Source organism: Chanodichthys erythropterus, chromosome 14, assembly GCF_024489055.1.
Source record: "Chanodichthys erythropterus isolate Z2021 chromosome 14, ASM2448905v1, whole genome shotgun sequence".
In the NCBI taxonomy this organism is placed as follows: Eukaryota; Metazoa; Chordata; class Actinopteri; order Cypriniformes; family Xenocyprididae; genus Chanodichthys; species Chanodichthys erythropterus.
Window position 1 is genome coordinate 39,143,266 of NC_090234.1, and position 72,089 is coordinate 39,215,354.

General features: G+C 38.4%; 1 protein-coding gene across 2 annotated transcripts; it reads right to left on the reverse strand.

The window, feature by feature from the left end:
- Positions 1 to 2,495: 2,495 nt before the first annotated feature.
- Positions 2,496 to 35,657, reverse strand: fn1a (fibronectin 1a). 2 transcript variants are annotated; one of them, XM_067408495.1, is made up of 46 exons: positions 35,349 to 35,657; positions 35,026 to 35,151; positions 34,739 to 34,876; positions 34,509 to 34,640; positions 33,853 to 33,990; positions 33,399 to 33,557; positions 31,965 to 32,162; positions 31,658 to 31,840; positions 31,254 to 31,430; positions 29,132 to 29,287; positions 28,914 to 29,042; positions 28,564 to 28,707; positions 25,442 to 25,563; positions 25,129 to 25,297; positions 24,768 to 24,953; positions 24,517 to 24,642; positions 22,788 to 22,877; positions 22,488 to 22,688; positions 21,103 to 21,381; positions 20,158 to 20,421; positions 19,958 to 20,052; positions 19,605 to 19,773; positions 19,398 to 19,484; positions 17,944 to 18,135; positions 17,192 to 17,464; positions 15,348 to 15,539; positions 15,166 to 15,255; positions 13,267 to 13,533; positions 13,064 to 13,180; positions 12,399 to 12,563; positions 12,132 to 12,287; positions 11,899 to 12,012; positions 11,377 to 11,646; positions 10,222 to 10,409; positions 9,709 to 9,796; positions 9,452 to 9,631; positions 9,253 to 9,342; positions 7,964 to 8,152; positions 7,740 to 7,829; positions 6,786 to 7,240; positions 6,488 to 6,626; positions 6,246 to 6,413; positions 5,156 to 5,281; positions 4,393 to 4,499; positions 4,170 to 4,286; positions 2,496 to 3,303 (listed from the first exon to the last, which is right to left on the reverse strand). In XM_067408495.1, the coding sequence occupies exons 1-46, from the start codon at positions 35,476 to 35,478 to the stop codon at positions 3,235 to 3,237; spliced, it is 7,440 nt and encodes a 2,479-aa protein (XP_067264596.1). In that variant the 5' UTR covers positions 35,479 to 35,657; the 3' UTR covers positions 2,496 to 3,234. The 2 variants fall into 2 exon arrangements, with proteins under 2 accessions (XP_067264596.1, XP_067264597.1); XM_067408496.1 differs by lacking the exon at positions 9,452 to 9,631.
- Positions 35,658 to 72,089: the final 36,432 nt, after the last annotated feature.

Sequence of the window (72,089 nt, forward strand, 5' to 3'; positions counted from 1 at the left end):
GCTCTCATCTGACAAGTACAGGGCGCCAGTGGCGGAGCTGCCAATTCTGGTGTTCAATGGCAAATGCCAATCGAGCTCCACGGTGGACCCAAGTGAGCACAGGCCCACTAGAGGACATCAGGTCCTCGGGCCACCCTCATGAAGTCAGTTTCTGATTGTTTGGTCAGAGACATTCACACCAGTGGCCTGCTAGAGGTCATTTTGTAGGGCTCTGCCAGTGCTCATCCTGATCATTCTTGCACAAAGGAGCAGATACCGGTCCTGCTGATGGGTTAAGAACCTTCTATGCACCTGTCCAGCTCTCTTAGAGTAACTGCCTGTCTCCTGGAATCTCCTCCATGCTCTTGAGACTGTGCTGGGAGACACAGCAAACCTTCTAGCAATGGCACGTATTGATGTGCCATCCTGGAGGAGTTGGACTGCCTGTGCAACCTCTTTAGGGTCCAGGTATCGCCTCATGCTAGCCATAGAGACACTGACCCTAGTCAAATGCAAAACTAGTGAAGAACTGTCAGAAAAGATGAGTAAGGGAAAAAATGTCAGCAGCCTCCACCTGTAAATCCATTCCTGTTTTGGGGGTCGTCTCATTGTTGCCCATCTAATGCACCTGTTGTTAATTTCATTAACACCGAAGCAGATGAAACTGATTAACAACCCTCTGATACTTAACTGACCAGAACAATATCCCAGGAGTTTAACTGACTTGATGCTATTCTCTGATTAAAAAGTGTTTTTGAGCAGTGTATATGAATCTGCTGCTGAATCTGTGTTACTATGAAATGTTTTGTCACAGAGATATTTGATGATATGATAAAGCTTTTTTACATGCAGACTGGATCTGCTCTTCTGGAAGCTCAAAGGCAAACTCCCCTCTGACCTGAAGCTCAAATGTAAATTAAAAAAGGGTTTCCTATCAAATGTGCCCAGTCTTGAGAGAAGCCAGAATGGATCTGTTTGGAAAACTGTTGTAGCCAACAATTTTCTTTAACATGGGAACACAAATAATTATTATATTCAAGAAGAAAAAAAAAAAACAGTGAGGGATTTCAATATCAAAGAATATTTGGAGCAATTCCTGCTTCATACATTTCCATGCATGGCTTCAGCTCTATCCAAGCCAACCTCCATCTGTTTGTGCCATAGAAACCACTGAAGGAAAAATATCTGAAGACATCCATTCAAACATACTTCCATTCAAAAATAATTAACAGCTAGTAAAATAATTCCTTTTCCAATAATTCAGTTTTTCGATTTGGTTTTTGTGATACAAACATTTAAGTGAAAACATGTCAAAAACATGTAATACATATGATAGGCCCATGTATTATATATATATATATATATATATATATATATATATATATATATATATATATATATATATATATGGATTTGTAAAAATAATCAAATATTAAATTCTGTAATCAATAAAATTGCTCCCCTATTTTAATTTAGATAAAAAGTTGCCATGATTTAACTAAAACAAGGAAACAAATCAATAAATAGTGGGAACAAATTAGGCCACAGTATCATTTATCTTTTTTTCCCCCTCCATACATAACTTCTATATGAAATGTGTAATTTCTGCACTGCTATCATCACCATATGGACTTTTCAAACAAAACAATCTGTCATTGGTCGATAAACAGCCATTGGCCCCGCCCCCAGACTCATGCCATTAGTTGAGTCAACATTGCTGGGTCTGGTGCTCAAACTATGTAATGTTTAAGAACTTGCTGTTTATGCATATTAAGCTGGTGTAGAATATTTTACTGAAATTTACCCCCGGTTTCACAGACAAAGTTTAAGCCTAGTCCCAGACAAAAATGCATTCGTGAGCTGTTTTAATGGAAAGTCATACCTTAAAATATGTCAGTGCCATTGTTTTGTCTCAAGATATTACGGAAGAGGATTAGGGCCAAGCAATAATAAAAAAAAATAAAACCATCTCGAGATTAAAGTTGTTCAATTTCGAGAAAAAAGTCGTTAAAATTTTGAGAAAAAAAGTCGAGATAAAATGTTGAGAATAAAGTCATTAAATTACGAGAAAAAACACGTTAAATATCAAGAAAAAAGTCGAGATAAAATGTTGAGAATAAAGTCATTAAATTACGAGAAAAAAGTTGTTAAATTACGACTTTATTCCAACATTTTATCTCAACATTTTTCTTGAAATTTAACAACTTTAATCTCGAGATGGTTTTATTCTTTTTATTATTGCTTGGCCCTAATCCTCTTCCATACTAGATGCATACCAGTAATGTTTTTTTTTTTTTTTTTTTTTCTGAGGTCCATTTATAAAAAGTGCTAGTTCAAATGTCCTAACTGAACTAAGGTCTAATCCTGGCTTAATCTAAGCCCTGTCTTGAAACCAGGCCATAGTGGCCCAAAAAGCCACAAGAAACCACAAAAAAAAAAAAGACACCAGCTAAATGTTTCTTTAGCGCCCTGTAGGCTTCTTACAAACAGGCTTTGAATCACAAGCATTGTAAAAAAAAAAATTTATTAAAAAGTATTTTTGTCCACAGTAGTTAAGACTTTGGCACCTAAAACACAAACATAAAAAAAAAAAAAAACAGTATACACCCATAATCTGCATTCCATCAAAACGCATACATAAAAGGGATAAATAAAAGGAAAAAAAAGTTCACTTCTTCATTAACAGTGCTTTCCTTTGTCTCCTGACGGATACAAAGGCCACAGATTTCAACCAACCAATCAGATTAGGGAGGGGTGAATATTACATCATAAAAAAGGATGCCTACAAGGCACAAAGGTTTTCATTGTAAGACAGTGCTTGTTTTAGAAAAGAACACCAATAAAAGTTGATCACTGACAAAAATACACAAAAAAAGTCACAAAATCATTAAAAAAAACAATCAGACAATAGGCAATAATACTGAAAAACACAAAGGCAAGATGTGTTGATTCTCTGCTCATGTTCCACTGATTTGAGTTTCCAGCATATATGGAAATGATGTCAACAGCCAAATTTCAAACCAGTGGAATCTCCATGTAGTCGATGGCATCCTTCCATCCACTGTGCAGAGGGAGACTGGCTGCAGACTCAACCAATCAGAAGAGTGATGTCTCTGGGCGTGATGTCACGGGTGGAAGCAGCAGGACAGAGTTTGCAGTGTGAGTGAAGATAAGGACAGAGAGGCACCGAGGGTGCTAGATACAGTCTCTGGGGGTCGTGTCCTCTCCAGTATTGGGCACAACTGATATGCACATTTATTCTTGAGGGCTCTGGGCATCTGCTAACAGGTCTGGTCTCAGGCACTCAATGGGACAATGGATGTTCTGTAGGGAAAAAGTAAGAAATGCATTTGTTTTATGGAAAAATCCAAAATAACATATGGCAAAATCTCCAAAAGTCACCCTTTCTACTTTTTTAAATTCATGTTCCTTACAATCTTAAAAATAAAGGTTCTTTATTGGCAGCTGTGGTTCCATGAAGAATCTTAAACATCCAAGGAATCTTTTCATTCCACAAAACTTTCTTTATAATGGAAAAAAGGTTCTTTAAAATTTTTTAAAAGATCTTCACACACAGAGAAAAAAATATTCTTTTAAGAACTGTTCACTCAAAGGAAATAATCATAATTTAAAAAAAAAAAAACGTAAACAACATTCCCGGCCGTCATCACAAATCGCTCTTCCTTTTTAACCCCACTTTTTTAATAAGAAATAATTGTTTTGAATATTTTTACACTGACTTTACAATATCTACTATATAATAATATACCATATATACAGTTCGGGGTCAGTAAAATGTTTTTTAATGTGATCAAAAGTCACAGTAAAGACATTTACAATGTTACAAAAGATTTCTATTACAAATAAATGCTGTTCTTTTGAACTGTTTATTCATCAAAGAATCTTGAAAAAAAAATGTATCTTGGTTTCCACAAAAATATTAATCGTTTTCAACATTGATATAATAATAATAAATGTTTCTTGAGTACCAAATTAGCATTTTAGAATGATTCGTGAAGGATCATGTGACACTGAAGAATGGAGTTATGATGCTGAAAATTCAGCTTATTCAGCTAATATACATTATCAGCTATAATTACACTCAAATCTGACTTTCATCAAAGATTAATCTAATTCTTCTATTCTTGTTTCCCCCGACAATTTGCCCATTCCATCTACAAAAGACTCACCAGTTTGCGTAGGGCGTTCTCTCTGTAGCGGTCGAAAGCATCAGTGCGCACCGGAGGCTGAAAGAGGTCCACGTCGACTTCAGCACCAGGACGACGACAGTTCTCACAGCGCCAGCCCTGGACAGACAGCGTGGTTTTAAACATGGAAATATGTATAGTGTGGAAACCCTTTCATATGTAAACACAGACAGAAATATAAACAAGACATGGGACCTAGTGTTACCTGTTGTCCTCCATAGCAGGTACAGGTGCAAATGGCTCCAAGATACTCCTTCTGCCACTGGTTGCCCACCTGGTACAACTTCCCCTCATCATAACAGGTGGATTCATCTACAGCAGACAATTATTGTCAATCAGCAAACCAAACGATTTACAACTACTATTAAATATTCAAAGGCTTGGTTTCATAGACAGGGCTTAGAGCCAGCATTAGACTTTAGTTCAATTAGGACATAGCTTTTATAAAATTACCTTAGAAAAAAACAAAACTGGTGTTCATTTTGAGACTAATCAATGGCAGTGACATATTTTAAAGGGTTAGTTCACCCAAAAAATGAAAATTCTGTAATTAATTACATACCTGCATGTCGTTCCGTTCTTCAGAACACAAATTAAGATAATTGTTCTTGTCAATTCATAAAATTAAAGTTGAACCACTGCAGTCACGTCGACTGTTTTAACAATGTCTTTAGTATCTTTCTTGACCTTGAAAGTGGTGATTAAATTGCTGTCTATGGAGACAGACAGATCTCGGATTTCATCAAAAATATCTTAATTTGTGTTCCGAAGATGAACGAATGTCTTAGGGGTTTAGAACGAAATGAGGGTGAATAATTAATGACAGAATTTTCATTTATGGGTGATCTAACCCTTTAAGATAAGACAGAGCAAGTTGCTTTCAGTTAAAACAACTCACACTTGCATTTTAGTCTGGGACTAGGCTTAAGCCTTGTCTGTGAAACCGGGGGAAACATGAAAATACTTACGGGGTTCACATTTAAACTCTCCTTTCCCATTGCCCAGACAGGTGCAGCTCATCATGTGACCGTTCTCAGCATGGCGATCCCACTTCTCGCCAATTCGGTAGTTGTGGCCACTGTCATGGCACCACTCTGTAGATTAAGAGATGTGTGTTGGTTGGCATATAAACTCTCAGAAGTGTGTGGAGAAAGACATTCGAGTTTCCAGTGAATTCATCCGTTACACACATTCATACAGTGGTTATTGCACATAATAAGCTGGTCTCAGAGTTTAATATCATCTGGTTAAAAGCTGACAATACAAATCTGAGACATGAGCCACCTCATTTCTGGCTGTCATGTTTGTAACCTCAACAAACATGTCAGGAAAAGCTAGCATGGGCAAAAGTATGGAGTTTGAACCTTGAAATTTGTGTTTTATTTCACAAATAAAATGTAAGTGTACTCAAAGTTATTTTCTTATATTCTAATATAAGAAATTATTTTCTTCCCTATTGTGACATATAATCAAGTGGCCTACTGCTTACGGCACTTGTCGGAAAGAAACACCCATTACCATATCTAAATTTCAGAAATCTTTCTCAGCATTTGTATACAAAGTGATATGAACAGTAATGATGGCGCTGGTTTTACCAGATCAACTTGAGCCTGAATCAAGTGCATGCAAACTGGGTTTGCTTTCGCAGCACAGAAAACAGTGCCTTCTCTACATGACAACACGAACCAAACTTTTCCAGGCCTCAGCTACAACTACAGTGTTTGAGGGCGGGAAAAAGTAGACATTGTTTTCGAGCAGCCAATTAAGACCATAGGCTGGTTTTATGCAAATCTGTTACAAACCAACATTACGACTCGTTTCAGGCAGTTCAGATTCAGTTATTTCTTTTGGGAGACAATAACTCCATTTATCCTGCACTTCAATCTTTGAAACTTTGCAGACCTTTTACATTCACAAACAGCTATATTACACTCTGCATAAAAGGTAATATCCAAAAAGGCATAAGAGGGGCATAACATATTTTAAAATGGTAAACGGTTGCCCATGCTAGAGTGAGGTGTGGTGTTTAGCATGTAGCAGCACTGCTCATTCACTCACTGGATGAATCACATCTGAAATGACCGCTGCCGAGACCAAGGCACGTGCACCAGAGTTTAAAGCCCGTCTCAGACATACGCTCCCACTCCGCGCCCACTTCATGATAGGTGGCAGTGAATGTGTCGTAGCACGCGTCCCTGCTTGTGGGAATCACTCCATCACCTGGAACTAAAGCATACGAGGGGTCAAGATCACGCATGTAAACTTCTGAAATGTGGTTATGTGAAATTTGTTTGATTTACCACTGTTTCCAGCAGTCACAACATCTTCCAGGACTTTCTGTTTTTGGTCTCCGTTGACAGACTCCACAAGAACATTATAGGAGGCGCCAGAGGTGAGACCGATCAGTGTAGCACTAGTAGACGTACCAGGCAGACGCATCTGAAGGGGAGAGAGTATTCAGATTAGTAATCACTGATAATATCATACTATGAAAGAAATGTAAACATCAATCAATCATTTTATATATCAGTTTATTGATAACAATAGTATTCATTTACAGGAGTACAAATATCCGATATTGTCAGTTTGTTTACTCACCTGGAAGCTCTTCTCATTGATCTCTGTAATGGGACTGCATGACACCACATACTCTGAGGTATGTGGCACAGGCTGCCATATGATTGTGGTTTGGGTCTGAGATTCCTGGGGCAGGTTTGTCTCATTGTAAAGGCCACCAAAGGGGAAGCCTGGTTCAGGGCCCTCGTTCACCTTCACCACTGGCACTCTTTGGCCATCCGCTCCTGGCAGAGGGATGTAGACCAGGGGCTCGCGGTGGTTTGGGGGATGAGGCTGCTGGCCGTTGTTACCCAGGTTGTAGCTCTGATATTCAGTGTAGATGTGTTGGCCCTGCTGCCCCAGAGTGTTGTGTCTGTTTGGTCCCAGCATTTGCACGTGGTTGTTGAAGTGGTCATTTTCCTCTGGGACATCTAGGATGTCATGGCGGGGCCGGCTGGGGTCGGGGAGCTGGGGGGTCAGCTCGTGACTTTCCGGTTCTAGCAGGAAAATTGTGTTAGGGGAAAGCAGATGAATAATGCAATAGAATATTTTTAGCCAGCAGAGGGCAATGTAAAGCGCATAACATTTATTGTGCTTTGCTTAGCTCAGCCTAGCATTTCTTTCTTTTGAATTAAAGGTACACTATGTAACTTTTATGGCAGCTTCCACAAAAATATTAAGCAGCACAACATTTTAGCACAATATTTACTTATAAAATTGTTTAATTTAAAAAAAAAAAAAATAATTATTGAGCAGCAAATAGGCATCTTAGAAAGATTTCTGTAATGGTGGCTGCTTTCAGCTTTGCTATCACAGGAATGAATTACATTTATTAATATATAAAATATATTATTTAAAAAATATTACAGTTCATACTGTATTTTCAAGAAAATAAATGTAGCCTTAGAATAAGAATAAGAGAAAATATTAAAAATCCTCTCGACCCCAAACTGTTGAACTGTAGTGTAAGAGAAAGGTTAATAAAGGTGTACTTACGAGTTCTTGCCTTTCCAATCAGTGGAGTGCTCCTCTGAACATTATTTAATGCAACAATCTTGATAATGTAGTCAGTGCCTGGTTTCAACCCTACACGTATAGACCACAATAAAGTTTATTAAAAAGATGAGGATTCAATGACAAGCTGTCTAAAATAAAATATAATTTTAAATAAAGAGTATCAAAAGGTAGAACATTATGAAAGCCATGAGAAAAAGCAGTACCAGAGATGGAAGCGAAGGTCCTGCCAGCCTGGGGTCGAGGGGTCATCTCTTTAGGAATGTCTCCAGCCTCCTCATAGGTCACATAGTATCCCGTGATAATGCTTCGTGGAGGCTCCCAGGTGAAGGAGATTGAAGTAGAAGTCAGAGAGGTGAAATGGAGGTTTGTAGGTGGGCTGATAACTGGTTTCGCTGAAAATTAAAGTAAATATAATTAATATAATATAATATAATATAATATAATATAATATAATATAATATAATATAATATAATATAATATAATATAATATAATATAATATAATATAATATAATATAATATATGTGACCCTGGACCACAAAACCAGTCACATGGGTAAATTTTTTGAAATTGAGATTTATACATCATCTGAAAGCTGAATAAATAAGCTTTCCATTGATGTATGGTTTGTTAGGATAGGACAATATTTGGCTGAGATACAACTATTTGAAAATCTGGGGAAAAAAATCAAAATATTGAGAAAATCACCTTTAAAGTTGTCCAAATGAAGTCCTTAGCAATGCATATCCACTCACAGAAATACATTTTTTATATATTTATGGTAGGAAATTCACAAAATATCTTAATGGAACATGATCTTTACTTAATATCCTAATGATTTTTGGCATAAAAGAAAAATCAATAATTTTGACCCATACAATGTATTGTTGGCTATTGCTACAAATATATCCGTGCGACTTATGATATGTGACCCTGGACCACAAAACCAATCATGTCTTATCTTATCTTATCTTATCTTATCATATCATATCATATCATATCATATCATATCATATCATATCATATCATATCATATCATATCATATCATATCATATCATATCATATCATATCATATCATATCATATCATATCATATCATATCATATCATATCTACAGAACATATCATATAAGAACCGCTGGCTCTTATGTAGATAGTGTTGTTGAGGTATAATTAGTTTTGGGTACATCAAACTGCTTGGACTCAACTGTTAAACTGTCAACTTGAGATTTGAATCTGTGGCAGAAGGAAGTAATTCCTCACAAAAGAGGGTTTTTAAAGACAATCCATTGTTGTTTCTAAATTATTTATACACTTGTGCTGTTGAACCGTTGTATAAACGCAATATCACACTTGTAGCCGTGCGATATGGCTGTATATCAGCACGCTGTGATTACCTATGGCCGAATCACAGCCATGCTAATATAGAGCGATATTGCACAGCTACTCGTGCGATATTGCATATATATTATATTATATTATAGATACAAGTACCTGTAGTTGCTGTAAGGGTGAAAGGGTCACTACGTGCACCTTCATTCAGAGTATAGATATTGATCTTATAAGTGGTTCCTGGCTCCAGACCTATAGGACACAGAATCATATGATTGAATGACTCAAAAAATATTATTTGCCAAGCATATGATGCAGCCTGTAATAGAAGTTACTGTAACCATGTGGACTTCCACAGTACCAGTAATTGTGTGGGTTCGTGAATCAGGTTCAATGGTTCTCTGGATAGGATTATGGCCACCCATGGTGGGTGTGGCTTCTACCAGGAAACCTGAGATAGCCTCGGTCTTAGAGCGCCAGGTGAGCGTGATGGAGGAGTCCTTCACATTGGTTATACGGACACGTCGAGGTGGACTGATGTCTGGGAAAATGAGATCTAGATTGAGTTTTGGCCAGCACACACAGTAATTTGGTGGAGAATGTGAGACGGTGGCTTACTGTCAGCTGTTGTGACTTCTCCCTTGACACGACGGCTGGTGAGAGAGTTCTTCACACCGTAAACCTCCACTTCATAAACAGTGCCAGGCTATAAACACACATACAAGGGGGAAAAAAATGAAGCAAAGCCTTGAAAATGTGCTCCACAAAATACCATATAATTTTCTGAAACAATCTGGCAGAGGCTTTAATCTTTGATCTACCCACTGACCAAAATGACAAGGTAGACATGCAATGTGAGGTTTGCCTGATGGAGATTAACATTGCTCTTTGAGTACTAGTAATCCACAACCACAGCAAAAATCAAGAGTAAATGCATCAAAACCTGAGGAACAGCTGTTGCAATAGTGATCTTTTCATGAAACCCCACAGTGCTGTTTATAAGGGCTACTTTTTAACGTGAAAAGTGTGATGCAAAGACTCCAAGGAATGAAGTAGTTTGTTCTACACTCCTCACTAATATCAGTGAGGTTTTGAGAGAATGAACTTCTGCAGTATGAGAAAGTTATTCACCATGAGTCCAGTAGCGTGGAACTCAGTGGAGTCAGGGGCGATGTTGTCCTCTTTAGTGGGGCCGTTCTTGTTCTTGGGGGTGATGGCGACACGGTAACCTGTCAACTTGACGTCGGAGGAAGACCAGGAGACAATGAAGGATGTTGGACCCACCTGGGAGAAGTGCAGACTGGTGGGCCCAGGAATAGCTACAGGGAGAGAAGAGATTATTAAAGAAACATTAATTAACAAATTAACATTTTTACATTTTCTGAAGAACATGTGACTGGTGTTTGCCCACCATACTGTGGTGTTGTGATGGTTGTCAGGGTATTGCTGCACTATGCGATTAAGAAAAAAACCTGTGTGGTTTTTAGCATGTTGCTATGGGGTGATTGCTAGGTGGCTACACTACCGTTAAAAAGATTACATTTTTAAAAGTTTTCTTTTTTTAATTGTTTTTGAAAGTCTCTTATGCTCAACAAGGCATGCATTTATTTGATCAAAATACAGTAAACACAGCAATGTTGTGAAATATCATTACAATTTAAAATAACTGTTTTTCATTTATATATAGTATACAATGTTATTCATTCCTGTGATGCAAAACTTAATTTTCAGCATCTTTACTCCAGTCTTCAGTGTCACGTGATCCTTTAGAACTCATTCTAATATGCTGATTTGGTGCTCAAGAAACATTTCTTATTATTATCAATGTTGAAAACAGAAGGTTTAAACGAACAGCATTTATTTGCAATAGAAAACTTTTGTATTTTTTCCAAAAAATAAAAATCTTACTGACCCCAAACATTTGAAATAAAAATAAAAAACATATATAATAAATAAGAAGTTTTTAAATTTTGCATCATTGCATCAGTGGAAAAATAAGAGCACACATCTCATCAATAAATGTAATGATTTTAGGTATCAGTCATGTTCATAAAACATGACATATTTATAATGAGAACTGATTAAATAGTAATAATAAGCAGCACTAATTAGAATTAATTTATAAATAAATATATTTGATATACTGTTTAAATGAAAATTCTATATTAATAGAAATATTGATTTAAGTATTATACATGTAAATAATTATTATATAGTTAGAAAGGCTGAATATAAATACATGTCGGTGTACATGACATCAAATAGTGCAGTTGTTCAATGCAATACCTGTTGTCTGAGTGCCCACCAGAGGAGGGCTGGGGGTCCGGTCATGCAGTGCGATGACTTTAACAGTGTATTCTGTGCCCGGTCTGAGATTACGAATCACTGCAGACTCCTCATCTCCATACGGGGCAGGGACCAGCTCTCTCTCTCCCTCCTCTGGATTGTAGTACAACACTCTGTAAGAGGAGACCACGCCATCAGGACTCTCCCAGGAGATGCGCATGGAGGTTGAGTCCACGTCGCTGAAGGACAGGTCTTTGGGTTTGTCCACCACTAGAAAAAGAAATATTTGAAACTATAAATTAATCTGAGACATTACGTTCAGAAAACTGCATTTAATATAAATTTAAACTATAAAAGATTTCAATTTAATTATGAAAAACATAACTTCCATTCAGTTTGCACTTAAATAGATTCTTTTCAAGTATATAAGAACTCTTTTTTTAAAAGTAGGCTAAAGTGTGCTTCTGTTTCACAAGAGATCCAATCACTTTTATACTTCTACTCTCATGTTTGTACACCTACTTGTGACTACATTTTCGACCAGAGGGGGGCTCTCTCCGTCCTGGCCCAGAGCGTAGACGCTCACAGTGTACTCTGCTGTTGGCATCAGGCCAGAGAATGTCATTTCAGTCTGGTCTGCAATTACATATAAAAAACACATACTTAACTCACTTTTACAACATTACCTCCTTCATTTCAAATGCACATAAGAGAAGGCACAGCACAATATTAGTATCGAGAGTGATATACATTACCTGGAGCCACCACTTCAGAGAAAACAGGTCCCTGTCCATTTAGTGGAGTCCCTGTGACACGATATCCTGTGATGGGGCCGACTGCTGGGCTCCAGCGTACAGTTATAGTGTTGTCCTTCACGTCAGTCACCTCCATTTCTGATGGAGACTCAATATCTGTTTCAAGAAATGAAGCCCATTATTTATAACTATTTGCCTTCCTAAATCCTGAAAGTTTTAAACCAGTGAACAAAGACCTGTCAGACATTCTCAGATGCGTTAGTTTACCTGTTCTATGTATAACATGGATGGGGGTGCTGGACGCAGGGCTGTCCCCTCTGCCGGTCACAGCGTAAACGGTGATGGTGTAATCGGTGCCTGGATGTAGGCCTTCAATAGTGGCAGTAGACTGAGAGCCGGGGACAGTAAATTCCTGAGGAGCATCAAACCCTCCTGGATGGGAAAAATTTGAATGATTTAGCCAATATCAGACATAAACTCTTCACATCAACACAGATATTTAGTGAGATAAACATTTCAATTTGGATGAAAGGCTGTTAATGCATCTGTTCAGACCGTCACGATTATTCGCATACTGTCAATGCGACAGATTTGTGTGATCAGATCAGTGCACTGGCCCACAAATGGGATTTGTGCTTTTGGTCACATGCCGAGAGAAATGTGTAACAATGTGTGTAATAATACAAATGGGACAGAAATGTAAACTTACGTAGCACTTTCTGTCCCAAAGTAACTATGGTATTTATGCTTTTCTAAAAGTGACATTTACTCTCAATTACCCTGAATCAGTATTTAAATTCAGTCCGTCTGCTGCTTTTTTACGCACTGGTCTGAACAGACAAATTCAAATCACAATGAAATTTTGTTGTTGTGAACGGGCCTTAAGTGGAGTAAGCTCAAGAACATTATTGCAACAGGATCCAATCGCTTACCTGACTCTCCGTGTGTGATCCTGTAGTACCTCACAGTGACAGAGGGGGCGTCCCAACGAACTGTGATGCTGGTTGGTGTTGAGGAGATAACTTCCAGGTCAGTGGGGGCATCAGAGACTAAGAGAAATAGTGATGAGAGACAATTAGTACTAATAAGATCTGCAATGAGAAGTCAAAAGACAGGAAGAGAAGTAGCAGCATACTGGTAGACTGAGTTCCAGTTAGAGGCAGACTCTCGCGGGATCCGCTGACGGCATAGACGTTGATGCTGTACTCTGTCTCCGGGGTCAGGCCTGTGAGGGTGAAATGGCTTCTTGATGGGGGCAGTCTCTCCTCCTTAGCACGCCCCCCACTGGTCATTTGGTAGCGGATACGGTATCCTGAGATAATGGCCTGAGGAGCCTGCCAGCGCACGGTGAAGGAGTTGGTGCCGACATCAGAGAACTGAAGGCCGACAGGAGCGTCGAGGACTGGGAAGTAAAATCCATGACTTAGTCAACCAATGCAACAGGGTTGAAATAGTTATATATTTTCATATATTAAAACCCATAAATGCTGTTTGAGACATTAAAATAAGAACATAAAATAAAAATAACTTACATATTTAAAAATATTAAAATAAAAGGTAACACTTTTAAAGTGTAGTTACATATTGTATGTACTAACTATAGTAATAACAGTAAATGTTGCATAATTACAAACAACTAACCCTAAACCAAACCTTTAGAAAGGTATGTAGTTAATTAATATTGTTCAGTACCTATTTGTATAATTACACTGTAACGACCACCTTAAAATAAAGTGTAACCAAATAAAATATCTGGAATATACGGAAGAGGATTAGGGCCAAGCAATAATAAAAAAAATAAAACCATCTCGAGATTAAAGTTGTTAAATTTCGAGAAAAAAGTAGAAATAAAATGTTGAGAAAACTCGTTAAATTACGAGAAAAAAGTCGTTAAATTACAAATTTGTTCTCATAATTGAACAACTTTTTTCTTGTAATTTAATGACTTTATTCTCAACATTTTATCTAGACTTTTTTCTTGAAATTTAACGACTTTCTCATAATTTAACGACTTTTTTCTCGTAATTTAATGACTTTATTCTCAACATTTTATCTCGACTTTTTTTCTCAAAATTTAACGACTTTTTCTCATAATATAAATGAATTTGTTCTCATAATTTAACGACTTTTTTCTTGTAATTTAATGACTTTATTCTTAACATTTTATCTAGACTTTTTTTTCTCTAAATTTAACGACTTTCTCATAATTTAATGACTTTTTTTCTCGTAATTTAATGACTTTATTCTCAACATTTTATCTCGACTTTTGTCTCAAAAATTAACAACTTTAATCTCGAGATGTTTTTATTTTTTTATTATTGCTTGGCCCTAATCCTCTTCCGTAGGAATATTTATAATTTAAAAACATGATTAATTAATATGAAGAGAAATTCGAATTTTTTTGTATAGAAATTTTCACAATAATTTTGTTCCAGACAAGTACAGTTTACAGTTATGATAGTCCTAAAAATAAATTTTCTTTTTAAATTTTCTGATATGTTGTGACTCATTTAACATATTTGTAAGACACTAGATATAAGAACTGATATTTATAGATGATATAAAGATATATATATATATATATATATATATATATATATATATATATATATATATATATATATATATATATATATATATATATATATATATATATATATATATATAATATTTATTTTTATACCACAGTAAAAAACACTCCTTAAAATATTTAAAGTTAGTAATAATGTAATATAATTTAATAAATAGTAATAAAAAGTAAAATAAAATATGTTATATATAAGTAATACAATTTTTGTACCGAGATTTCCACTTGTTACTTACTTTTTTTTAGCTGGCAAAATTAGTAGGTTTTTTTATTTATTTTTTTTATACATGTTTTCTAAAAATCTAAAGGATATTTCATTCCATTTTCAGCACTATGGTAACAGAAATTTGTTTGGTCTACGCTAAACCATATCTCACAGATTATAAAATATTGGCTGCATCTGTGCAAAAATCATCATTATTCTACAGATTCAGCCAACAAACTCACTTGTCCTCTGAGTGCCAATCGCAGGTGAGCTCTCTCTCTCCTCATAGACACAAATCACACTCACCAGGTACTCAGTGTTGGGCACAAGATCTAAAAATTACACAGAGAGACTCATAACTAACAACTCATTAAAGACAGGAGTGTCAAACAAATATGGATCAATTCTGCTGTAAGTCACGTACGGCGAAGAACGACAAAATTTTCGCTTCCTTCCACAGTGCGCTCAGTGGTATCATCGTCGTCATCGACTGGGTGATAGCGGATGATGTAGTGGTCAATATCAGAGGATTTGGGCACCTGAGGGGCGTTCCATGTCACCAGCATACTGTCCGCAGTCACTTCTCCGAATGACAGGCCAGAAGGGGCAGGGACAGCTAAAAGAGATGTGCAAGATTGTTAATTTCCATTTAAAAGCAGCTGTTCTGGAAGCAACATACATTGAATATATTTCACAATATTCTTGTAGATGTTTTACCAGGGTCCCATCTTTGGAGGGCTCCTATTTTAGTATTATTTATATACTATTAATATTTTGAATTAACTTCTATTTTTATATTTTCAGCTTTCATTTTAAGATTTAGTCATTTTCTTATGTTCATTTGCCTTTTTTATTTAACTTCAATTTATTTTTATGTCAGTTTTAGTCATTTTAGTACTTATTTTACTTCAGTTAATTGTCAAGACAACATTTCTAATTTCATAGTATGAATAGTCCATGGTACAACAGAATTGGCATTACTGAAGTGCCCAAGACTGTTTTTGCAAATGCTAACTGATAGCTTTCTCGAGGAATTATAGAGATCTTTCTTGGTGCCACTGGGTTATATAGAGATAGTTAGGTGTGAGCAAACTGAACCTCTAGTTTTACAGTTTGTTTAAAAGCAACCAGTGGAGGACAGAATGAGAAAATGAGCACCACCTTAAGAGGTCAGACCAAGAATCTGTTTATGTGAAAAGCAGAAGTCACACATACTGATGCCATGTGGGTCTACTCATCAGGTTTCTCCAGCAAAATGAGAGCGGGGAAGAAAAAGAGACATACAGTAGAAAGTGTGGTAGAGGGAGGGAGAAAAAAAAAGAAAAAAAAAAGAGTAAGAAGGAAAGAAGGATTAAAGTGCTGAAACGAGACACAGCTGCTAGTCTTTCCTCAATCTACTTTCAAACAGGGATATGGCTGCCATATGTACATAAAGAAATATTGTAGCAACAAAGAGCAGAAACAAGTATGAAGACACAGATTTACTGCACATTCATCTAGGCCAACAGGTCATTACATTCACAGGTTTTTCTTCACTTCTAATCCATGGAGAGTGTTCAAAATGTTTATTTTTCCAAAATAATGTATTTTAAAGTATTCTTTAAGTGCTGACTATCACTTAAAGGTGAGCTAAATACTTTTTTTGCAGCCAAAAAGCAATAACATCTCTAACCCATTTTTTTAAAATAAATTGATCAAAAGTAAAAGTAAAGACATTTATATTGTTACAATTTATATTCAAACAAATGCTGAACTTTCAGTTCAACAAAGAATCCTAAAATAATAAAAACAGTTACCACAAAAATATTAAGCAGCACAACTGTTTTTAACATTGATAATTATAAGCAATGTTTCTTGAGCAGCAGATCAGCATATCAGAATGATTTCTGAAGGATCATGTGACACTGAAGACTGGAGTAATGATGCTGAAAATTCAGCTTTGCATCACAGGAATAAATTACATTTTAAAATATATTCAAACAGTTAAATTGTATAAATATAAATTGTAAAATATTTTACAATATTACTGTTTTTACTGCATTTTTTACTAAATAAATGCAGACATAAGAGACTTCTTTCAAAAACATAAAACAATCTTACTGATACCAAACTTTTGAATGATAAAAATTATATAATAAAGACAGACATTTTTCCTCTCCAAAAGACTCCAAAAAAGCCTTAATTTTTATAATTTTGTTCAGCAATTTTGTCCCTACAAGTATAGTTAGACACACACACACACACACACACACACACACACACTCTTACCCGTTTGCTGGGTGATGGTAATGGGTTCGCTCTCTCCGTTTTCCGTGATTGTGGTGACGGTGATGTCATAATCAATACCGGGCTCCAGACCGTGCACGGTATAAAAGCCTGTCGTGGGCTCCACAAATTCAACAAAGATTGGGACACTGTCCCCAGCAGCCAACACTGTGATGCGGTAGCCGGTAACGGCGGTGGAGTTAAGAGGACTCCAGCTGAGGCCGATAGTGGAGTCAGTGACATTGATGAAGTTAAGGTCAGTTATTTTGGGCACATCTGGAGAGGAGAGAAGGTGCCAGAGGCCCAACACAGACAGAGACACAACATAGAGAGGCAGAGGTAAGTCATCTGGCCAGAAAACAGATCCATCATGGTTCATACTGTGAATACTGAACCATGGAGCTGAGCTTTAGGAATTTGTGATATGAGAGTATAATATCAGAGTTCTAATACCATATTTTAATTAAAATATAGAGCAAAAATGTGAGATGAAATTGAGCTCTTATGTTCTGTTTGCCAAAATCGACTGACAACAGAAACATATGCTGATTTTATTGTTGATTCACATTTTTTGGTAATTATCAGGAAAGCAATGTGTATTTAATAATCTGCACGTTCTCTGTATTTAATGTCTCAATACAGGCATTAAAAGAAAGTACTGCACTGATTACAATACACATGCTTTAAGCAAAGTTGTTGATGCCAAATTATTGAGGTAAGGGGTGATTTGTCTCTCAAAAAGCTCTTATACCTACCCGGAGTCACAGTGGTGGAGACAGGAATGCTCTCCATGTCATCCTTAACAGTAAACACGCTGACATTGTACTCCACTCCAGGACTCAAGTTCTCTAATGTGCATGAGTTCTGTCCAGCCTTCACAAACTCCTCCACAGAGTTCCCTTGCTGCCCATTGGTGGGAGTGCAGGTCACTCTGTATCCAGTGATGTCTGCGGGAACAGAAGAAGTGTTGCCAAGTGAAGACCAAGCAGTACATTTACATAGTGAACACATGAGCTCATTTGAGAGAGTGCTGGACATGCTTTCATTACACAGTGTTCCAGCATTTTTTTATTTTTTTATTTCCATGACTTTTCAAGCTGTTTGTAATTACTGGAACACTGTCGAAATCGAATACTTCCCTACTGTATAATATGCGAATCAGTACGTGAGCCGAGTAGTATGTCCAAATACATAGTATTAAAAAATACAGTATGCAAAAAGGGCCCGGATGACCTACTACTTAAAGCGAGATTCTGAAGTGCGCATTCGATGGACATTTTACTATCCCATGAGGCCACGGGAGAGGATTTATGAATGGAAGTGAAGCGACACACTTGACGCTGGTTGGTCACATGACAGTAACAACATGGTGAATGCTGTACATCCGAATTTCATTCATACTACCCATATTTATACTATATAGAGCATAGCTTTTAAACGATTCAAATGTAACACCTACTCAAACAGTACACGATTTCAGACGCAGCGTGAAATTACTGCAAAAAACGTCAGTCATTTTCCCTCACAACTGGACATTATAACATGCAATTGTCATTTTATATCACACAATTCTGAATTTATAACTCGCAATTCTGACTTTATATCATGCAATTCTGACTTTATAACTCGCAATTGTCAGTTTATATCTTGCAATTCTGAGAAAAAAATCTGAATTATGAGATATAAACTCGCAATTGCAAGAAAAAAAGTCAGAATTGTGAGATAAAAAGTCGCAATTACCTTTTTTATTTTATATTTTATGGAGGAAACAGGCTTCCATACATTAGCCATACATACACTACTGATCAAAAGCGCTCCGTAAGAATTTTTAATGCTTTTGAAAGAAGTCTCTTATGATCTCCAAGGCTACATTTATTTGATCAAAATAGAGTAAAAACACATTTAAAATTATATATATAGTCTTCAGTGTCACATGATCCTTCAGAAATCATTCTAATATGCTGATTTGCTGCTCAAGAAACATTTATTATTATTATTATTATTATTATTGCTGATTTGTAACATTATAAATGCCTTTACTATCACTTTTGATAAATTTAATGTGTCCTTGCTGAATGAAAGTATTAATTTCTTAAACTTTTGAACGTAAGTGTACATGCGTGTTTAAATTTGAATAAACACATTATAAGTACATAAGTATTTAATACATAAGTATTTGTTCTATTCTTTGAAAGATCTTGATACTAACCAGGGATTTTAGCATCGTTCCAGTGAACAGTCAGCTCTCCAGTGTTGGGGTTGGACTCCAGGTTCAGATCCGTGGGTGGAGAAAGAGCTATAGACAGATAGTCATAAGACAGCTGCACAGCTCCACCAAACAGTGTGAGAAACTTCTCTCTCACACTCCCACATCTTTAATGAGCTCAATATAATAGGAACAGAAAAATGCACTTACGAGTGACCACCCGTCGAGTGATGGGGTTGCCATGCTCATGACCGTTGATGACCGGTTGGATGCTATAGGTGTACTCAACTCCAGGGGTTAGACCTGAGATGAGGACACTACCAGACTCTGAGATCTCATCCCTAGGGGCTTCTCCACCTTGGCTGGGCCTCACAGTCAACTGCAGAGTAAAATTACAGTGTAAACATTGCGTATTGAGAAGGTAAAATGTGTCCGAATGTGAGAAAGAAGAAATGTCAAAAGTCTGTTTCTCAAGAGTGCTTTCGTGTTTGACAGCAACCGTTAAAGCAAAAAGTAATGGCCTATAGCTGTGCTTCAGTGTCTCTGGTATGTTTCAACAGTACCTTGTATCCAATTTTCGGCATAGGGGTCCAGGAGACAACGATGGAGGTGTCTGTGACATCAGTGCTGAAGAAAGGAGCATTTCCCATCGGCTGAACTAAAAGCCAGAAAATACAGGACTATTGCTTAAGCACTTGTGGTTAATAATGCGATTTGTGAATGTATTTGGTAGTTTTTTGACAGGCAGACAAAAAAAACTCACTTGTGGTGAAGGTGGCGAGGGACCCCTCACTAAGCACATTGCCTCTTTCTGCATGCAGAGTGGCAGTGTACTCCGTATCAGGCTGCAAGTTGAGGATGGTGTACTGTGACAAGCGAGCGGGAATACGTAGCTGTTTGGGGTTTGAGCCTTCAACAGTCAGGAAAAGTCTGTAACCTGTGATTTGAGCCCTAGGAGCTGACCAGCTGATTATAGCACTGTCTTCAGTAATGTTAGTGAAATGAATATTGGTGGGTTGGTCAGGTTCTGTGAAGAGAATGATGTAGAGGGTTAGTACGCATCATAGTGCCAAAAATGGTTACACCTTTATTTTTTGGTGGTCCTCTTTAGACATTCTGTTGACTAGAAGTAACGTAGGACCTTCATGCCGACTAACTAAGTATAAGTTGAGTATTAGTATACTGTTAAGGGTAGGGGTAGTAGAATAAGTTGACATGTAGTTGCAAAGTTACTTATTGTCAGTAGAATGTCTTTTGGGAAACCATCAAAATAAAGTGTTAGCAGATATTAAGCAGACGGTCTACTAATACTCTAATGAGAGTTAGATGACATGTAGGTGCAACGTTACTTATAGGAATGTCTAAAGCGGACCATCAAAATGTAAGTGTTACCCCAAAAATAATAGGAACACTAAGCCAAGATTTTTTCGTATTGTACAATTACCAAATTGTTATAGGTAATATGTTAAGTGGCGTTACATTAAGTGATGTTACGTTACATTACGTGACGTTACATTACGTGACGTTATGTGATGTTACGCTACGTGACGTGACATTTACGTTGCGGAGAATAGAATAGAGAATATTTCTTGAATTAATTTTATTTATATTTTTGTAAATAAATATTTTTACTGGACAACATAAAAATATTGATTTAGAAAAGTTTTTTTTTTTTTTTGTTTTTTTTGTAGAAATGATCTTTTCTCACTTGTAGCTTGCTCTCCAACCAGTGGCTCGCTCTCTTCCCCCGATTTGACAGCAAAGATGAAGAACCGGTAGAGGGTTCCAGGCTGGAGGTGTGTGATCTCAGCGTAGGCGTTCTGTGTGACTGGGAGCGGGAGTTCTCTCTCGGTCAATCCATCTGGACCCACCTCACCCACAGACACACGGTACCCAGACACCTCAGTGGATGGACCGGTCCAAGTGATTGTGATCTTTGAGTCAGACACCTCAAAGAACTGCAGATCGGTTGGAGAGGGAACTTCCTCTGTGGGTAGAAAACATTTTTTTTCTCTCTTTCAGACCTTGGACTACAGGGCATAAAGTGTTATGCTATCCTAATACTTTCAAGAAATAAACGGTGCTCCTTAACAAAACATAACCATGACCCTTTTCTACCTTTTGAGTCATAAACCTGATTCTGACCTTCCTTTGAAGGGCTTAACTTTATCATAGCCTCTCATTCAGACATGGCAATCCATGTGTTTACCATTCAGTAAAACTTGCTCATCTGAGCAAAGGAATTCAGACACCCTACCGACAGACCAGACGGCCTGACAGGGAAAGAATAATAGGCTTTCAGGACTGTTTGTTTAAGAACCAGCCATAATATTTCAGCAGACATCAAAAACCTCATTACATGTAAAGCCAAACTGTTTGTTGAACCATTTTTGTAGCATTTGCACCAATGAAGAATCAGAGCATACTATAAAAGTCAATGTGAGTAAGAATCAGATAAAATGTTCTCACTGAGACCCAGACAGTTTTGTAAAGTTGCAATGTTTGCTGATTAACCAGATCAGCATGAAACAGTCAGATCTCTGAAATGTTCTCCCAGCCAGTTGCCATAAAATCAAGATCCACACACTTTCGACATATTACCCTATAAGGATTCACAGGCGTTTGGACGCCAACTCGCTGACTCAACTCAAATGTGATCTTATCTTTGGGCTGCCAGACAAAACACCTAAATCTACTCAAAAGAAAACAATAAAAGACATTTATGGCTTGATGACATCATGCTATGTTTCCACTGCACCACAAAAATCAGACCATTTGTTAAACAGAAGTTATTATCTTCAGATGTTTCCTGACATGCATCTGAGGTCAAGTAACATCTCTTCTTTACAAATGTGGGTGAATCTCATAAAACCTTTCAAGAACAGGTCAAGGTCATAATTCACCCCAAATCCAAAATAAATAAATATAAAATAATATTAATTTAACAAAATGGAAAGCCTATTTTAGGAACATCACACACAATAAAGCACAATAAAAAACTCTTAATAGTCATAAAAATTCATTTGTAAAATTTCATCCATTTATAAAATTTATTCAAGATTTTCAAGATTCACCTATGTAGCGATTTCATACCTGTCAGTGGTTCTCCAGCTGTAGTGACCTGAACAAAAATAGGTTCACTCTCCAGACTCTCTTCCACTGAGTAAATGCTGATGTTATAGAGCAGACCAGGGCGAAGGTCACCCAGGGTCACTGAGGTGGCAGTGTTAGGCAGGTTCAGCTCAGTGCTGCCAGAACTGCCCTCTTCAGATGGTGTGTAAACCACACGGTATCCTAAATAAACAAGATATTCACTTGTTGCCATCTGTATTTTGTGTACAATTTACGTATAGGCCACATAATGCTTTGCTTTACTAAAGAGTCTGCGTTTACCAGTGATGGGAGCCTCAGGTTTAGACCAGCTGATAATAATGGAGCTCTCCCCCACATCCTCCACTTCATGATCAGAAGGAGCATCAGGAGCTGTGGAATCATAAGCCAAAACATAAGTCAAAATGATCATATCATAATAGGAGTATTTGTAAGTGGAAGATGCCGTGGCCTTTTTACAGCAGTGAAATTTCTCACATAAACACAATTGAGATGTAAGTAGTTAGACTTTATTTAATCGTTTTATATTATATTATATTATATTATATTATATTATATTATATTATATTAGATTAGATTAGATTATAAAACGGTTAGTTCCTGTCCTTGATTCTAATTGGTCAATAGCCGTGTTTTATTCATGATAAAACACGGCTATGACCGCTTCACCCAACGGTTCTGTGTATCACTACCAACACCCTTAGCAACCACTCTTAGCTCAGTTTGTTCTCAGTTGATATTGTTCATTGAAGCTTACTGTATTATGTAGAAGAGTATTGTAAGAAAGAGATCGAGTGAGCGAGTTTATTACCTGCATTCAGATTAAGCATTTTCCCTCAGGTCAGCCCTTTGTTCATAATAAAAAAATCAGTTTAAATGTCCTATGTATTATATTGTCCTTTTAACAGTTAAGGGGTTTTCCCATGACTGACAACGCTAGTCAGAGCATTTGTCAGTTGCGTCTAGTTCCGTGTTCACAACAATTCAGTCCTTTCAATGTAAAAGTCTTCACTACTGACACACTCATAAAGACAGTCTTTGCTGCCATCTAATGGCGCAACATTGTAACTTCTGTTGCTGTTCATGGTCAGGGACTATTTTTTCAGGCGGAAGGAAGGCTTTTAGTGATTTTACTTAATGAAATTTGCATTGATACATATTTTTGGCTTTAATATTTGTATTGTGTGGTAACCAATTTCCAAAAAGCAATAAGGTACTCGAGGCTAGTGCTGTATGGTGAATAAGTCAAGGCTTAAGGGCGTTGTTAGGCACATAGAGGATACAACACAGCTTCTTGTACCTTATTGCTTACTTATATTATCTTTTTAAACTCTATTACATAATAAGTGAAAAAATTAACATGACTAAAACATTAAAATATTTATTATATGCTTACATTTTTACCTTATTAAGATGAAGATACAGACATACAAGGCAATATCTTATCTGAAGAAAATTATTGATATTAATAAGGGTATTTTTGGCCCCCTTTATGCTTTTTAGGCCCTGTTTACATGTGGTATTAAGATGCATTTTGCTCAATGGGATCACAAGTAGACAAGAGAGGCATTCCCTCTTATCTTAAAACTAAACTTAGGTCTTCAGCCGAGAAAGTTTAAATCCTGTCTGGCTAGCGTGCTTCCCATAATGTTTACACATTAGGTCAGTAGGTGGAGAGCAGGTGTTCTTTTGTGGTTGTTTGAATGCATGATGACTATGAAAGCAAACCAGTCGATTGCATTTTCTCTGTAAGTGGTCGAAAGTGGACAAGCTTAAAATGTTTTAGACCCAGTTTTTAACATCATCCACTTGGGTAATACCAGATGTAAACAGGGCCTTATGCAAGTTTTTGGGGTCATGCATTCTTGATTAACCTATAATATCATAGCATAATTTTCATTATCCAATCAAACCTTGTCTGATAAAAAGAAGTTTATTATTCAATAAACGAAATATTCAACAGTCAAAAATATGTCAAGTCATATATGGCATACATGGAGAAAAGGTTCACCTGTAGTCTGGGAAGTGCTAAGGATCAGGTAAGGTTTTCCTTCTGTCACTTCATACACATTTACAGTGTACTTCCTTCCTGGGAGAAGTTCACTGATGTTCACGGATGTAGCCGTATGAGGAAGGTCTGGAAATGGACAATCAAGTTAGCATTACAAATATTAACTTCTACAAATTAAATGTGGACAAATTAGGTTTTCTAGTCTCATATGACTAAAACAATGACACCACACTTGAGATGCACATACTGACCCAAGACCATGGGCTGCCCTGTCTGGCCTCCCTCCTCACTCAGCTCATATTCCACCCTGAATCCAGACACCGTGTCGGACGCAGACACCCAAGAGATGACAAAACTGCTGGAAGTGATCTCAGTCACAGACTCAGAGGTGTCCACCATCGGAGGGGGCTGGGTGGTTTCTCCCTCAGAGGTAGCCACTAGGGAAAATATGGAAAGGGGAACATTAGCAAACATGCTGTTTTTTTGGGATACAAAGAGTTCCATTCACAAACTTACTGATGAATAATTATTTTGAAAAACTGTGGGGTTTTACAAATATATGCGCATACACGTTTAATGAATGAGACACATTAGCACTGTTGAATGACCTACATGAGCCATGCACGGTGGAGAAATCAAAGCGCGTGGTTTCTGTACGTCCGAAACGCAGGATGCTGATGAGTTGGCCCTCGTAAGTGACTCCTGGCATCAGTCCCGCAATGGTGTAAGAGTTCAGGTGGCCTGGAATAGTGACCTCCATCCATTGGGTATGGGTGTTTTTCTGTTAAAAAAAAATAGTAGCTTGCAGCTCAACTATCATACAGTAATGTGTATTAGATAAATAACCTCTATAAAGTAATCAGAACTCAATTTGATTTAAAGATCAAAGGGCCACTTATTTTTACAGCGTCACAAAAATGCTCACCGGTCTCCATTTGAGTATGTACTGTGTGATGTGTGCAGAAGCCGGGACGTTCCATTGGATGGGGTGGGAGTTGGGCTGGTTTCCAGATTCTGATATAATCACCTGGACTGGACGATGACCACCTGATAGAGGTATATAAAATTTAAAAACATATTTACAGCCAAGAGCACCCATACTTGTAAATTACAATATGTAAACAATGTCTTAAGAGAATACCATGCTAGTAGCTCATCATGCTAATACTATAAAACAACAGAGTAGGCTATTTGAAGAACAAACTGAGATGTTTTCTGTCCTGAAAAATACATTAAGGCGTTCTAGGAAAGAGAAAAAATAGTTTGTAGCGTTAGTGTGTTCTGTTCCTTTTGGGAAACGCTGAAATGGGAAACGTAGCACTAGCTTGTGAGATTCTTACCACAGTTTCAGCACTGAGACATGAGGATGAGAGGACCACCACCACCGTCTCAGGCATTCAAACCTTTAAATCCAGCAGACAAACTGCTTTAACAATGGCAACTTTTCTGAAGTGGTAAATCTATTGTTTACCAGCAGATTTCTCAACAATGTTTTTAAAACTCATTTTTCATCAAGTGCCTTGTAGCCTCATATTGCATTCTCCTCAAATTGCTTCTGATATAAATCTGGTCCCCATTTCTCCCAATTACTGCCATGAGGGTAGTCTGTGTACAACACTTAAAGTTCACTTAGTCTGCATTACGTTCCGCCAGCCAGCACCATCCTCACCCCCACTGTTCCCAGCCTTCTCACAGCTGGACGCCATTACTGAGGGATATTGCTTTCGGGTTGCTTCCACTTAATAAGCAAAGGGAGCACTTCTGACCCCAACAAGCTCTCACAAAGAGGGAAAACTTTATTAATGCAGACCTTGTCGGATCTTGCGGTTGTGTATAAATACATTAACAAATGTTAAAAAGTGATGGATTAAGATAAACAACATACTGTACTTGCCATTAGGAATGGGCAATATGACCAAAATCATTGTTTAATAATTTTATATTACTGTAATGGTACAAAAACTTAATTTTACATCATATTACAGTATATGATATTCACTACTGATCAGAAGCTTGGGGTCAGTACAATTTTTGGAAGAAATTAAAACTTTTAACTTACTCAGTAAAGGCCTGTTCACACCGGGACGAATATCGCGCGCGATTTTCGCCGACGTTTAACGCCTCGTGACTAAACAACGGGCGCCAATGTGAGTGTGCACACCGACGCGAAAAACGCGAGGCGTAAAAGCGTCATTTTTAAATAAACGCCTCGGGTTCGTTTTTTTGGTTTGACGCGCCGCGTTAAAAACTGGCCAACCAATGAGATTGGCGCTTTTGTTCACGTGCCTGGAGCTGCTGAAGTTACAGTAAAACACGACTTGGTGGCGCTCAAGCACAAAACGGTCTTGCCGAGCACACGAGACGACGAAGAGAAAGTAAGTAGACGAGGAAGACCCCTACAAACTATCCCTGCGTCTCAAACAGCTCCCTAGCTTCCTAGGTCGTGTATCAGTATACCATAATGAATGTGGCCGAATGCCTGATCAGTGCCCTGACTAGTGAAGTAGAGAGCTGATTGAGACGCACACTATGGGTGCTCTGCCACAGTATTATTTCTGTATTTTTCCTTTTTTTTCCTTTTACATTCAAGAAATATAGTTGAGAATGTCTGTTTCATAAATATGTTTATTTACACTACCGTTCACTTGCACTATATATTTATGTATGTATGCCATTTTATTTATGGATTTTTTTAATCTTCTTTAACTTTATTAATATCATATGTTTATTTGCAATACCGTTAAGCACAAGCGCCACATACTTTCAGGGAGTGAATTTGCACTTTCACTCGGCACATCGCCGGTGAAAATCGCTTGGGTGTGAACACAAAAAACGTCTCGAAAAACGCTGACGATAAACGCGTGCGATATTCGTCCCGGTGTGTACGGGCCTTAAGGAAGCATTAAATTAATCAAAAGTGACAGTAAAGACATTTACAATATTACAAAAGATTTCTATTTCAAAAATACTGTTCTTTTGAACTTTCTACTGACCAAAGATTTCTGAAGGACCATGTGACAACGGAGATTGGAGTATTGACTGCTGCAAATTCAGCTTTGCCATCACAGGAATAAATTACATTTGGCAATATACTAAAATAGAAAAGTTATCAAATAAATGCAGCCTTAAAGAGCATAAAAGACAAACATTAAACAATTTCAAAGTCCCCAAACTTTTGAACATTAGTGTATAGATTACATAATCCAACAAATGATAAGACAGTACAGAAACATTATTTGAAGTCATTAATAACTAGGCAATATATGAACACCAGGCCTGGCATGGCGCAAAACGTCAACATAAAATCACTTCCAGTCTACACAGCTTTGTTGATTTGACAAAGTATGCTATAGTTTTCTTCTTAATCTTGGATTTATTTTTTTACATGACCAATTAACACTATTCTACCGTCATACCGTCCAGCCCTAGTTGCCGATTTTCCCTCTACAAAAGTTTGGAGACTTGAGGCAACCACTAACAATGGAAACTACATAAATCGCTGAATTACTTTACAGATGCAGTGCAAGCAGAAAAAGTAACAGGTTTGGTTGAAATTCAAACTAATTCCCAACACAGGACGAAAGAAACTAAAAGACAAACAAACAGTGCCAAAAGGGCCGTAGGGGGTGATTGAGACAGCTGTGTGGATTGGGTGTGTGCCTTTCTCCAACCAGGGAACTTCAAAAGAACAGACGGCAAACACAAGGCATGGGCCCACCCAAATCAAGGTGTGGATGAGGGCATCTTAAAACCAACATCCTTGATTTCAAACGCTGCCAGAGGACGAGCATTTGTCCGTAGTAAACGAAAAGATCACAAGGAAGAGCAAACCCTAATCACCCCTCCAACAAAACACCTGGGAGAAATGGCAAACAGCACACTTGCTCTTTTAGTAAACATCTGGAAGCCTTTGACTTCCAAACCTCTCCCCACCCATGCCCACAAGGCTACTTATAGCAGTACACAGCGTGACCCACATACTGCATGTGTGAGTGTGCACACGAGAGAGAACATGTGCCCCATAAAAAAAAGATGCTGTTTACCCACCAGGGAAAGACTGCTGAGGCTCGCAGCTCAATTCTCCGATACCATTTCCATAGCAGTAACATCTGTAGTGGATTCCCTGAATGAGTTTGTCCCAAGACTCTCCAATCTGATAGAACACTCTAGTCTCTGGCTCCTGGCACTGATCTGGAAATGGAAATCGGAGTAACACGGTTATTATCCAATCATTAGCTCGGTCATTCATAGGGAACAAGGCTAACACTGCTAATCCTAAGGCTCCAATTAAGAGGAAGAGGCACTCTAATTGTTTCAAGAAAAGTTCACTTAAGCAAATGAAGACAAATTTCCCATTTCAGTTCTAATTGATGAAACCCTCGAAGTGGCTCGCTCACCAATAGCGTCACACTTCCAACGTCCACGGCCTTGACCGTAACAGGTGCAGTTCATCATGTAGCCTTCATCGTGTTGTTTAGTGAAAGTCTGATTTACTTCGTAGGTCAAATTATCCACAATGCACTGGTCTGAAAGATGAAAGACATATGTACATTTACATAATGGATACCTATTTCCTATAAATTCATCACTTGTCACCACTCATGACAACGCTCACCTTTGAGTTGCGAGTAGGCGATGCAGCTCCATTCTCCACGGCCATTGCCCACACATGTACAGCGCATCATGTGACCCAAAACATCATGGCGTCTGTCCCACTGATCTCCCACACGATACATCACACCCTCGCCAGTGGTACACACCTCCTCGTGAGCTGGTGGGAAACGATCAACGTGAACACTAACATCAGTAAACAGCAGAAATATGTTTAATCGTACACTTGTTGACATTATTCACAAACCTCCAGATTTAAATTCTCGTCAACTGACCTAAACTAAATCATTTTTAGGTGGTTCAACCAATGAGACAAGAGCATATCTGCTTTGGAAGCACTTAAAGAACATTAAAACATTAAACATTAAAGGCCTATTCACATCAAAAAGTTATAAAGATAACAATAACTATTTTAGCATCCACACCAATGCACAATATCTTTCCGTTTCTTCCAAGCGTGCGCTGCAGTTTTGTCATCTGCAGTTTTGTCATCTGCAGTTTTAAAGCAGGATGGATTCTGATTGGCTGTCGTTTCCCGCTGTTATTGTTATAGTTGTGGTGTGGACTCTGCTATTCTTTAAAATCTTTATTGTTATAGTTTTAGTTAATATCCTTGGTGTAAATGGGCCAGTGGGAACTTGAGGGAGTACTGGCCTGTCGCGATTATTGCTTAATCACTTGACAATGTTATTTAATATAATTGCAATTGTTTGAATTTCAAAAACAATTTGCCATTCAAATAAGTTAAGCACTTAAAGAAATGGCATCAAGTCTTGTGGGTTTAATCAGATTGCATTATCTTATCTTATAATAATTAATTACATAAATATTAATTTTCACAGCATTAAAGTAAATCATATGAGCCTACAATTTTTATTATTATATTATATATGATTCCAAGTTATAAAAAATAACACATTATCATTATATTGTAAGTGACATGAACAAAACAGAATTAAAGCACAATTATTTTTATGAACATTAATTGTCAGCACAAAACTCATGAAAGGTTAATAATTTAGCTTAAGGAAGAGACCAATTCCAGTTAAGCGATTGAGTTTTTAATGGCCAAAGAGTAATTAGTGGGTCAATTAGGGTCAAACAGCTAAAACTCGATCCTAATTACCATAGATCCATAAAGCTCAAGGCAGTTCTTCACAAACAGCCTCATTGTTTTAATTGGGATTTCGTTGATTGGTGTATGTGGCTAATAAAAGAGGATGAGAATGAGGAAATATCTCCAAGGTTAAGAGTGGAGGAGGCTACACAGCTGCCCTGGAGAACAGCCAGATATATATGCTTCACTGCCAGCCAGACTCTGGTCCAAAGCCAACCTCTCTCCGTCTGCAGACCTGCACTGCCGAAGGGCCATGGCTATCACAGACTAGCAGAAATGTGTGCTTAAACAATGGCTGCAGCTTCCAAAGTACAAGTTCTGCAAGTTCTTTTCCACATGTTGCACATTCACTAAGGTAAGATATACTATATATTACTACTTATACTGAAAAAACAATCAGTTGATGCATGATAATGGTTCCTGTGTTAAATCTCCACCCCCTACAAAACAAACACTAGAGAGAAACACAAAGAGCATCTCTGATTTCAATCTATGTCAGATCACTGAATCTCACCACTATCAATAAACTCCCCAGGGTTCGCCTGGCTCTAACTGGCACCTTGGTGACAGAGACACCCATCAAAGCTCAGTCTGAAGGAGGTGTTTATGTAAATATGGCTGAATAGGTGCTGAGTGATCTTTTGTTCCAAGTAGTTAACACCCTCATCTTAACTGTTACCAGATCTCCACCAACACAGACCACAAGGTAATTGAAAAAGCTGTGAGACGCATGTAATGACACTTACTTCAAGTAAGGAAAAGTGTAGGATTGCAACTTTTCTCTGAATCTATTAAGATCCAGGGTTTCATTTCCCAAAATGGTCTGCATTGCCACCAATGGTCTCTACAATCAAATTAGCTCACGATGCTTTTGAGATACGCAGCCCAGGATAGTTAAAGGACTAAAGTGCTTTCATAACATTACTCCAGTCAAGTCCTAACCCGTTACTCTCTCTCTCTCTCTCTTTCTGGCTCCAACATTTATTGCTAGTGTAAAACTGGCACTTACCTGCCATGGGACAGAAGCCAAACCGCTGCTCTCGGTCATAGTTATAAGTTGTGCCGCACCATTTCATGCCATCTCTCCTGCCGTCAGCGGTGCAGTCAGTGTAGTTACGGCCATTGTAGAGGAACGGGAACTGACAGAGTGCACCATTGGAGTTTCCTCCTCTGGTTGTGATCATAACTGAAAATGAAGATATTTACCAGTGAAAAACAGCAGTGTTTTCAAGGAAAAGTTTCAACTTCCAAAACATTTATGACAGGGACAAATCCCCAAAAGGAATCTGGGGTTAAGTACCCTGCTCATGGGTACATTGAAACAACATTTCAATAAATGCCTTGATGAACATAAAACACACATAAAAACCTTACAAAGCCCAATCTTTTGAACGGTAGTGTATATAAACTTACCTTTCTTGCTGGTACAGAAGGAGTACTTGTAGTCCTTCTCAAAGTCGGATGAGGTGCTGCACCAGAGCTGCCCATCACTGCGTCCCTCTGAAGTGCAGGAGTAGAACGTTTTCCCCATGAACACAAAAGGGAACACACATGGCTGGCCATCTGAGCTCCCACCATACACCTGGGACTGGCTCTCTGTGCACACACATCACACATGACAATGAAAAATGAGATACAAGCACAGCATTCAGTCTAAATGAACGGCAGCAGATTCAATCACATAAAACAACAGACAAACCTGATGAATAATGACACTAACCTGACTCTTCACAGCTGACACCGTTCCCCAAGCACGTACACAACATCTGTTTGCTGCCTTGGGTCTTCATCCACCGCATTCCCAGGGCGTAGGAAACACCCGAGTCTGTCAGACATGATCCCTCCACGGGGTTTTCAGGCACCGCCTGTGGGTTGTACACCGCAGGCTGGACATTGGTCACCACACGAGACCCAGTACCTGGAGCACAAAATAACACATGAGGATACACATTTAGTCTCTACATCCCTCTACATCAGTGATTCTCAACCACTAGGGGGCCACCTGCAAACTACTAGGGGGTATTTTAATTTAGTTATATTAACATAAGCTAAATTAAAAAAATATATAGCTCTCAAATTAAATATGTTGGACATCATGATGTTCTGTTATGACACATTTAATTCCACTGACATCCAACTTGAACAAATGGCTGCATATTTGATTTGAAATCTGCTGTGAAGGAGAAGATCATCAGTGAACAATGATTTCTGCCTCATGCACTAAGCAATTGTAAGATTTTTAGGGGTTTTGGAGCTTGATAAATGTCACTGTGAAGTTTAGAAAAGTGTTGTGTGACAATAACAGCATATGGGTTTGAAATGACAGAAAATAATAACAGATTGTTTTTTTATTTTTTAGGTTAGTGTAATTTTAGTATTACTTATATACTACTATAGAACTGATTAATGTTTTCAATCCCTACAGCTGTAGCAGTGGATGACTATTTTTCTGTTGCGCATAACGGTGATGATGACGGCATGGTTTAATATTTAGTTGACCAATCAGCAGAAAGGGACTTTTCATTCCCCCCACATGTAGAGAATATTCAAGCTGTTTATTAATTTTCTACCCTGAAAGTAAAAAACGTGAAAGTAGACATTTTCTCATTCTCTACGTTCAATATTAAATAAAAAACAAACAAACAAAGAATGCCCAATTGCTACTCAAAACTAGCCCAAAACGAGCCCAATTGCATTTCACGGAGGTCACACAGTAAAAATCACGTTCCGGGGGGTAAAATCCACGTTTTTGGTGGGGCTCCCCAGGTAAAAGTCGCATTCCAGGGTAAATATCATGTTATTTGTTGTCACTTCAACCTGCAGACATGAAAAACAACCCTCGGCAACAGTGTAAATGTAGCACAATTCCGCGGAAAAACTGCAGTCTTGGCAACACTGGAATGATACACAATTTTTTTATGTTTATATTTTACAATTTTCCTTTTAGTTTTAAATTTAGAAAATTTGTTATGACCTTTTGTCATTTGTATTTCCATTTTGGTTTAATTTATTTTATTATTTTGATTTATTTTCAGTAATTTTAACACTTCAACTTATTTTATTTCAGTTAGGAAAGATTCCTAATATAAGTTTTCATCCAATATTTATATTTCATTAAATTTTATTTTAATTAACAAAAAAGTGAGGTTCTTACCCAAGCTAGTGGTGTGCAGTGATGCATGTCTCTCACACTTCCACTCTCCACGTCCATTTCCAGTACACAAACACTGTAGCACATGTCCACGAGAATCTGTCTTGCTCCATGTGTCTCCGATCCGGTATGAAGTGCGTGTGTCCTGGTCGTTACAGCGGTCTGTGATGCACACACGATCATACAATGCAGATGTTTTGCATCAGAACCATGTTGCGGTTCTTCATCAGTAACAAAATAACTGGTTAAGTTAACAATTTTTTTAATAAAACACAGTAAAGTTAATGTTTTTCCCTGTTCTGCCCAGTTAAAACATTCTTGCGCTGATGCCAGAGGTTTTAAATGCATTTTGAGTGGATAATTAAAGTGAAATCCAGTTGGACAGAGGGAAGATAGGGAAAGGGAGTTTTGTGTGGTTTGGACTGTTCCACCATTCTAAAAGGGGTGGAGTTCTTACTTCTGGATGTGCATGTAATACGTCCACTTCCTTCTCCGAGGCAGGTGCAGTCCACCATCATCCAGCCTTGGTAGGGTTTCTCCCAGGTCTCACCAACCATGTAGGACGTGCCAGCTGAATTGTCGTAACAGCGCTCCGCTATCAATTAAAAGAAAAAAATGAGTTTAATATGATGTTAGTACTAATATGACATTTCTAATTTGCTTTCCATCATGAACAAAACGACTGTAATTAATTTAAAGAGCCCAATAAATTACTTGATTATAGGAGATTCTTTCCTGTGTCAACATATTTCATACTGAAACAGGAAATGTGGGCAGAACATATTGAAGGGCTTGTCCCATTTTAAAACAAAATAGCTGCAAGGTTGAGTCATTGTTACAATCCATGATTTGCTACTTGCTCGGCAATTATAGGTGGTATTAAAGCAAGAGATTCTCAAGAGACTCTAGATTCTAGAGAGCATTTGATTGGACAAAAATCTGTGGAGTGCAGGATGAGTCATCATTAAATAGAATGTTTTCCCAGAAGTGAAAGTAAATTTTAAATGCATATATCTGCTTAAAAATTAACTGCTAATAATGTTTAAAAGCATACTATATTATACATTGAGGCAAAATGTATTCTTAATGGGGTCCTTAAATGCCCAAACTTACCAACAGGTTTGCAGGTCCACTCTCCTTTCCCATTTCCCAAACAGACGCATTCCAGCATGTAGTCTCCAGTGTCGTGGGGTCTCTTCCATGTGTCTCCAATCTTGTAGGAGTGCCCTCCCTCATGACAGCGGTCTACAACAGAGTCCAAGTAGGTAAAAAGCAGCACAACTCCCAAGTGTTATTCCCAAAGTGCGGTTAAGTACAGTGAAGGAAAGTTCCAGTCTACCCACTTGCAATGGTACAACTGATTTTCCCTTTGCCAGAGCCAATGCAAGTGCAGTCCCAGATCATCCCATCCTTGGGCCTCTCATAAGTCTCTCCAACCCGATAGGAGCGAGCGTTTACTTTATCATAGCAGGTCTCTTCGGCTGGGAACAGACATGGACTTTTTGTTCTTCATACTATTCAGGACTTCACACTTAGCTCATATGCTATATTAGTATTAATTCAACCGAGTCAGGAAACAATTATTCCAGTGCTGTGACCCAAATAATATAACCAACGTAAAGGCACTCACCATCAGGCTTCGATTTACACTTTATACCAGAAACTCCATGACAAGTGCAGAGCAGTGTGCTGCCCAGATAACTGCGCTCCCACTGCTGTCCAACTCCATAAAACTGACTATTTTCCATACAGCCATCTGCGGAGGACACAACAGAACCTTTCTGAGCGCTAAAATATTTAATTTTTCTCAACAAAAATCAATGATCGCACAAAGAAGAAAAGCCGAATGTACATTTTCCAGCTTTTAATTAACAATTTGCATGCGTAAAACCCAAAATACGCGACTGAATTACCCATTTCAAAACAAAAACAAACAAATGGAGGACCGCATACCTTGGGACACGGATGACACAGGGTGTTCCTGAGCTTGTCTCCTATGCTTTCCCGTTCCTTTTGGCATACACTGCACAGTGCAGGCGAGCAAAGCCACTGCCAACGCCGTGCCCAGCGGGCCACCGGACATTTTCACAGGTGAGATGAAACACAAGTATACAAATAGTTAAACCTTCCTTCGAGGAGACACAGTAGTACACTGGCTGCGGGATTCAGGGTCACTACAGCCGCTTTCAGTCTCCAAGTTCCCTCCCTGTGCGTCCTGCCCCTCCTGCTCTCGCGCGCACCTCTGCGGAGAGCTCAGATGTGCGGAGCGCTTTTATTTGACCTCAACATTCCGCCCTGGAGGAGGAACTACCCCTGCACACGCGTATGGGAGCGTCGACCAGCTATGCAGATAGACACCCAATCTGAAGCTCGCTTTGTGCGTAAAAAGTTTAGGGTGACAATGAATTCAAAGCTAACGCTTGCAAACAAGCACTCTCAGTGCAGTATACTCGGCTTTTGTTTTATAAATATTGTTAATCCAGTTATACGCCAGTGTTCAATAATGACCCAAATCTGTCCGTTTAAGGAAGTCTGTGACTGTACTAATCTAATAGAGATCATGCTACAGTTGGAGTGCATCGATGTCCAATGTCCCATTCACAGATGGTTAAGGGCTGAAGCCATCTGAAACCAATTAGACGAACTCTTAACTTTAATAATACTTCCCTGGTGGTAAAATACAGTCATTCTCAGTTTACTGTCACCCTTAAAAAGACAAAGATTGAAAGAGGACACAGATGTAAATAAAAGTCAAATCATTTCAGTTCTGAGTTTACATGGCCATTAGTCACCAGCATACTGAAAGTATGATTCTATGGTTGACAATAATGATTTTTTTTTCATTTTGTAAAAAAAAAAGTAGTATCAGTTATAAACAAACACATTACTAAAGTGAATATTAACACATTAACTAATTTCTTTCTTTCAAAGTTTTTTTTATTGATTTTTACAGCATAAATCCCATTTAACAATCCCCCAAACCTCACCATCAAATCTCAAGAGTCCAAAAATTCAGATATGAATTGCAAGTAGAACTGAGCATACATATATATGCATACATACATCAAACTGCAACCCAATATAAAAACAGATACATGTACACATGCTCGTAAAAAAGATTTAAAAAAATAATAATAATAATAAAAAGGGGGCCAATAGGGCATTATTTAAACAGATTTATCAACATAGTCAATGAAAGGGCGGCAAGTTTTAAAAAAAATTGTTTTTCTGATACATTAACTAAATTCTGAAGATTAAATTAATATTTCTTAACTTTCTAATTTTGAACATCAAACTTGATTTTTAGTATTTTCTTTACACAAAGCACAGTGCACCTTCCTGCCTTTGATTGACAGGATATATCAGCCATGACTATAGCCGATAGTGTGAAAATTTGCTTTTATCGGCCGATACCGATTATTAGCCGATACAGTATATTGTATATCGGTGCATACATACATATATATATATATATAGTGCCGATTGAAAGTTTGTGAACCCCTTGCAGAATCTGTGAAAATGTGAAAAAATTTTAACCAAATAAGAGATCATACAAAATGCATGTTATTTTTTATTTAATACTGTCCTGGGTAAGATATTTTACATAAAAGATGTTTACATATAGTCCACAAGACAAAAAAATAGATGAATTTATTAAAATGACCCCGTTTAAAAGTTTGTGAACCATTGATTCTCAATACTGTGTGGTTACCTGATGATCCACGACTGTTTTTTTTTTTTTTTTTAATTTGTGATGGCTTTTTTTGAGTCCCTTGTTTGTCTTGAGCAGTTAAACTGAGCTCTGTTCTTCAGAAAAATCCTCCAGCTCCTGCAGATTCTTTGATTTTCCAGCATCTTTTGCATATTTCAACTATTTCCAGCATTGTTTCTTTGTATTGTATACTGTGTTTTGTCTTGTGTTTATGTTTTGTTTGTAAAGCACTTTGAGCTGTTGAAAAGCGCTATAAAAATTAAACATTATTATTATTATTATTATTATTATTATTAAAACAAATGTTTAAACAGAAATTTTACAATTTTATGCACAAAATGAGCTCAGGATGTATCAGATCTTTCACCTCTTCTCTGCTTCTTTTCAAAACAGTGTGAAGACGTCTGGGCATCGAGGTTATGAGTTTCTGGAGTTTTGGTGTTGGAATTTGGTCCCATTCTTGCCTGATATAGGTTTCCAGGTGCTGAAGAGTTTGTGGTCATCTTTGACGTATTTTTCGTTTAATGATGCACCAAATGTTCTCTATAGGTGAAAGATCTGGACTGCAGGTAGGCCAATTCAGCACCAGGACTCTTCTACGATGAAGCCATGCTGTTGTAATAGCTGCAGTATGTGGTTTTGCATTGTCCTGCTGAAATACACAAGGTCTTACCTGAAATAGATATCGTCTGGAAACCTTTATATACCTTTCAGCATTCATAGTGCCTTCCAAAGCATGCAAGCTGCCCATACCGTATGCACCCCCATACCATATGCACTTATGTTGGCTTTTGAACTGAACGCTGATAACACGCTGGAAGGTCTCCCTTCTCTTTAGCCCAGAGGACACGGCATCCATGATTTCCAACAAGAATGTCATATTTGGACTCATCTGACCATAAAACACTTTCCCACTTTGAAACAGTCCATTTTAAATGAGCGTTGGCCCACAGGACATGACGGCACTTCTGGACCATGTTCACATATGGTTTCCTTTTTGCATGATAGAGCTTTAGTTGGCATCTGCAGATGGCACGGCGGATTGTTTTTGCCAACTGTGGTTTCTGGAAGTATTCCTGGGCCCATTTAGTAATGTCATTGACACAATCATGCCGTCAAATTGCAAAAGCTTTGCAAATCTCACGTTGAGGAAAATTGTTTTCCACAATCTTTTTCCACACTTTTTCCACAATTCCACACACAGATTGGAGAGCCTCTGCCCATCTTTACTTCTGAGAGACTCTGCCTCTCTAAGACATCCCTTTTATAGCTATATCAATTAACTTAATTAGTTGCTAGATGTTCTCCTGAGAACAAGCTGAATCTTTTCAAAATTTCTTGCTTTTTCAGCCATTTGTTGCCCCCGTGCCAACTTTTTGAGACCTGTAACAGGCATCAAATTTGAAATGAGCTTATTTAGTGGATAAATTGTAAAATTTTTCAGTTTAAACATTTATGTTATCTATGTTCTATTGTGACTTTTCAACTTTTTTTTTTCCAACTTTTCCAGAATTCGGGTTATATATGAAGAGTTTGGTTCCAAAACGCGATAAACGCCATTTTAAAAAAAATTTAGTTTCCACCAAAATCAGTATTGTATCTGGTCGGTTTTGAAAAGTTGTTTATTAATTTTGCGCAAAATGTGATATCCGTTGTGTTATTCTGTCATGTTTTCTCCCTTTCTTCCCAAAACGTGACAAACGCCAATCTCATTTTTCTTCAGAATGCGATATATCCGCTCAACCAATCACAGCGCACCATTCCACCCACTGTAAACATTAAAGGCTTTTTTAAAAGCCGTTTTTAATACAAGTGTACTCTGCAAATGTGTTTATTTAACCGTGCCAAATGACAAATAATTTATAACATTAACAAGATGATCATTTTGGGAGCGACGGCTGAATGTATTGTTAGTAAAATGCCTGTATATAAGATAAATATTGGCAAAGTTTAGACTCTGTCATATATGTGAATCAACTTACTTTGCTGTGTATTTTCAATTTGAAAAATAACTTTTATATTGATGGATTAATTGCATTTTGATAAAAAAAAAAAAAGTGTCATGGATTTATTGCATTTTGGAAAAAAAAAAAATGTTTTATAGAAAACTTTTTAAAATCAAAATGTAGATTTGAATTTTTAATGTTTTTATATCCAAAAGATGCTATGTGAAAGTCTGAAACAGAAAATAGGGGTTTTCATCTTGCCACTTTCTTGGTAAAGAAAACACCTTTTTACTCAAAATAATCAAAATGGATTTATTGCGTTTTTGTGCAAGTTGCTTTCAGTTAAAACAGCTCAAATATGCATTTTAGCCTGGGATTATATTAAGCTTTGTCTGTAAAACTGGGGTTATGTTTTATCTTTAAGGCATCTTGCAGGTCATTCATGGAAATGCAGGGCTGATGTCAACACCTTCTCATTTTAAAACTGTGCTCCTCTCTCTCTGTGAATGGAGATCACCCTGCTGACAGAGCTCCCATTTAAATATCATCAGGCTTTTAGAAACTGCTTTCTGAGCTTTATGTGTTTGCAATAATCATACCACCATGTAGTTCAATTTTTCATATGATGAGATGAGACAGATTGGCGTTTAACAGATGATTCAGTAATATCCATGCCAGATGTTTGGTTTGACTCATGCTTTATTCTACATGTCTGTCTCCCCGCTGCTCCCTCAGTCTTTCTTTATCCTCCCCCAGGATGAGTGTAATCTATGCTTATGAGCTGATATGCAAGAAATCTCTCTCTCTTTCTTAATGGGCTTATAAATGCTTCTGTCCACAAAGTTTTAACGACATTTTGCTGCTCTTTAAACATCTCAGTTAATCCAGTTTTGTCCTTTGAATTTGGATGACTCTCTCAACATGTTGCTCTTGTGGTTTCTCAATGCAGTTCACCTTGTCATCAATGGTCTGTATGAATCAGTTTTGATTTTCCCAAAATTTTCCTTGTTATGAGTACATGTTGAGGTTAGTCTTCCTGCCTTTTGGTTTCTCTGTATCTGAAACCACTGGCGGAAGTGAGTGGCAGATATGCTCTTTTTGGGGGATTCTCGTGGAAAAGAGAGTTACAGAGGTCGAACCTAAAGCTGCGTCATGGAGGTGAACGAACAAAGAGTGAACCCATGAGATCTGACTCCTCTTACAATATGTGATCACATCTGGCTGCATTTGCTATGACTCAATGAATGACTCAAAGCCAGTTTTTTGTGCATAGCTGCACAACAATATTCCAGAAACAACCCTAGTTCATAAAAATGTTGACAGTTGACAGATGTGTTCAAGAAAAAAACATCCACAAGTTCTCAAATAGGAATTGTTCAAGGAGAGATAATGGTTCTGTGTCTAAGATACCATTTACAAAACAAAACAAAAGTTTTAATGATAAAAGTAATTTTAATGAAAAAATTTTTTAAATTGTTAATTAGTTCAGTTTATTAAAGTGTAAGCTATCTTACCAAACATGGTCAAAAAGTACACTACTGTTCAAAGGTTTGGGGTCTGTAACACTCTAAAAATTAACTGTAAAAAAATAAACAAATTTACACAGTAAAATAACTGTATAAAAACTAAAATTTACAAAGTAAATTACCATTTTCCATTGAAACAGTAATATACCATAAAATAATGCATTCTGGGTAATATTTGTCATTTTAAAAAAATAAACATTTTAAGAAATATTTGTCATTTTTGTCGAAAACGGCAAATAATATTAACCAGAATGCATTGTAAAATACAGAATGCATTGTAATATACAGAAGTAATATACAGTAAAAACAATGCATTCTGGATAATACTTGTCGTTTTTGATAAAGTAGCTAGGTTACTTTCTCGAAAACGAGAAATAATATTACCCAGAAGGCATTGTTTTTATGGTATATTACTGTTTCAATGGAAAACGGTAATTTACTGTATAAATTTTAGTTTTTATAGTTATTTTTTAGAGTGAAGTTGTTTTTGAAAGAAGTTTCTTACACTCACAAAGGCTGCATTTATTTGATCAAAATACAGTAAAAACAGTGATATTGTGAAATATTATTACATTACTGTTTTCTATTTTAATATATTTTAAAATGTAATTTATTCCTGTGATGGTAAAGCTGAATTTTCAGCATCATTACTCCACTCTTCAGTGTCACATGATCCTTCAGAAATTATTTTAATACAGTTGTGCAGAGATAGTGCATTTTTGATGGCCAAAACCTGAACACGAGTTAACATTTGAGCACTTCCGGTTTCATTGTTCTGAATTTTCTGCTTGAAATAAGGTCTGTGGTGAACACAAGCTCAATATATTTAAAAAAAAATAAAAAATACATCAGTAATACCCACTTGTGTTTTTTTGTTTTGTTTTTTACATTTTTTACTTGTCTTATAAAGACACTTGCTAAGTGGCTATATGGGACTACAGAAGTTGTCTGTGACATTAAACATCATCAGCCGAACAGTTAAACTCATCTACTCAATAGCCTTGCTGTGTTTATAATCGTGCTCTTGGATTCTTTGATGAATCGAAAGTTTGGAAAGAACAGCATTTATTTGAAATAAAAATCCTTTGTAACAATATAAAATGTTCACTTTTGATCATTTTGATGCATCCTTGCTGAATAAGTAAAAAGTCTGTCACATATCTGTCATATTGTGGCCTTCTGTTTTACCACCTGTATTGACAAACAGCCGAAGAAATTTCAGTCTTTGCCCAATTTTTCCTCAAGTAAACAGAAACTGTACTTTCATGCTTACTGCTCACATTAGAAATATCTGCCAGGGAATATTTCCAAGATGGCCACCAAAAGCAAACTGATATGGCTTAAAGGGACAGGACTTTGGTAACAGCTATTCTAACCCCTTTTTAATCTCTACATCTCCGCTGCAGTGTATGACATCATTCTCCCAGAGGACAGGGGTGGGGTACAGCTGCAACCCCCATCAGTTTTACCCAGACATCACTAAACTCCTGCAACCCCCACAGAATCTACAAAATCACATCTAACTGCTCCTTTCTGCGTCCCAACTAAACTTATTTTGTGCCATCTGAAGTAGTTTTAGCTCTGTTGTGGACTGAAAAGTTTCTGTTTGATCCTGAAATTTAAGTAAAACATGCTAATCATAGCACAATACTTGTGTGGAATAGTTATTATCTATGGATCTGCAAGAATCGCTCTCAATGACAAGAAGCGAAGGAAGCCACAAATTTATCAAATTACTTGCCAGAGGAAGTTGGTTAGAGGGGCGTTTGTTTATTTTAACAAACTGTCCATCATGCCAAAGCGACTTCTGTTCTGATGTCATTATTGTCTGTATGTCTCTCTGCATGTTTGTGTTCATGTGTGCGCGCATATGCATGTGGACTTTTGCGAGTTTTTAATTATAAAGCTGCAGAGAGGTCAGAGGAATAAAGGTAAAGGGGAATAAATGCTCATGAGAGATCTCATCACGTCTCAGGGAACTAAAAGACACATATGCGACCCTGGACCACAAAACCAGTCATAAGTCGCATGGGTATATTTGTAGCAATAGCCAACAATACACTGTATGGGTCAAAATTATCATCCTATCCTAAAAAAACATACATCAATGGAAAGCTTATTTATTCAGCTTTCAGAATGTATAAGTCTCAATTTCAAAAAATACCCTTAGTTTTGTGGTTCAGGCCACATATGTGACTGTGGACCACAAAACCAGTCATATACATTTGCATATGTTTATACATCATCTAAATAAGTTTTCCATTGATGTATGGTTTGTTAGGATATGACAATATTTGGCTATGATACAACTATTTGAAAATCTGGATTCTGGGGGTGCAAAAAATCAAAATATTGAGAACATCGCCTTTAAAGTTGTCCAAATGAAGTCCTTAGCAATGCACATCCACTCACAAAAATGAATTTTTGATATATTTACGGTAGGAAATTTACAAAATATCTTCATGGAACATGATCTTTACTTAATATCCAAATGATAATTTTGACCCATACAGTGTATTGCTACAAATATACCCGTGCGACTTATGACTGGTTTTGTGGTCCAGGATCACCATCTTTACTTTCATCACCATGACAACCCAGATGTGCATTTAGTCAGTGATGTCTCAGAATTTCCGTTCCATAGTCTGAAAGTCTGCACCGAGGATGGAGGTTATCCCTGGTTACAGCAAAACACACAGAACTTCAGCGACAGGAATGCTTACTAAGTTGTTGAGTCAGAGAGGACATTTTTATCTGTCATTTCAGAGGAAAACTTCTACTGAAAAGAAAGTGGCTGATGTTTGTGGGCGGACGTTCACAGAGATTTTTTATTTATTTTTTTCCAACACTGTCCTACACCCCTGAGATTTGTGAGTAAGAACAGAATCTGCTTGTAATTTGTGAATGAGCTATGACCTTTCCTTTCGTTCATTAACCCTGTTCTGTTTGGATTACCTTCACAGTCTTATGTTTGGTTCCCAGAGACCCCAATAATTCATTTGCAAATGCAACTAATAATGCATTTAACCAGACATTTTAAAGCTTTAACCCTCTGCTATATACCTAATGCAATTGTCAATAATGTGACTGTTATCCAATACACGGCCATCCTAAGGGCAGTGCAACTGCTGAGACCCCTGCTTCGTGCACTTCCAGAGGGGGACCCCTTCCCCCAAAAGGGGAGGTCGCACTGGGCCCGTCCCTGTGTCCATAAGGGTATGTTATGTAGGCTATGTCTGTTTGGGTTCAGTTTCACCACAGCAACAACACATTGTGGCAAAATACAATAGAACTTAAGATAGAAATCAAATTCAAACTTCAAAAGAAATGAGGATTGAAATGCTGTACACTGATTCTGAATAATATTCATAAATGATTAATATTAATTATGAACAAAAATATGAATAATAATGACATATTATTAGTAAAATAATTAGTAATACACTCTAAAAAATGCTGGGTTAAAAACAACCCAAGTTGGGTTGAAAATGGACAAACCCAGCAGTTAAATGTTTGCCCAACCTGCTGGGTAGTTTTACTTAACTCAACTATTGTTTAAAAATTACTGTATTGCTTACTTAAAATGAACCCAAAATATCTTGAAAATTAACATTTATTAATATGTTTAATAAATGAACATTTTAATTTAATTTTAGATTCATTTTAAGTCAGCCATATAGTCATTTTCAAACAATAGTTGGGTTAAATAAAACTACCCGGCAGGTAGGGCAAACATTTAACCCAACAGTTGGGTTAAAACAACCCAATCGCTTGGTTTGTCCATTTTCAACCCAACTTGGGTTGTTTTTAACCCAGCATTTTTTAGAGTGTAGTAATTTATTATATGTATTATTATTTTTTTCTGGGAACATTAAGACCTAAACAGAAGTATATTAGAACTGAAACAGCATGAAATGCTGTTATTAATCAGAGTTCATACACTCTACAAAATTCTGGGTTAAAAACAACCCAAGTTGGGTTGAAAATGGACAAGCCGCTGGGTTAAATGTTCACCTTACCTGCTGGATAGTTTTATTTAACTCAACTATTGTTTAAAAATTACTGTATTGCTTGCTTAAAATGAAGCTGAAGTATGTTGGAAATTAACATTTATTTGTATGTTTAATAAATGAACATTTATTCATAAGTTCAATTAATAATACACTCTAAAAAATGCTGGGTTAAAAACAACCCAAGTTGGGTTAAAAATTGACAAACCCAGCGATTGGGTTGTTTTAACCCAGCTGTTGGGTTGAATCTTAAACCCAACCTGCTGGGTAGATTTATTTAACTCAACTAATGTTTAAAAATTACTTTACTGCACTTAAATGAACTTAAAATAGGTTGGAAATTAACATTTATTAATATGTTTAATTAATAATAATTAAATAATAAACATGTATTAAATTGCTTTTTTATGAATGTTCACCTTTTGATATTATTGTTGCCTCTAGTAATTATGTGTCTGATTTTTAATTTAACATATTTTGGGCTCATTTTAAGCCAGCCATATAGTCATTTTTAAACAATAGTTGAGTTAAATAAAACTACCCAGCATCTTAGGCAAACATTTAACCCAACTGCTGGGTTAAAACAACCCAATCACTGGGTTGTTTTTAACCCAGCATTTTCTAGGATTAGGAATCTCAATGTGATACTTTTGAGCAACAAAAGCATAAAAAATGTTTACTTTGAACATGAGGGTCAAATCTATATTATGCATTTCTTACAAAAGAAAAGTTGCCTAACACAACTGTTCTGTTTTAGGGGTGGAGTGAACAAACCACAAATTCAGTGTTTTGCAACAATGGAAATGTTTTGTGGAAAGAGGAATGGGCGGAGGGGAAAACTGCTCAATTGAGGCCAGGGTGAATCCAACAGAGCCCCTGCTGAGATGATAAGGTGACCCTTTATCCCTGATGAGAGGCGCCTTCACCACTGATCCCAATCTCATCCCTTTCAGAAGACAATGGCTGGTTATTTTTGTCCTGGCAGATGATCTGATATAGACAGGTCATTCTTACCCAGCATTACACCTATATGCTTTCCGCTTCCACCATTCCACCAGTGCTGCAAGCACAGCAGTATGAAGTAAGAGAGGGAGGGAAACTTTGGCTGTCTCTCCTATCCTGTTTAATGAGTCTAAATCATCTCCAGATAAAAGCATGGGATTCCGTTCTTAGAGTGCATTATACTCTGGACAGACACAGTAATGTTTGTTTATCTAAGGCATAAATCACACAAGAACACTGATTAAGACTTTTTTCTTTTTTTTTTTATCCTGGATTAACTTTAATATCTTTCACATATACATGCACATCTTCACCATATATAGTAATGTGCTAAATGTAAACTAATACATGGTTTAGAGAAAAACGTTTTAGGAGAAGCATTTGAGTTAGGCACATTGAACACAGAAGTTGATGTTACATACAGCAATAAATAATGACTCTTTCAAACTGTTGTATATATATATATATATATATATATATATATATATATATATATAATTTAACTCATGTTGACAAAGACAGCTTGCACTGTGCGTTTTCTGAGTTGCCGGTGCAAACTGATCAATGGCAACTATGTATTAAAGCTGTGTTTAAATCCCTAATAGGTGCATAAGTACTTGTTTGCTTTAGATTTATGAGTTGTTGGACCTTTAAGGAAAATCTAATCTTGTTAGTTCCTGGCATGTAGTATGGAGAGTTCCTTAATATGTTATTGTTTCTCAGATGTTTCCCAGAAGAGTAATGCTAGTTATTCATGTGGGCTGATTTTAAAGGATAGTGAGAAAGATGCATTTTAGGAAAACTGGCAAATATTGTAAAAGAAAAACAATGGGATTTTGAAAGCGATAAGAATTCAGTACAGACTCAGGCACACTAAACCTTATAAACTACACAAACCATTTAAATGAAGGATGTGCATCTGTGGAACTATTACTCAGTGCCATAATTCAACCAATGTTATGTCATAGAACAGCGTCTGTGGGCAATTTGAGTGGAAACCCTGAGACATGGATAAACACCTGCACGTCATTCCAGATGGTGCTGCGGATCTGCAGCGCTAGTAATGAGAGAATTTCCTTGCACTGGAAAGCCAATAGTGTAGAGTGACAGGCATCAAGAGGAAAATGTGTGGAGTTTTTTATTGCTATGACACTCTGAATCATTGCATTTCCATCTTCAAAATGATTCTTCCACCACCCACAAGGGTTGGAAAGTTGGATGAACCTCCCAGAAGGCATTTAATTCAAAACAACAAAAACATGGTTTATCTTGTCAATGAATCTCTCTGTGTCATTGTACAATAAGGGAATGACATCATGTCGTCAACTATTGTGGTGCGAGATAAATCATAATTCCCAGACTGGGATTTAAAGGGTTAGTTCACCCAAAAAAATGAAATTTCTGTCATTGATTACTCACCCTCATGTTGTTCCAAACCTGCAATACCTTCATTTATCTTTGCAACACAAATTAAGATATTTTTTGATGAAATCCAAGATGGTTTTTTTATTCCCCAAACAACGTAATTAGTGCTTGAAATGGGGAAAAAAAGTGCCGGTACTCCTGATGTTCAAAACGTATTCCTGAAGAAGGGAGGGCATGGCGGGCTTCCGTACGTGCAACATTTCAGAATTAAGTGCCGGTATGCAAGGAAAACTGGTGGTACGCTAAAGGTAAAAATGCGCACCGGCACGTACCAGCCCACTTCAAGCACTAAACGTAATTATCATCATTCAAGGTTCAGAAAAGTACAAACCCGATTCCATAAAAGTTGGGACACTGTACAAATTGTGAATAAAAACAGAATGCAATGATGCGGAAGTTTCAAATTTCAATATTTTATTCAGAATACAACATAGATGACATATCAAATGTTTACACTGAGAAAATGTATCATTTTAAGGGAAAAATAAGTTGATTTTAATTTCATGGCATCAACACATCTCAAAAAAGTTGGGACAAGGCCATGTTTACCACTGTGTGGCATCCGCTCTTCTTTTTATAACAGTCTGCAAACGTCTGGGGACTGAGGAGACAAGTTGCTCAAGTTTAGGAATAGGAATGTTGTCCCATTCTTGTCTAATACAGGCTTCTAGTTGCTCAACTGTCTTAGATCTTCTTTGTCGCATCTTCCTCTTTATGATGCACCAAATGTTTTCTATGGGTGAAAGATCTGGACTGCAGGCTGGCCATTTCAGTACCCGGATCCTTCTTCTACGCAGCCATGATGTTGTAATTGATGCAGTATGTGCTCTGGCATTGCCATGTTGGAAAATGCAAGGTCTTCCCTGAAAGAGACGACGTCTGGATGGGAGCATATGTTGTTCTAGAACTTGGATATACCTTTCAGCATTGATGGTGCCTTTCCAGATGTGTAAGCTGCCACACGCACTCATGCAACCCCATACCATCAGAGATACAGGCTTCTGAACTGAGCGCTGATAACAACTTGGGTTGTCCTTGTCCTCTTTAGTTCGGATGACATGGCATAAATAAAACAAAAATAATGACATTTTTCAACAGAGCAGAGCTTCCGTGTTCTACTTCAGAACACCGGCTCAGGATTGGCCAATGCTGTTATACTGATGCAGGTCGCTTCATAACATTAAGGTTGAACTGTAGTCACATGGACTATTTTAACGATGTCTTTAATACCTTTCTGGACCTTGAATGATGGTAATGGCTTTCTATAGGGGATAAAAAAATATCTTAATTTGTGTTCCGAACATGGATGAAGGTCTTACGGGTGTAGAATGACACGAGAGTGAGTGCTTAGTGACATAAATTTCATTTTTGGGTGAATTAACCCTTTAAGGACATCACATGATGCTTCTGTGCCAAAAATACATTATTAAACAGTTAGTTTGAACGGCACTCCAAGAGTGTTCGTGTTTATTATATCAGCAGTGGGACTTTTCATTGTTTGTGTCACTCTACTTGTCTATGTTTACTGCATTTCAGAGCAGAGTATATGAGCAGCAGAGTGGAAGCAGTTTCCCTGCAAAGAGGAGCAGGTGTTTGATCAAAGTGTCTATTTTCTCTCATTCCGTACTAAAGCAGTGTGATTACAGAATGCAGAGTCTCTGTCACTCCCCTCCACAGTTTGCGTGTTGCTTGGTGAATCACAAAACATGTTGGCTTTTGAATTTTTTTAAACAAAATATATTGCCTTCTTGTTTACAGAACTGTTGTATAAAATCAATATCAGTCCTGCTGTTTTTCTGAAAAAAGAAAGCTATATCAATATCAGCTTAAAATAATATTATTGATGAAAAACTCTTTTTTTTTTGTTTTGTTGTGTTTTGTTATGCTCAGACTTATTAATCATTGCAAAGTCACAATCTAATATAAACATATTCTCAGTGGTTTCCCAGGAATGTAAACGGTGACTTCTAAAGTAGGCATGAAATGGAATTCACCCTCTCTATTTTCATATATCTATTGTGAATGATTCATCTAAGAAAATCCTACCTCATATTTGTAAGAAAAATGTCATAACTTGATCTTTCGGTGAAACGAATGATGTATGCTGCTCTTCTCCAATCATTTTGTCTGCTCAAACCCCGCCCCTTTTTTAAAATCGACACTCGCATTTGCTTCCATCCAATCAACAGCTGATGGATCGAACCAAGCTAAATAAACACATTCAACTATTATAGTATGAGAAAAGCAGCTAAATGCATCACTAAAAGATCTCCACAAATACGTTTTAGGTTAAAGGTTTGGGTATTTGGGTCAGTGGTGTCTTGTGGTATAAGGTCTTGCATGTTGCATGGCAGTAAATCACACAGAGACAATATTTTACATGTCAGACCCTATAACAAATGTGTACCACCCAATTTTTCACAGGTCTATCAAGTAAGTATTTAAATACTTATTTTATAGTATAAAAGATCTGTTGCACCATATGACAGTTTTAGGGTTTAGCCTTGAAGACTGTTTCCCATTTGTTTGCACAAACTGAGGTCAAAATGACTGTCATTGGCATAAATTGCATGTCATTGAATTATGTGCATAGACACCCATAAACACATTTGATTACAAATTCATGGATCAATTTTGTGTAAAATGCTGGGATATGTGATTAACTTTTAGAAATTATATAAAGTTGACCGTTTTTGTGTTTAAATCCCATATCTGTCAGATATCCAGTCATCATTGGTATAAACGGCGATCTGTCTCACCTGACATTCGGATCACCCAAGGTGGATGTTAATACCAGGTGTACACAGGGCCTAAGGGTCTTAGGGTAACGGGCCCACCATGTCTACAAAGCAGCCTCACCCACCTGTCTCTAAGGCCTTACTTAAACCTTCTTCCTGTTTAATTTATTACATGTTTCATAAGATGCCTTCAGATGAAAGGCTCTGTTATGTTTTATCACCATGTGTTTGATGTGTGTGTGTGTAGGTGTGTGTGTGTGTGTGTGTGTGTGTGTGTGTGTGTGTGTGTGTGTGTGTGTGTGTGTGTGTGTGTGTGTGTGTGTGTGTGTGTGTAATACTGAGATATATTGAAAACAGACAGTGCACTGAGGTGTGGGTGCTTTCTGCAAAGCATTCTTTGGTATTAAATTCAGGGGTGGTAGTGGATAAAGATCTCATTTTAGGCTTGATTCCGTCAATGGCAACCAATAACAATCACCATTCATACTCTTAAAGGGATAATTCACCCAAAAATGAAAATGTTGCCAATGTTTACTCACTCTCATGTCATTCCACACTCTTAGAAATAAAGTTCTATATAGAACCTTAAAGGGTTCTGCTGGGTGCTTCATATATAGAAGCTTTTAAGGCTAATTCACACCGAAAAACGCAGACCAATGCCGACAGTCACCAGATTACAGCACGTCACTTCTCAAACATTTTAATTCTGATTCAGCATGTTCAATATTGTTGAAAACAAGTCAGTGCGGTGTGAATTGGCCTCTAGGGGTTCCCATCATGGATTTAGTTTTAGTTAATTAATCAACTCAAGATCACTAGAAGATCAGAATATCTTCTATGTTTCACAGGAGACAAAAAGTCATAGAGGTTTGGAACAACACTAAATATTTGGGTAATGCTTTTAAGCAAGACGCTTTTAAGCAAGACACTTCAGACACTGACCTGTGTATAACCCCAAAAATTTGATGATGAAAAACATTCAACTGTATAAAAAAAAGAAAAAAAAAAAAGAGAAGTGTTCACAAATTTACGTGAACAGTTACAACATTTACTATTTAATATTGCTGTCATAGTTACAGAGAAATCAGTAAGAGTCATTATGTCAAATGGCATAAAACAACAGATGTTATGGGTGTGTTTGCATAACTTGATTTTCCCAATTCCCTTCAGTAAATCCGGAACTAAAACCTATTAGCACAGATAACCTATTAGCAATGTCCCTTAGGCAAGCAGTTGCTTCAGGGGTACTGTTCATGTGATAAGAGTTTATTAGCAGGATTAGTCTTTTTTAGAGTGAATAAAATCAACTGTCCTGCATTTCTCAGTAAATGCATTCAGCTTTTGTGGTGTCCCATATCAAAATCATGCAAGCAAATGTGCAGTTTAGATAAACAATTCTATGGTTAGGAACTTCAACACCCTCTTGTGAGAGTTTAAAACTGGAATTAAATAAAACGCAAATAAAGAAGCTTAGATAGAAGGTTTAAAAACAAATCTGGGATTTGTAACTAGAAACCTCTGGTAAAAGCCAAAGAACACACATCTGAATGACCACAGAGCAATGACCGCAATACAACAGACCACACACACTAATGCAGTTTACACAATGTGTATACATAGATTTAACAATGGTTTTGTCATTGCTCCATTTGTGTACATTTGCTTATGTTTGAGTGTATGGGCTAATGAAGTGCTAGCTATGATGCTAACTACTGTTAGCACTTCTCTTTATAGATGTTGTTTTTTATATACTTTTAAAGTTTCCCCTTTCTGTATGTTTCAGGAATTGTCAATGAATTAAATATTTCAAGAATCATTACCTGAAGGCTTTTCACCATCATTTAGTTGAGGAAGTGAACCCAGCTAATAGGGAACATTCTCAGAACTCTGGCTAACATTCTGGCAAGGTTCTCTCAAAGTTATAAACAAATGTTTTTCCAGTAACATTAACATTGAATGTTCATTTAAACTTATCTTAAACTTATGTTCTCAAAACCTTAACATAAAAACATTATATATACATTGTTCATGAAATGTTTTAGTTGGATGTTCATCTAACATTTTTTACATGTTACTACTTGTTTCAGAACATTCAGAAAGCTTTCAAAAGTAAGGTTCCCATTATTGTTTCCAGAAGCTAAAATGGAATGTTCCCTAAACATGTTCTGAACATTCAGTGAAATTCAGAAATATTTTTTTTATAACTTAATGGGAACATAGCAAAACATTCTTAGAATACATTTTTGTTGGCTGGGAGAGTACAGCAATTGGTCAGAAATGCTTAAACCTGAGACAAAAATTCAGTAATTGATGAAATGAATGAGAGGACATACTGTGTTTTCTAAAATGACTTCTTTTTTTTCTCATCGGCTCACATTTTCACCCATTTGCTGCTTTTTTTCTTTCTTCCCAGGAAACGACCCACTGAGTCTATTTACTCACAGACCCAAGTGGATCCCAGCAGAGAGGAGAGCATCCGCTGTGACTATTTGTTCTTTTAGTTTGTTATAAACACCAAAGGAAGAAGGGGAGGGAGCATTCTGACACTGTCTGTCACGTTCAGACATGCAAATCTGATAGTCCGCTGCAGATAAAGCCGGGGTGGGTTATATGAGTCCCGTTACCCTGAGGAATAAAAAAACCTTTTCTGACACATCAGCATTTACCACAAACTTCAAGGGCCTGTCCGGGCGCATCTAGATAAGCGCTTTGCAATTGCTGCTCCTCAGGGGATGAAAATGGAAGGCAAGCTCAACAGGGACTCCACCTTATCAAGTTCCTGCCCCACTTCTGCTGCAGGGGCATTTCCGGTGAAACATAAACAAACTTAGTCATTATTTAGTGCAAATTTGACTTTGCATTTGTATAGAAAGCTAATCTTAAAGCATTTTAGGAGGCATCTTAATCAGGCATGCGTTAAAGGGAAAATTCACCCAAAAATGACAATTCTGTCATCATTTTCTCACCCTCATGTCGTTCTAAACCTGTATGACTTTCCCTGTGTAAAATAAAATAAAATATTTTGAACTGCTGTTGTCCATAATATTGGAACCCCTACGGAAGAGGATTAGGGCCAAGCAATTATAAAAAAATAAAACCATCTCGAGATTAAAGTTGTTAAATTTCGAGAAAAAAGTCGTTAAATTATGAGAACAAATTCGTTAAATTATGAGAAAAATGTCGTTAAATTTCGAGAAAAAAGTCGAGATAAAATGTTGAGAATAAAGTTATTAAATTACGTGAAAAAAGTCGTTAAATTACTAGAACAAATTCGTTAAATTATGAGAAAATTTCAAGAAAAAAAGTCGAGATAAAATGTTGAGAATAAAGTCATTAAATTATGAGAAAAATGTTGTTAAATTATGAGAACAAATTAGTTAAATTATGAGAAAAATGTCGTTAAATTTCGAGAAAAAAGTCGAGATAAAATGTTGAGAATAAAGTCATTAAATTACGAGAAAAAAGTCGTTAAATTATGAGAACAAATTCGTTAAATTATGAGAAAAATGTCGTTAAATTTCGAGAAAAAAGTCAAGATAAAATGTTGAGAATAAAGTTATTAAATTACGTGAAAAAAGTCGTTAAATTACTAGAACAAATTCGTTAAATTATGAGAAAATTTCAAGAAAAAAGTCAAGATAAAATGTTGAGAATAAAGTCATTAAATTATGAGGAAAGAAGTTGTTAAATTTCGAGAAAAAAGTCGAGATAAAATGTTGAGAATAAAGTCATTAAATTATGAGAAAAAAGTTGTTAAATTATGAGAACAAATTAGTTAAATTATGAGAAAAATGTCGTTAAATTTCGAGAAAAAAGTCGAGATAAAAAAGTTGAGAATAAACTCATTAAATTATGAGAAAAAAGTTGTTAAATTACTAGAACAATTTCATTAAATTACGAATTTGTTCTCATAATTTAATGACTTTTTTCTCGTAAATTAATGACTTTATTCTCAACATTTTATCTTGACTTTTTTCTTGAAATTTAACAAGTTTTTTCTCGTAATTTAATGAGTTTATTCTCAACATTTTGTCTCGACTTTTTCTCGAAATTTAACAACTTTAATCTCAAGATGGTTTTATTTTTTTATTATTGCTTGGCCCTAATCCTCTTCCGTAAACCCCACTGACTTTTATTGTGTGAATAAAATAAAATACTTTTCAAATGTTCAAATTATTTTCTTTTGTGATCAACAGAAGCAAGAAAATCATACAAGTCTGGAATAAGGGCAAGTAAAAAAAAAAAAAAAAAAAAAAATCATGTAAAATTGTGAACTACCCCTTTAATTTGATTTAAAAGGTTTGTGGCTTTTATTTACTCTTCAAAAGAAAGCTATTCAGTGTTAATAACTTGCTTTAGTGAATGGGAAATTTCACTTTGGATTTTATTTGCTTTGTGCATTTCCCATGCAGAGGTAAATGGACCTCATCAATTTTATTAAAATAAATAAGCACTTTCTCACAACAGTCCAATGCAGGGGCGTAGTTTGATATCATAGTCCCTGGACAAATTATGAGGGTGGGCACCTCCCCCCTTCCTCTCCCCCAATACACTAGGCGATGCAACGACACATATAGGGTTCTCCTGGTCAGAGGGCCCAGGACAATATTTCCTGCTGTCTGCCATTCATGCTGAGGCTCAAATCGATTAATCAATTTTTTCTACTTTTAACCATACCATTACATGAGTAAATGTGAGCGTGCCCTCCTCAGTCTGTGGAGTTCCCCATGTCTGATTTAGGAAAATGCTAAAGCTCTTTTAGGGAACATTGGGATGAATCAACAAGTCTTTACTGTAAACTGCTAAAATGAGCTATTGGATTACAAATGCAAAAGTAGTGCAAAGGGTGAAGAATTAAAAAAACAAGAAAGAACAGATCTACAGGCTGAAAGAGAGATTTTATCGTGTAAGATGAGCTATGAGCTGGTTCTCAGGAGATGTAAAGAGCGGAAACACACACCATTTTATTTCCTTCCTGGAGAACGCTGTAATTACAGATGTTTAGAGTCCATTCAACAAGAGATGAGTCGCTACATGTTAAGACACAAAGTGACCTACTAAGAAGCAGGAATGTCTCTCTTTTTCTCTAAGTTTTTTTCTTTCCTCAGTATGTCCTCTGACCTTGACTTGCCTGACAAAGCCATGTTGTTTCCACCCCCAATGGGAAGCTGAGCAAAGAACAAAGGTCAACACACTTATGTGATAAATTAGCATCTGGACACTCCTTTAAAGTCAACCTGTTAGCGCTTCAGCATTTAGAGTCCCACATGGAATCCACACCAGTCAATAGAGCCATTGTTAGAGCTAGTTAGTGATGTGACATCCAATAGAACTTCATCATGTGACCCCAGGGAACCTTCTGGAGTAATATATGAGATTTGTGCGCAATGGACTATAGAGATGACTGTGATTTATACTGGATGGTTTGGCTCTTCTCCTGAAAAAACAAATATATGTAGAGTTTTGAATCTGGGGGTACTTGTGATTCAAAATGGAAAATAACAGCTATTCAATATCATTGATCGAAGTATATGAATTACTGATGAGCAATGGAAAATGTAATTGACTTTCTTTGTCCTGCTGAGAGACTGTGTGAGGACTCTCCAATGCAATTTTTTTTTTTTTTTTAAATGGGCCATATTGTATATTATTGGGGAAATAAAGCAAGCAATGTCTGGGAGTTACATTACATCCAAAATAAACACACAAATACAAAGTCATGTCTGGCGTAGTGTACGTTTGGTCTGAAATGCACTACATCTTCAGAAACAAGATTTTCCATGGGAGATTGGGACAGGAAGTCCACCAGACATCTGTGGTAACCTCTGTGGCTTTTCCACATTTGGCAAAACTTAGGCACTTGTGTGAGTCTTGGTGACCAACTAAAAAACGAATGAATCATATACAGTAAGAGGCCCACTTGAACATTTACTGGCCATTGACAAGACTAATATGGGTAATATTAGCTGATGCTAATGGGTATTTACGTAGTGACTGCTTTCAGAGGTGGCCAGAGGATAAGCTGCAGAGTGATAACAAGCTCTGCGTGACTCAGTCCATGGTGTGCAGACAGGATACTACAGTCCCTGATGTCCATCTTCACCACCCCCTCAGTGTCCATGCACTTTTACTTTGCTAAGGACCTACATCATGGAAAGCGCTGGCCTTTCAGGGAATAGGTCATGGGTTTGTTCCTTTAGAGCTGGTGACCTTCAACTTTGTCAAAATAGCATTTATGGAAAGTACCTTTATTAATTGTAATTAGAATGGGAAGTGAAAAATTATTGGGAAATAAGGAAATACCCGCTTACACTTTGTGTCTCCTGGTTTCAATGGCATGATGCTCTTTTTTTTTTCCTTTTTCTTTTTTGTCGTCTATTAATTTAATCCAAAAATTAAAAATGTAATTCATATATACAAATGATTTGAATCTTCTATGATGAAAATGTTATTTTTTTACTTCTTTATTGATGACCTGTTATTATAATGAAGAACAAAATACAATTTTTTAGCCCATTTTAAGAAGGAAATTCTTGAAAAAAAAAAAAAAAAAATCTGTTAAAGGGATGGTTCACCCAAAAATTCTTTCATTAATTACTCTCCCTCATGTTCCAAACACATAAGACTTTTCATCTTTAGAAGACAAAATATTTTTAATGAAATCTGAGAGATTTCTGTTATTCCATTGAAAGTCTATTCACCCAAAACTCTTGACAGTTGAGCTTCCGTTTACCAACAAATACCATGAAAAAACTCAACAAAACAGAAAATTATGTTATAGAGAGTGCACTTGCAGACCCTCATGACTGTCAGATATCAGATAATTTGACGTTTTTATGACCAGGGTGATGCAAATTTCCAAATACTTAATGTTTTTTAGGGGTTCAAGTGCACTGAAACCCTATTGTAATTGTTACATTTTCCAAGGATCAGCATTATCCTCTAAAAGTGATCAGGCAAACCAAACCGTAAGTCGTAGAGACTTGAAACTTTGAGAGCTGGTAATACTCACACCGCCAACAACGTAAGCAAAGCTCGCCCCGATCTGCCTGACGGGGGCGCTACATTGGTCAAAAGTACGAAATGGCTCATAACTCCTGAGACATTAGGCGTAGGGTCAGGTGTTATATCTTTGGTTCAAGATGGATAAAATGCATCCATCAGATTTGCTCGTCGCTCTTGGCGGAATTTTCAGGTATTTTTGATTTTTTCAAAAACCAACGCTGTTTTCAAAGAATATAACACCGTGTCTACATCGGACGCGAGCGGCGCGATGCATCACGTCAAAAGATAACAGAACCCATTATAATCAGTATTATTGTCTACACTGGATGTGACGCGGCAAAACATTCAAGTGCTTTGCAATGGTCAGTTTGTCGCGTTCAGTGTAGACAGCTTTGAGCTGTTGTGGCGCGACACGAAAAAAGTTGCGTCTGGTGTAGACATGGTGATAGACGGCGCCATGAGACAAAGATCTATTTTATAATAGAAAACCGTGAAAATAATGATTAAGATATGTATTCAGTGTGTTAAGAAAATATATTACTGTTTACTTACACCACAGACAATTTTATGTCATTAAATGTAAACTTTTCTTGAAAGTGCATTTTTAATTGCCCTTTTTTTTTTTTTTTTTTTAAATTGGAAATAATAAAAGATTTTTCCTTTGCTTTACCATGGGTAGTTTTGCAGCTTATTGACCCTCACACTCTAACTTTCTCCATAAAAGGGTTCCTCGAAGAACAAACTATTTTTACACCTTCCCATTACAGAGAAACATGTTTTCAATTTGTTGCACATCACAACTGTTGACAGCATTTACAGAAAACTTATCATACTTCAGTTCCACTGCTGAATTCTGGGGAAGACCAAAGAGCCGTGGAGAGTCAAACAGGCCAAAAATGGCAGTTATCAGCACACATACATGGTGAGGAGATCTGTGCGCTGGTGTGAAGTAAAACCATGCAGACCCCCTAATGAAGTACAACACACACACAAAGCCATACTAAATGACTTACACATGTACTCAGACATGGCTGTCACTGACTGCTGTTATTGTTTATGGAGTTTCTATAATTTCCCACACCAGAGCACAAGACACCCTTGCTATGCTTCTTATGAGGTTTGTGTGTCTATACACAGGACATTCCATATTCTGCCCCACAGCGTCTCACAGAATACATGCTGGAGATTGAAAAGACAAGGCTGATGTCATTCACATAAATATTTTTGGAGCTCGTAATAGACACAGAAAGGGAAGCAGCGGGTTTGCTTAATAAATAATGAAATATTAAGCGTGAAGGCCTGATTGCTGGCAAAGAGGAGGACGACCTTGTCTCTTTAATCAATTACATACAGGCTGTGATGAATGAAACACAAGTAGAGGCCCTGCCTGCATGTCTACAGAAGGGGTACGGGGGTGGGGTGAAGAAAAGAAAAACAGAAACAAACTAAGAGGAAGGAGTGAGAGGGGCAAATGAAAACTAAAGGGAAAGTGAGAATTAGAGAGGCAGCAAAAAACGGAGGACTATAAAGGGTTTCAGCTTGAAGACAAAGTTAAGAGTTTGGACTGTGGGAGTTAAAGACATGGCAGAGACGGTTTCAGATTCGGATTCGGAAAGAGGCATTCGCCCTGATCCTTTTGCAGCTGTGTGTGTGAGGGGGAAAACCCCTCAGTACAGGGATTACTGACTTTAGTCATGGACATTCTGCAGACTTTGGGAAATTCTTCGCAGAATGTACCAAAAAAAAAAAAAAAAAAAAAAAGACAGACAGACGCTTGGGCCTTGGTAACACTTCCTGGATGAGGAAGGTTTTGGCTCAGTGCCTGTTGAGTCAGATTTCGAGTAAAAGTAGCCCATTCGTTTCTCTGGCTTCATATTTTTCATTGATATAGCCTTTATTATTATCATTATTATTTATATGAGCTATTTATCAATACTTCATGTATGTCCATCCCAGAAACCTCATAAATCACGTCATGTGTGCAAAGTGAGAAATTAAAGAGTGTTGTAGCAATAAACAGTTCAAATGAAAAATAATTTACTCTTAAATGATTCTTTCTTCTGTGGAACACAAAAGGAAAAATACTGAAGTTTGTGCTGGTCAGCTATTTCTGGATTACTTTTTTTCCTGTAATGCTTCAAAAATAAATGGAAAACACCATGATCATTAAGGTCTTCTAGAGTTGCACAATAGCTTTGCTTGAGGCAGGGATGGACTGGGACTTAAAAAAGGGCCCTGGACTTTGACTAGCCCGGCCCAAAGCAATCGGCGCGCGGAAACTCGACACCAACAACAATTACGCCTGGCATGAGTGTCACAAGACTTTAATTGTGGCTCATGATACTATACCATCCAAATTATAGCAATAGCACTGATGTTGACTAGATGTTGTGTTAAAAGCATATTATTCTAGATTAACTTGAATACTCATATAGAAATGGAGGTCTCAACACACTGCAGTCCCTCTGGCTGAACCCGTGGCCGCGTTATGCATACTGTTTGTTTGTTTCTATGCTTCTTCTATCTAACGTCTTTGCTGTTGGTTTCTTCCTACTCTTCCACTTCTTCTTCTCCTTACTTGGCGGCCACGGCCAGTGCAGCTGGCATCCAACTTAAAGGTGCATTGCTGCCACCTACAGTACTGGAGTCTGAAACATTAGTGGGGGAAAAAAACAAGTGATGACTGCGTGCGTGGCGGGTGGTGGGCTGGCCTGCCGGCCGTCCTGGAGTACAGGCCGTTCTGTGATTCTCCAGATCACACAGATGGCCAGTCCGCCCCTGGCTTGAGGAATAAACTGGAATTTATGTTGTTATTCACCGATAATCTTATGTTAACCACTGGGAAGGGATCACTGAGTTGAAGTCAATTCATGAAAGCATTAAGATCAGTTTTGTGAACTGTATAAACAAAAGACTTAAAAGACTGAACAAACTGGACATAATTACTTCTCTTATGAACATTCATAAACAGCTTACATTTTGGTTCTTTTTGAAGTTTAAAAACTCCATCTTCATTCATTATAACTGCATGGAAAAGAGTAACCAGAACAGTCTTTTGTGTTCCGCAGAAGGAAGAAAGAAAGAAAGTCATGGGTTTGGAATGATATGAGTGTGAGTAAATGATGACAGAACTGTTTGGGGGTGAACAATTCCATTAAGGAAAATTCAGATCTTGTAGACTGACTGCATACTGGGTGAAGTCAATCTATAAAATAAAACTGCAGACATCACCATATTTTGAATATTAGGAAACTTCTTTTTACATATTTTTTTCACATCCCTTTTTGACTATACACTACCCCTTTATCAACTACTGAAGCCTTAGCAACATGGATGTGTTGTATGACATACATTGATGTACACACTCACTCACTGCTGCCTGATGGGAAATCTTGGCCCAACATGTTTGTCTCACTTCCATTGGTATTTATAGATCAAACTTAACTTAGCTGTGGGTTCATTGCCGGGCTAAAGTCTAAGAAATCTCCTCAAATGTGGTTGAGCTATAACCATAGTGCTCTGCAGGCTCCCTAAGCATCTCACCGGTCCCATTAGACCAGCATGTCTCTCATATGACCAAGGACTGACAGTGAAGGGTCTGGCTGTAGCCATGGTTACAAGGATGATCATAGTTATGTGTTTTCCCTCTGATGTCATTGTGACCTGAGTCAAAGACTATTTCAGCTAGCCGGTGGTCAGAATTTATATGGTAATGTGTGTAGCGGGCATTTTAAGTAATGGATAAAGTGAGAGTTAAGATGGATACAACAGTTTGGACAGAATCAATGGACTATGAAAGTCTGGACAGTGTGGGTTATGATTGTGGAATGTGAACATGTGGAGGGTAGGAAAGAAACATCCCAAATAAGATCTATTTTAAATCATAACTGTTTCTCCAAGACAGCAATGAGATTAAATGGAGTGTAAAATTAGACTTTCTCAGAAAAATAATGTAATAACAGTGACAAGGCCAAACAAGGTTAATAAATCTTTGTGAAACAGGATGGACCTGTATTCCGTGCTATTATATGATCAAAATTTGAATATTTTGATGTGTACCCCTTTCTGCCTTTTTGAGACAGTGTTTACCCTAATATACTGTACAGCGATGTCTGTAATGCTAGAGGTAAGACTACAGTTCCCAGCATAGTAGTGCTATGGAAGCTACTTTCAAGGCTACTTTAGCTACTTTTCTACTTTTCTTGATCTACTGTCACAAGAATACAGGTGTTGACGTCAGACAAAGGGAGATCCGTTATTAAGTCCATGTCCAATGTGGGATCGAGCCCATTGAGGAACAGGAAAAGGATGAAGCTTGAACAGAAGGGAAGGTTGCACATATTGGGTCACCTCTGCAGTCATGGTAGGCCACCAATATTTCTGCCAAGCCAGCTCAAGAGTGTGTGGTGTGGTGTGTAGCCACTCTAGGAGCTGGAGACATAGCTGTTCAGGCACAAAGGTACGTCATGAAGGGCAAGCCATTGGAGTGGGATGCAATCTCCCGGTCTAGGTAACACTGAATGGGACTGATGAACACAGAGAATGGAAGTGTGGTCTAAGGATTGTTAGGAGGTTCTGGAGTAAGCAGTCAGGACAGAGAGTCAGCTTTGGCGTTCTTTGATCTGGGTCTATAGGTGACAGTGAATTTGAAACAGGTAAAGAAGAGTGCCCAGTGTGCCTGCAGGGATTAAGGTGCTTGGCGGAGAAGAGATATTCCAGGTTGCGGTTGTCAGTGATCACCTGGAAAGGGTGCTTTGACCCTTCCAGCCAGTATCTCTGCCCCTCCAGGGCAATTTTCATGGCCAACAGCTCCAGGTTCTGCTGGATGGAATCAAGCTTTTTTTGAAAAGAAAGTGCAGGGATGATGCTTTTGGAGATTACCATGGTGCTGAGACAACAACAATACTGCCCCTATCACTGAAATGATAGAGGCATCCACTTCAACGACAAATGGATCTGGGTGTTTGAGGATAGGGGCAGTGATGAAGGATGTTTTGAGCTGACAGAAATTGTGAATGGCTTCCGATGGCCAGCTTAGTTCCTTGGGCTTGCTCTCTGAGGATGAAAGGAGCATCCACCTTACTGAAGTCACAAATAAAATGATGATAGAAGTTGGCAACCCAAGGAACCACTGGTGATTTTCCACAGTCTTTGGTTGTGGTTAAGATTGGATGGCCTCAACCTTTCCTGCATCCATCTCTACTCCCTGTGGGCTGATCAGGTGGCCAAGAAAGGGGATGAAGGTCTGGTGGAAGATGCACTTCTTGAGATAGAGATGATGGTGTCTGAGGCGCTGCAGAACCTGTTTGATATGGTGTACATGTTCATTGAGGGAGGAGGAATAGATGAGAATATTGTCTATGCACACTATGACAAAAAATGAAGGAAATCCCACAGCACCTTGTTCACGTAAGCCAGGAAGATGAAAAAAGCATTGACCAGGCCATACAGCATCACCCAATATTCATAGTGCCACTTCTCCCCCTCTCAAATCCTAATCAGATTGTATGCTCTGCAAAGATCGAGCTTGGTGTAGATGACCTGCGGAGAAGTTCCAAGGTGGCAGGTACCCGAGAAAGTGGGTAATTGAACTTGATGGGGAGTACTCAGTAATATACAGTATACATGGGCAAAGACCACCCTCCTTTTTGGCAACAAAGAGGAAGCTTGAAGCCACCAGAGAAGAACGATGCAAGTAGAACTGGCGATGTATTCAATGTATTCCTCCATCACTTTCTGCTCAGGGTGAGAGAGAGAATAGATTAATCTCGAGGAAGTGGGAATCCCTGCGAGGAGATCAATGGCACAATCCCAAGGGTGATGAAGGATGAAGCTCTTTGAGGACTGAACACATGAACACACAGGATGGAATGATATTCAGTAGGAATGTTGAAGTCCTTGTCACTGGAGGGACTCTCAATGGTGATAGCTCAAAAGGACATGAAACAGCAGCGGTGGTGACAGTCTGTATGGCAGTCCGTTGTGGTGTTTCAGCTATGGCCGCCCCAGTATGAACAGGTCAGTCTGATGGGTGATGGTTCCCCACACAGCAGCTTGCTATCGATCTTGCTATGGGCACCAGACAGGGACTCACAGGGATCTTGAGGGTGGAGCAGAGGGCATGGGAGATTATATTTTTTGCAGAACCGGAATCAGTTAAGTCGGAGGTATTAATCGTTGTATCAGGACTTGTGAGGAACACTAGATATGTAAAGGGCTTTTTAGGAACTGTGAGACCCTGAACACCATCCTTCTGCTATTTTGTGGGCGGTAGATGAGAGGAACTGAGCTGCATGGTGTCTTCCAGGGACTGAGAATGGATGGATTTCTCACCAGGGGAGGTGGTGGTGCCCAATGTCCACGCTTACAAAATTGAAGAAGCAATGAAGACATTCATCCACCTGGATGGCTAGTCGAATCACCTCCTCATGCCCATGTTTTCATGTTTCCCAACCAGCTGAAGCTGGATCTCAGTCCAGAAGGAATGTGGTAAGAAGAGCAGGCTCATTCCATTTTCTTTAGGCGGCCAGGATCTTAAATCGCAGGGAGTACTCTGCCAAGGAATGGTCACCTTGTGCTTAATCCCTCTACGGTGATGCTGAACCTCCCAGAAGTGACTCATTAAGGCTCCAGATGAGTTAAGGACCAGTCTGTCCTGGTCCCACAGAGCCAATGCCTTCTGGAGAACCCTGTCAGTAAGATGGGAGGTGATAAAGGCCACTTTTGCCTGCTCAGTGGGGAACAGGGAGGGTTGCATTTCAAAGGCAACTGAATATGTTTCTGGCAACTGAATATGTAGAACTCAAATGAAAGAGTTTTTTAATGGAATATAACTGAAACTGAAACCTGATCAAGAGCATAGAAATAAAGAGGAACTGAATACAATAAACACACATAGCTTTTCAATCTGGGGTGTCGGAAAAGAGGGTTAACAACAGCTATCCACACTCTGGTGTGTCACATAAACAAGACTTGTCAAGGAACTGACAAAACTGAGGGTTTTATATACAAAGAACAATAATGACAATGAATGGGGAACAGGTGTGTGCTTTTAAAAGTCCGGAAAGGTGCTTCTGGGTAATGTATTGTGAGGACAGGCTGGGGAGAGAGTGACAGCATTACATACAGGACAGAGAACCAAGAGTGTTTTTGTTACCTCAGCTGGCTTAACTGTGAAGTATCTTGTGCAATATAAACGTGACAATAAATCAGCAATTAAGTAGTTGTTCTACATCTCTAATCATTAGAAAAATAGTTTTTTCCTAGAAAATCAAAAAAGCTGAAACTGGGTAATTTCATTTCTGTTTCTAAGAAATGGATCACACAAAGATTAGATTTACCAAGTTCAATTACTCCAGTATGAGCTACCATTTTGAATCAGTCTGACAAATCATTCACTGAATGAACTCACTGAATTCATCAGTAAATGCATCGTCAATGCATCATTACTTCAGTATAGATTAATACCCCATTCATTATACCCCCCCCCCCCCCAAGCAAAATACCCATCTTAATTTTAGAGGAATATGTCAGACACAGAGCAACTTGTGTCTCTTCTGTAGAAGACCATAAGAATGGGGTTTCTGTGGGGTCAGCAGAGGGTTTTTTTTTAGCCTCAGGCTGGTGATGTCAGTATGTGAATCACTGTCTGAGAGCTGAAGGTAATATAGAGCTGTCTGTAGGATAAAAGCCAACAGGTAACAGACATGAAACAACTTAGTCAATATGTGCTTCTGTCTGTCCCAAACACATGCCCCCAGGTGAAAGGCCACAGCACGCAGATTAGATCTTGCTGAAAGACGTCATGCCTTGAAATACAACCTAACCTGTCTATGCATATGCAATCATCGGCATTTCCAGTAAAATACAGAAGCCTGTACAGATGACTCTATAATAAGCTCAAAAAAAAAAAAAAAAACGTAATGATGCTTATTTTTTATAAATTTATGGAAAAACTCTAGATACACTAACAGAATGAATACTGGAAATAACTCATTAAATTACAGTGATATCAAATCAAAAGCACACAACTATCTATTGCTTGAAATGTTATGACCAGCAGCCATGCTAATTATTTTCTATTTGCTTTTCTGTTTCTAACTCAGGATGCCAGTTTGGATCCTGCTTCTTACAAAGATTTCAGATGCCCCAACACCCATGAAGAGATGATGCCAAACCTTGCCAGGACTTCAGATGATCCTATCTCTGAATCAACATACACAACTGCCAAATTTTCCATATAGTGTAATCATTATGAACACAACTTGTAAAAATTGCTTTAATGAGCTTATTGTTTCTGCCTAAATGAATACATGATAGGGGCTTTTCCACAGGATAGTTCTAAGAACAAGCCGCCAGGGTGGTTCCCTGACCCTGAGAACTAATAGTTCCCCTGGGGTCGTTTTCCTGGTTGCATCCACACCGCCAGTAGGAACTATAAAGCTGTGCTTATTTTTGTGACTTCACAGGAGAGACCTTTATTTTGACAGTGCTGAGAACGTCAGAGTGTCTTCATTAGTTTACGATCTGTTTAACAGCATATCTATTATGTTATTAGATAGAACTGTTATACAAAGAAAGAAGACTGTAGCTATATTAAAAAGTATCAGCGGTTGCCTTGTGGTTGATGTCCAATGTCACTAGCTGAGCAGAAATACATAATCATGTTTCGCTTGGTTGGATTTTCTCCTTAACTCAAGAGGTCCATTGTTTTCCATTTCCGTAGAGTTTGTGGAGTAAATATAGGCAATGAATCTATATGCGTAGACAGCTTGTTTTTAAAATGGCAAGTGCCAGTGTGTATCACGTGTATTAGGCCAATTAGCTTACGTCATTGGTAGTTCCTATAGTGCTGGTTTAGATGTTAGCTAATTGTGTGATCGCTATTAGAACTGTACATTTCTGACATAAGGACATTACTTTGACACAGTCACCTCTGATAACAGATTACACTAAAATGTAACATAGAAACATGCATTTTCTATAAAGCTGCTTTGTGAATTGAATTGAACTGAATTACATGTGAGTCACATCATAATAATACAGACATTTTTTTGCCTTTGATAGCAGTAGTAATGTGTGGGGCGTTCCTGTAAAGGATGCACTAAAGTATCTTGCTGAGTTCAGTAATTATCTGACTGTACTGTGCAGATGCTTTAATGTGCACAAATAAATCATACCATAAAAAGGAAGATTCTTCCTCAATTATAGCCTTATATCCACCACACTGGGCTCCTCTACGGGCGACCTCTCCAGCCTGCCAGCCCTGGGCGTTCACTCATAAGTGAATTCAGCTGTGTATATGTCTGTGATATCTTGGTGTTTCTTCAAAATGGGGTACTTTTATGTTCCCAGAGTTGGATTTTCATTGAAACTGTTACATTTTTTAATTAAAACTTTTTCATATATATTGAAAACTTTTCTTATTATTTTTGTAATTTTTATAATGTTTTTATAACTTTTGTTGTTTTGGTTATTTTGGTTACCTACAGTTTTGTCCCTATTATTGTTGTGTATATTGAATTTGTGTATTTACGATATATAACATATTAAAAGGATATGGCATGAAAAATTCTATGAAGTTACATTTTATTCACACAAATGTCCAAAATGTAACTTACATCACCATAATCTCCAAATAAATAAATGTCATTCATTTATTTTAATGGAAATGATAGTGATGTAAATGAGATTTTGGACTTTTTAAATGAATATCTGTTTACTATATACATTCACCATCCACTTTATTAGGTAGGCAACACCTGCTAGTACCAAGTTGGATCCTCCAGGTTGGATGCCTTCAGAACTGCCTTAATTCTTTGTGTACAAGGTGCTGGAAACATTCCTCAGAGATTTTGGTCCATTATTGACATGACGGCATCAACCCTAGAGATGGAGACCGGAGGTTAAACCCTTTGAAGGGATTAGAGCATAGGGATGAGCCTTCCGAATAGAACGCAGGGCATGTCTACATGCATTGAGTTGCTGCCATGTAATTGGCTGATTAGATATTTGCATTGAGGGGCAATTGAACAGATCTATTAAAGGTGCACTAGAATTAAAAATTGAATTTATCTTGGCATAGTTAAATAACAAGAGTTCAGTACATGGAAATAACGTACAGTGAGTCTCAAACTCCATTGTTTCCTCCTTCTTATATAAATCTCATTTGTTTAAAAGACCTCCGAAGAACAGGCGAATCTCAACATAACACCGACTGTTACGTAACAGTCGGGATCATTAATATGTACGCCTCCAATATTTGCATATGCCAGCTCATGTTCAAGGCATTAGACAAGGGCAGCCAGTATTAACATCTGGATCTGTGCACAGCTGAATCATCAGACTAGGTAAGCAAGCAAGGACAATAGCAAAAAATGGCAGATGGAGCAATAATTACTGACATGATCCATGATATCATATTTTTACTGATATTTGTAAATTGTCTTTCTAAATGTTTCGTTAGCATGTTGCTAATGTACTGTTAAATGTGGTTAAAGTCACCATCGTTTCTTACTGTATTCGTGGAGACAAGACTGTCGTTAGTTTAATTTTTAAACACTTGCAGTCTGTATAATTCATAAACACAACTTCATTCTTTATAAATCTCTCCAACAGTGGGTAATGTTAGATTTAGCCACGGAGCAATATCAGACTCATTCAGAATCAAATGTAAACATCCAAATAAATACCATACTTACGCGATTAGACATGCTGCATGACGAACACTTTGTAAAGATCCATTTTGAGGGTTATATTAGCTGTGTGAACTGTGTTTATGCTGTTTAAGGCAGTCCCGAGCTTGGGGGGCGGGGAGCACGAGAATTTAAAGGGGCAGCAGCCTGAATCAGCGCATATTTAATGATGCCCCAAAATAGGCAGTTAAAAAAAATAATGAATAAAAAAAAATCTATGGGGTATTTTGAGCTGAAACTTCACAAACACATTCAGGGGACACCTTAGACTTATATTACATCTTATATAACACGTTCTATGGCACCTTTAAAGTGGCTGGTGAGTGTAACTGTAATTCATTCATTCATTCATTCATTATTACATGGCAATTAGATATTCAATCCAAAAGTCCAAAATGTCATTTACATATGTCACAACAGGTCAGACTTTATGAAGAACAGTGTCACGGTTGAAGATCCGCAGTCTCGTTCTGTGGTCTGTGGTTATGTTGTGCTGTCACGTTAATTGTTTCATGTGGGCGTCGCCGCTGATTGCTGATCAGCGGCAGCTGTGTTCAATCTGGACTGCCTATTTATTTCCTTGTCTTTCGTCTCGTGTTTGTCAGATCGTTGTTGGAGTTCCCTGTTCTGTTTCCTGGTTTTCCTCGTGTGTGCTTCCATTTGGAGTTGTTTCGTCGTGTCTTCACTCTGGATTACTGTTTCATCGTTGGATTCTTCACTTCTGATTCACTCCCACGGACTTCACCACGATCATCTCACCGCGGTCCACCAAGGTCCCTGTGTCGCCGCTCTCCTGCTGTCTGTGTGTTTGTCATCTGACTTTCTGGCGTGAAGCTCAAATAAATGAGATATTTTGACTTGCACTTGCATCCTTCGTTATTTCCCGTGACAGAACGATCTGACCAACAACATGGATGCAGCAAGTTCAGCAGCATTAACGGAGTTTATCAACCACAGCATTGCACGGATGGATCAACAGCAGGAGAGCATTTCCTCTACCGGACGCGCCGTGCAGGCATTGGTGACACAGGTGTCCGAGCTCTCCCAACAGCTACAAGAACTTCGAGGTCCCGCTGCGCCGCCCACACCGCCCGTTCCCCCACCACAACCCCCGCAAGGAGATCAACCTGAACCACGCTTACCTACACCTCAGACATATGCCGGTGAGCCGAGTTTTTGCAGAGCCTTTCTGAACAAGTGTTCACTGTATTTTTCTCTGCAGCCACGCACCTTCGAAAGGGAGGAGTCCAAGGTGGCGTTTGTGTTAACCTTGCTCACCGGGCAGGCAGCTTTGTGGGGAACGGCGGTGTGGGAGAATCTAGATCCTTGCTGTTCCTCGTTCCAGACACTTGCCGCCGAAATGAAGAGAGTGTTTGACCGTGCGGTCACAGGAAAGGACGCAGCCCGACGTTTGACGGGACTCAAGCAAGGAGATCGCACGGTAGCGGATTATTCCATCGAGTTCCGAACACTGGCGGCGGAGTGCAACTGGAACGAGGAGGCGCAGTGGGACGTCTTCCTGCATGGGTTGGCCGACCGTGTACAAAAGGAGATCTACGTTTTGGATTTACCTCAGAGTCTTAATGGACTGATTGATCTTGCACTACGGGTGGATGCCCGTATCAACCGTCTGGAGAATCTTCCTCGTTCCGTCTTCGCATCCCGGGGTGCTGAGGCTCGAGGAGTCAACAACAGAGACACGGTCGGTCCCGCTTTCGATCCGGAACCCATGCAGGTGGGGAGAGCTCGGCTTTCCCGGGAGGAGAGAGAGCGGCGGAGATCCCAAGGACTGTGCATTTACTGTGGAGGGGCTGGGCACTTCTTGAACAACTGCCCGGTAAAAGATCGAGCCCGGTAGTAACGTTGAGGCTACTATCGGGTGGGATCTCTGCTGAAAAGTCCTCACCATCCACTCTTCTCCCGGTTAGACTGAGGTGGGCCACACACACGCTCACCTGTCACGCTCTACTGGATTCGGGGGCTGAAGGTAACTTCATGGACACACAGTTTGCACGTCGCTTTCAGTTACCCATCATTCCTCTCACGAGACAGATTTCCGTCAACGCTCTCAATGGCCAGGATCTACCCAACATAACACTCACCACCACATCCATTACCCTCATCACTTCTGGCAATCATACTGAGTCTATTCCATTCCTTCTCATGGATTCACCCCTGGCCCCCATTGTTCTCGGACACCCCTGGCTCACACAACACAACCCCAAGGTGGACTGGCGTCAGCACACTGTCTTGGAATGGAGCACTCAGTGTCATAAGTCTTGTCTTGTGTCTGCTTGTTCTTCTGTGTCTGCTTCTGTGTTACAGGAAAAGGCTGCGGATCTGTCAAACGTGCCCGCGGAGTATCTAGACCTGAAGGAAGTGTTCAGTAAGTCCCGAGCTGCTTCTCTTCCTCCGCATCGTCCCTATGACTGTGCTATAGATTTAGTTCCCGGTAAGTCTCCGCCTAAAGGCAAGTTGTACTCTCTGTCCGTTCCCGAGAGGGAGGCCATGGAGAAATATATTTCTGATTCTCTAGCAGCTAAGTTCATTCGCCCTTCCTCTTCTCCGGCGGGGGCGGGGTTCTTTTTTGTTGGAAAGAAGGATGGTTCCTTGCGACCTTGCATTGATTACCGGGGGTTGAATAACATCACGGTAAAGAATACTTATCCTTTGCCGTTGATGTCTTCAGCCTTCGAGAGGTTGCAAGGAGCGTCCGTCTTCACGAAATTGGATTTAAGGAACGCTTATCATTTGGTCCGCATTAGGGAGGGGGATGAATGGAAGACCGCTTTTAACACCCCCAGGGGGCACTTTGAATACTTGGTCATGCCCTTCGGGCTTTCCAACTCCCCGGCGGTCTTCCAGGCACTCGTCAATGACGTGTTGAGAGACATGGTAGACCAGTTCATATATGTCTACCTGGACGACATATTGATTTTCTCCTCGTCTCTCCAGGAACATGTTCAACACGTCCGACGAGTGCTTCAGCGGCTGCTAGAGAATGGGCTTTTTGTCAAGGCGGAGAAATGCGATTTTCATGCACAGTCTGTTTCTTTCCTAGGGTACATCGTCTCGTCTGAGGGAATTCGCATGGATCCTGACAAGGTTAAGGCTGTGGTGGATTGGCCAAGCCCGGATTCCCGTAAGGCCCTACAGAGGTTTCTGGGCTTCGCTAATTTTTACCGGCGGTTCATTCGCAACTTCAGCCAACTAGCCGCGCCTCTGACAGCCTTGACCTCCCCCAGAACGGCGTTCAGGTGGTCCGATGCAGCTGAGGCTGCATTCGCCAAACTGAAAGACCGCTTTGTTTCGGGTCCCATCCTCATTGCCCCTGATCCTTCACGTCAGTTCGTGGTGGAGGTCGATGCGTCAGAGGTGGGGGTAGGTGCAGTTCTATCCCAGCGATCTCCTTCAGACGAGAAGATCCACCCCTGCGCGTTTTTTCTCATCGTTTATCTCCAGCCGAACGCAATTATGACATTGGTAACAGAGAGTTGCTGGCAGTCAAGTTAGCGTTGGAAGAATGGCGTCATTGGTTGGAGGGTTCGGGGGTACCTTTCATTGTTTGGACTGACCATAAGAACTTAGAGTATATCAGAACGGCTAAAAGACTAAACTCCAGGCAAGCTCGGTGGGCACTTTTTTCGGACGTTTTGACTTTTCTCTCTCGTACCGCCCGGGTTCTAAAAACATCAAACCCGATTCTCTTTCTCGTATTTTTGATCCTTCCGAACGCCCGTCTACTCCCGAGTGTATTCTTCCTGAGACATTAGTGGTCTCCACTCTGACATGGGAGGTCGAATCGAAGGTCAAGTCGGCCTTAGAAGGGGTAACGCCTCCGCCCGGATGCCCACCGAACCGTTTATTTGTGCCGGAGAGGTTAAGGTCCAGTGTTATCAAGTGGGGGCATTGTTCCAACATAGCCTGTCATCCAGGGGTTAATCGCACCGGTTTTTTGGTCAAGCAACGATTCTGGTGGCCTGCCATGGCTCGTGACATTCGCCGTTTTGTTTTGGCTTGCGCGATTTGTGCCACTGGTAAGACCTCCAATCGTCCCCCAGATGGGTTGCTCCAACCGCTGTCTGTCCCTTCGAGACCCTGGTCCCACATCGCGCTAGATTTTGTCACCGCCCTCCCACCCTCCCAGGGGAACACGGTTGTTTTGACCGTGGTGGACCGGTTCTCGAAGGCGGCGCATTTCATCCCTTTACCTAAATTACCCTCTGCTAAGGAGACAGCGGTAACTGTCGTTGATCACGTCTTTCGGTTACATGGCCTCCCGATGGATGTGGTCTCTGACAGGGGGCCCCAATTTGTGTCCAAATTTTGGCAAGAGTTTTGTAAGTTGCTGGGGGCGACTGTTAGTCTTTCTTCTGGGTTCCATCCCCAGTCCAATGGTCAAACCGAGAGAGCTAACCAAGATTTGGAAAGAATGTTGCGATGTATGGTTTCCAAGAATCCTTCCTCCTGGAGCCAGCAACTCTCTATGATTGAGTACGCACATAATTCGTTACCAGTGTCTTCCACGGGCCTCTCACCATTTGAATGTAGTTTAGGTTACCAGCCACCTATTTTTCCCAGTCTGGAATCCGAAGTCACGCCTTCGTCCAGAGGTGTCACCGCACTTGGACGAGAG

Excerpts from the sequence above, each read along its gene's own strand:
- fn1a (XM_067408495.1), bottom strand. The coding sequence starts at position 35,478 with ATGTCCGGTGGCCCGCTGGGCACGGCGTTGGCAGTGGCTTTGCTCGCC. Across the intron at positions 35,152-35,348 it reads TGTGTCATCCGTGTCCCAAG|ATGGCTGTATGGAAAATAGT; the intron begins GTATGCGGTCCT and ends TGTCCTCCGCAG. Across the intron at positions 24,643-24,767 it reads AGGGCAGCCCATGGTCTTGG|ACCTTCCTCATACGGCTACA; the intron begins GTCAGTATGTGC and ends GTCCATTTCCAG.